Raw genomic sequence first — 72,089 nt, 5'->3', positions numbered from 1 at the left:
TATTATCCATTATCCTAAATTAAAATTTAGTATATTTACAGACGCTCAGAAACACTAGGAAGTTAAAATTACATATTATTTCTTTGCTCTTGAAATTACATTTGATAAGCTTTTGTATTTTCTTAAGGAACAATCTGTGTCTTCAGCACTTTTTGATGTAGCATTACATGAAGAACATTTTCCATGTTATTAAATATTTTTTGAAAGCATGTTAATACCTACAAAACATTCCATCTTATGCAAGTACCACATAATTTATCTGTGCCTTTATTACTTGATATTAAATGTGTTTCTATCCCCAAACATTCTAGAAAAGCTTTCTTGCACATTAATCCTTGTTAATTGCTTTATTTCTCTAAAATAATTCTTATAATGCTATATAAGTAAAGTATGCTGTGGGCACTCAAAACCATAGAGAAAACAGTACATCTAAATGTATTAGTGTTTAAGAATCATAACACATCGAGGGGGATTTTAAGTGAATGAACCTAGTGATTAATTTTAAGAACATAAAACTTGAGACAACCAGCTATTATGTGCTCCCTAATGTGAAGAAATAAGAAGTGTAGCACATCAACTATGAAGAACTCTTACCAATCAAATCTGAATCAAAACTGTAGTTCCCAATCACTAATTTGTTAAAAAAGAAAAACATGAAAATCGGAGAAATATGTTAAAAATAAAACAGGAATACACACAGAAAAATGCAAAATTTTGTTAACTCTACAAGGCAAATGACCACCCACAAGGAAGAATAAACGTCATGGAAAAAAGAGAGAGGGACAACCTATAGATTTAAAGACGAGAATAATCAACCAAGCTATCAATACCCTGAGCCCTGTTGGGATTCTGATTTCAATAAAACAACTTTGGAAATAAATTATGATACATCATGCAGATATATACACTGACTAGATTTTTTAATATTAAGGGTTTATTGTTAAATTTGTGGGTGGATAGCTGGAAAAGCTTTTGTCTTATTTTGTATTTTTTTAGTCCTTATGCTATTTTTTCCCCGATGAAATGTTATGCTTAGGATTTTCATCTATACTATTCAGGGGTTAAAGTAACTCTGAAGTAATCCTAAAGTAACCTTAAAGTAATCGTGTTTTGGGCAGAGCCAAAACACGATTGGACATATGTTGATAATTATTGATCTTCTCTATATTTACATATTTTTTGAGAATTTAAAATGCCACAAAAGGGAGCAACGGGAAATGAGTTTACTATTTTGGTGGGGAATAGATAATACAGTCTTGTTATATATATATATGGTTTATCCTGAAGAGATTTGGGAAAGGAAGTGATATGATGGGATTCACAAGTGAGAGTGCACTCTTATGAACATGGACATGAATTCATCCAGGAGCAAGGAGACCATTAGACCATTAATACCTTCCTCAATTTCTATAATTCCAGTCCCCTCTCTGTCACACTCTTATGGGCTATAATTTCTCTACAGAATGATAATAGAATGATAAAGAAAATAAGAGTGAATTAAAAATGAGATGTGAAAGCCAAAGGGACTCCTTGGTAGAGGCAAAGAAGCCCTCGTTTTGCAGCAGGAGTGCAGAGAAAGCCAAACATGAGGCCTGAGATTTATTAGTCTGTGCGACTAACTTCAAAGGAGGTTAAACTTGGCAGATTTGTTATACCAAGGGCATTGCCCCCATTGGGAAAATCTGAAGCTTTAACACACAGAATCTAGACATGCGGATGATTGCTCCTGAAGATTTTGATTCCTCTGACTCTTCTGAACCTTCTAAGCCTGCAGAAGTGTTCCATTCCTTTTTGCTAAGAGCAGTCATCTCAATCATCCTGAAAGGCAGCAGATATACCACTCAAGATCTGCCCTCACTTTCCCTCCTGGCCACTTGGCTTATACCTAGGTTTTAAGTCACAATATCAAGCAACTGAGGATGCACTTGGCTTCATAAACAAAGTACTGTAATTTAAAGATGCTGCAAATCTATCTGACATGTATCAGTAGCCATCTGGGATGTATGAGTGGCACTGTGTTAGAAGATTCTTTATCAAAGGGACTGGAACATAGAATTGGAAAGGGAAGAATTTATTTACCTGAGAATATTCTTTGGAGATAAAGGATTTAGTGTCCTGGAAAGAACCTCAGGAGATTGTACAAACTAATAAGGTGGCTCCCAGTACATGGCATGGTACACACAGTGGCCAAGCTGAGCAAAACTGAAATGCATGAACTGCAATGTCAGATGATGGATAAAGAAATTAAAAAGTTCAGAGAAGTAGACATGCTAGAATGGATGTAATATGTACAGTCAGAAGGTAAGCATGATGGTTATGTTCCTTGGGAAGGCCCAAGGACACAAAATTTATCAAGGCCATATGAATGGCCTGGTGAGACAGGAAGCAGCATCATTAAAAAGTTCAGGGGCTTCCCTGGTGGCACAGTGGTTGAGAGTCCGCCTGCCGATGCACGGGACGTGGGTTCGTGCCCCGGTCCGGGAGGATCCCACATGCCGCGGAGCAGCTGGGCCCGTGAGCCATGGCCACTGGGCCTGTGCGTCCAGAGCCTGTGCTCCACAACGGAAGAGGCCACAACAGTGAGAGGCCCGTGTACAGGAAAAAAATAAATAAATAAATTCAGTAGTGTCTCTACTTTTCATTTTAGGGCTGGAGATAGAAAATACTGTTACAGAATTTATCTAGCTGAAAACAATGTCCATGAATGGACTTTAAAATAGTAGAGTCTAGGTGGCAGCAGTTAACTGTCAGTAACCAGGTGGCACTTAACCACATATGTTGTGATCACTAGCAAAGTTGGAGTAATAGCCCTGGGAACCAGATACACAGGGACTTACAAGGATGGTTAATAGAATATGACCTCCCTAGGGGCAAAATAGTTTGGTGTCTGACGAAGTCACTACTCAGCTTGAACCAGCAGAAGAAATCAAGGTTTGGTGATTGGGCGTCTGAGGATAGCCACCCTAATAAATATGTCATGATTCCTTGCATAGGTTTCAGACTGGGGACGATTGTTCAGAATCAGAGCCCACTAAACAGTGGTTCCAAGTGGAACAATTGCAATACCATAGCATGTATACAAAGCAATGATTTGCTGCATTTTTCCTCAAGAAAATTATGGCCATTTACTCACTTGACTATAAATTGGGAGATGGGGATTACTCATATTTTTAGCACTGTTGGTATAGGTTATAGGGTTTCTGTGATATTGAACTACGAATACTTTGAAACATTATTGTGGCCTTCCTATATGTATGGGGGCATATGGGAGACAGGTAATAAATCACTTACATAGACCACCTGATGGTCATTTCCCTGGACCCTGAATGTTTAATTGGTATTAACATACTTGGAAGTTAGTACAACTTCCAGATTGGGTCCTTGGTTGTAGATAACTACCAAAATAGGGAAAGCCACATGGAAGCCTCTGAAACTGTTCCTGTCATGAGAAAGTAAGTAAAAATATATAAATAAAAATTGTATTATATAGAGTTTAGGAGATTTATATCAGCTATGAGTTTCTAACAGAAGCAAGGATGGTGGTCCTTATCACATCCCCAGTTAAGTTACCTAGCAATGATCTTGCAAAAACCAGATGGATCCTGGAAGGTGACTGTAGACCACTGCAAGCTCAACCCAGTAGTTGCCCTGATTGAAGTTGCCATGATGGATGTGGTAACTTTGTTAGAACAGATAGAGCCTCAGGTTCTGGTATATGGACATTGTTTTGGCATGTGCATTCTTTTCTATTTCAGTAAGAAAAGAGGATCAGGGAGAGTTTTTGCTCACTTCAAATGTGTAATAAACACTTGCAAATTTTGCTGTTGAGCTGTAATTCCTTTTCCTCTGCTATAATGTAGTCCAAAGGGATCTCGGACTATCTAAACATTGCAGAGCGCAGCACATGAATCCATTGCTTTCAGGATAGCATGTTAATCTCTTCAAATAGTTAGTACTATGAAGGCCTTCATGAGACACTGTTTAGAGGATGGAGTGGTCATGATGGCAGAGAGAGAGGCCAACAGCATGGATTCTCACTAACTAAGGCTAATCTAGCTACTGCTACTGCCAAATGTCCAACCTGTAAGAAAAAGAGACCAAAACCAAGCTCCAAAATTACATAATTTCTTGAGATTTACTATCTACCTGGTAACAAGTTAACTATTTTGAATAGCTTCCATCCTGAGAATATCACTGGTCTTGTCACTAGAATAAATTATTATTATATATTTCTGCCAGTGTATATGGGTTTCAAAAACATTCCTGTTCTGCTAATTGTTTTTCAAAGAAATGAGTTTTATGGAAGGTGTGATGGTTTATTTTATGCCTCAACTTGACTGGGCCACAGGGTGGCCAGGTATTTGGTCAAACATTACTCTGGGTGTATCTGTGAGGATGTTTCTTTTGTTTGTTTGTTTGTTTTTTTCTTTTTAACATCTTTATTGGAGTATAACTGCTTACAAAGGTGTGTTAGTTTCTCCTTTATAACAAAGTGAATCAGCTGTACATATACATTTATCCCCATATCTCCTCCTCCTTGAGTCTCCTTCCCACCCTCCCTATCCCAGCCCTCTAGGTGGACACAAAGCACCGAGCTGATGTCCCTGTGCTATGCAGCTGCTTTCCCCACTAGCTATCTATTTTATATTTGGTGGTGTATATATGTCCATGCCGCTCTCACTTCATCCCAGCTTACCCTTTCCCCCTCCCCATGTTCTCAAGTCCATTATCTACATTTGCGTCTTTATTCCTGTCCTGCCCCTAAGTTCTTCAGAACCATATTTTTTTTTAGATTCCATATAAATGTGTTAGCATATGGTATTTGTTTTTCTCTTTCTGACTTACTTCACTCTGTATGACAGTCTCTAGGTCCATCCACCTCACTACAAATAACTCAATTTTGTTTCTTTTTATGGCTGAGTAATATTCCATTGTATATATGTGCCACATCTTCTTTATCCATTCATCTGTCGATGGACACTTAGGTTGCTTCCGTGTCCTGGCTATTGTAAATAGAGATGCAGTGAACATTGTGGTACATGACTCTTTCTGAATTATGGTTTTCTCAGGGTATATGCCCAGTAGTGGGATTGCTGGGTCGTATGGTAGTTCCATTTTTGCTTTTTTAAGGAAGCTCCGTATTGTTCCCCATAGTGGCTGTATCAATTTACATTCCCACCAACAGTGCAAGAGGGTTGCCTTTTCTCCACACCCTCTCCAGCATTTATTGTTTGTAGATTTTTTGATGATGGCCATTCTGACCAGTGTGAAGTGATACCTCATTGTAGTTTTGATTTGCATTTCTCTAATGATTAGTGATGTTGAGCATCCTTTCATATGTTTATTGGAAATCTGTATATTTTCTTTGGAGAAATGTCTCTTTAGGTCTTCTGCCCATTTTGGGGTTGGGTTGTTTGTTTAATTGGTATTGAGCTGCATGAGCTGCTTGTAAATTTTGGAGATTACTCCTTTGTCAGTTGCTTCAATTGCACATATTTTCTCCCATTCTCAGGGTTGTCTTTTCATCTTCTTTATGGTTTCTTTTGCTGTGCAAAATATTTTAAGTTTCATTAGGTCCCATTTGTTTATTTTTCTTTTTATTTCCATTACTCTAGGAGGTGGGTCTAAAAGGATCTTGCCGTGATTTATGTCATAGACTGTTCTCCCTATGTTTACCTCTAAGGGTTTTATAGTGTCTGGCCTTACATTTAGGTCTTTAATCCATTTTGAGTTTATTTTTGTGTATGGTTTAAGGTAGTTTTCTAATTTCATTCTTTTACATGTAGCTGTCCAGTTTTCCCAGCACTACTTATTGAAGAGGCTGTCTTTTCTCCATTGTATATCCTTGCCTCCTTTATCAGAAATAAGGTGACCATATGTGCGTGGGTCACCTCTGGGCTTTCTATCCTGTTCCATTGATCTTGATTTCTGTTTTTGTGCCAGTACCATACTGTCTTGACTACTGTAACTTTGAATGTAGTCTGAAGAAGGGAGCCTGATTCCTCCAGCTCCATTTTTCTTTCTCAAGGTTGCTTTGGCTATTTGGGGTCTTTTGTGTTTCCATATAAATTGTGAAATTTTTTGTTCTAGTTCTGTGAAAAATACCATTGGTAGTTTGATAGGGATTGCATTGAATCTGTAGATTGCTTTGGGTAGTAGAGTCATTTTCGCAATGTTGATTCTTCCAATCTAAGAACATGGTTTATCTCTCCAACAGTTTGTATCATCTTTAATTTCTTGCATCAGTGTCTTATAGTTTTCTGCATACAACTCTTTTGTTTCCTTAGGTAGGTTTTTTCCTAGGTATTTTATTCTTTTTGTTGCAATGGTAAATGGGAGTGTTTCCTTCATTTCACTTTCAGATTTTATATCATTAGTGTATAGGAATGCAAGAGATTTCTGAGCATTAATTTTGTATCCTGCTACTTTACCAAATTCATTGATTAGCTCTAGTAGTTTTCTGGTAGCATCTTTAGGATTCTCTGTGTATAGTATCATGTCATCTGCAAACAGTGACAGTTTTACTGCTTCTTTTCCAATTTGGATTCCTTTTAGTTCTTTTTCTTCTTAGATTGCTCTGGTTAAAACTTCCAAAACTATGTTGAATAATAGTGGTGAGAGTGGGCAACCTTGTCTTTTTCCTGATCTTAGTGAAATGATTTCAGTTTTTCACCATTGAGAATGATGTTGGCTGTGGGTTTTTCATATATGGCCTTTATTATGTTGAGGTAAGTTCCCTCTATGCCTACTTTCTGCAGGGTTTTTTTCATAAATGGGTGTTGAATTTTGTCAAAGGCTTTTCTGCATCTATTGAGATGATCCTACGGTTTTTCTCCTTCATTTTGTTAATATGATTTATCACATTGATTGATTTGCGTATATTGAAGAATCCTTGCACCCCACTCGATCATGCTTTATGATCCTTAATATGCTGTTGGATTCTGATTGCTAGTATTTTGTTGAGGATTTTTGCATCTAAATTTCTTAGTGGTATTGGCCTGTAGTTTTCTTTTTTTGTGAAATCTTTGTCTGGTTTTGGTATCAGGGTGATGGTGGCCTCATAGAATGAGTTTAGGAGTGTTCCTCCTTCTGCTATATTTTGGAAGAGTTTGAGAAAGACAGGTGTTAATTCTTCTCTAAATGTTTGATAGAATTCGCCTCTGAAGCCATCTGGTCTTGGGCTTTTGTTTGTTGGAAGATTTTTAATCACAGTTTCAATTTCAGTATTTGTGATTGGTCTGTTTATATTTTCTATTTCTTCCTGGTTCAGTCTTGGAAGGTTGTGCTTTTCTAAGAATTTGTCCATTTCTTCCAGGTTGTCCATTTTATTGGCATAGAGTAGCTTCTAGTAATCTCTCGTGATCCTTTATATTTCTGCAGTGTCAGTTGTTACTTCTCCTTTTTCATTTCTAATTCTATATTTTGAATCTTTTCCCTTTTTTTCTTCATGAGTCTGGCTATTGTTTATCAATTTTGTTTATCTTCACAAAGAACAAGGTTTTCGTTTTATTGATCTTTGCTATTGTTTCCTTCATTTTTTTTTCATTTATTTCTGATTTGATCTTTATGATTTCTTTCCTTCTGCTAACTTTGGGGTTTTTTTGGTTCTTTCTCTAATTTCTTTAGGTGTAAGGTTAGGTTTCTTATTTGAGATGTTTCTTCTTTCTTGTGGTAGGATTGTATCGCTATATACTTCCCTCTTAGAGCTGCTTTTGCTACATCCCATAGGTTTTGGGTCATCGTGTTTTCATTGTCATCTGTTTCTAGGTATTTTTTGATTTCCTCTTTGATTTCTTCAGTGATCTATTGGTTATTTAGTAGTGTATTGTTTAGCCTCCATGTGTTTGTATTTTTTATAGATTTTTTTCCTGTAATTGATATCTAGTCTCATAGCATTGTGGTTAGAAAAGATACTTGATATGATTTCAATTTTCTTAAATTTACAAATGCTTGATTTGTGACCCAAGATATAATCTATCCTGGAGAATGTTCCATGAGCATTTGAGAAGAAAGTGTATTCTGTGGTTTCTGGATGGAATGTCCTATAAATATCAATTAAGTCCATCTTGTTTAATGTATCACTTAAGGCTTGTGTTTCCTTCATTATTTATTTTCATTTTGGATCATCTGTCCATTTGTAAAAGTGGGGTGTTAAAGTGCCCTACTATTATTGTGTTACTGTCGATTTTCCCTTTTATGGCTGTTTGCATTTGCCTTATGTATTGAGGTGCTCCTATGTTGGGTGCATAAATATTTACAATTTTTATATCTTCCTGTTAGATTCATCCCTTGCTCATTTGTAGTGTCCTTCTTTCTCTCTTGTAATAGTCTTTATTTTAAAGTCTATTTTGTCTGATATGAGAATTGCTACTCCAGCTTTCTTTTGATTTCCATTTGCATGGAATATCTTTTTCCATCCCCTCACTTTCAGTCTGTATGTGTCCCTCAGTCTGAAGTGGGTCTCTTGTAGGCAGCATATATATGGGTCCTGTTTTTGTATACATTCAGCCAGTCTAAGTCTTTTGGTTGGAGCATCTAAACCATTTACATTTAAGGTAGTTATCGATATGTATGTTCCTATTACCAGTTTCTTAATTGTTTGGGGTTTGTTATTGTAGGTATTTTCCTTCTCTTGTGTTTCTTGCCTAGAGAAGTTTCTTTCGCATTTTTTGTAAAGCTGGTTTGTTGTTGCTGAATTCTCTTAGCTTTTGGTTGTCTGTAAAGGTTTTAATTTCTCTATCAAATCTGAATGAGATCCTTGCTGGGTAGAGTAATCTTCGTTGTATGTTTTTCCCTTTCATCACTTTAAATGTCATACCACTCCCATCTGGCTTGCAGAGTTTCTACTGAAAGATCAGCTGTTAACCTTTTGGGGATTCCCTTGTATTTATTTGTTGCTTTTCCCTTCCTGCTTTTAATATATTTTCTTTGTATTTAATTTTTGATAGTTTGATTAATATGTGTCTTGGTGTGTTTCTCTGATAGTATCCTAATGGACTCTCTGTGCTTCCTGGACTTGATTGACTCTCTGTGGAATCAGGAGGTGTTGCTTTCCTGGTATCCTTGTGCGACAGTACCCTAAGATTTCAGCACTATGAACCAGGGAAGCTCACCCCAGTATTCAGCTTCAGTATTCAGTCACTACTGGGGTTCCACTTGTCCCCTGGTTGATCTCAGTCTCCATTTCAAGTGATATTGTATGACCCAAAGCCCTACTCTGTATCACATTGTTGGTCTTTCTATCCTGGTCAACCCCTACCTTAATCTGGTGTGGTCAGACCCCTATACAAAGATGCTCCTGTCAGGCATGACCTTCCAAAGGATATATCTCCCTGAGAGCAAAGGCAAAGGCCAAGGCCAGACCTCTTTAGGGTAAAGTTAAATTCCCTACAAGTACATTTATCAAAGTCACATTTATGCTATCATTTTAAGGATTTGCAATAGTGATTCCAAAGTTCAGACAACATTGTAAAGTTTCTTGTCCTTTTATTCTGTTGAAATAATGACACCTGCTTACTAGGAATATGAAAAAGCTCCAACCAAGGTGACACTTGGACACAATTTCACTTATATGCCAGCTCTAAGATGTCACTTGCCTGTTCACTATCCTTAATTTATCACAGAGTTAATTAAATTTTATGCTCTTCTTGTATAATCATTTGTACACCTTCTATGATTAACCTTACACAGTCATTTTTCCACAATAATTTAAACAAAATTTTAGTGTATTTAGCTCATTTTTATTGTATGTGTTCTGTGATATTAGGAAAATGTCACTTAATTTACGAAATTAAATCTAAATATTTTTATTATCCATAAATCTTATATTTATTTAGTATAGGTCTTGCCATCATGGAATGTTTTTCTATTAGAAACTTTGATAAATGTGTTGTAACCATAGGAATGATTTGCAAGACAGCACGAGTAGTCAAAATAGACTAAATTAATGTGTTAGGTTTAGTGTTCACACGGCATGCTTTACTTTAATTGATTACTCTATAGCCAAACTTAAATTACTAGTATCAGTGCTGATAGAAGAAAATGAATATTTAATAAAACACCCTTTGTATCATAGTAGCAGATTAATCTAAGTAAAAAAGCTATCATTTGTAATAAGTTTTTAAGGCTACTTTGATATCTTGAATACATGCAATATTAAAGAGCTTATAAATACAAAGAGCAAGATAAGTTGGGATAATTTAACAAAAAGTCTCTGCAATTAACTTTGAATTATGATGCATTTGGATTTAAAAATTAAGTAATACACTTACATTGAGAAGAAGTGGCAATACATTTTTTCTAGCTTTGAAATTGCAACAGATTCATTTATCAATAGAATTATATCAACAAAAATAACATAATGAGTAAATGGTAAATGATTAATTTATGAACTTCATAACTAACTCTTAGAGTCATTGATGTTTACATATAGATAATCTTAAGACAAATAATTCATGGATAAAGTACATTTTATTCCCCCATCATCAATCACCATCATTGTCATCGATACAACAGAGTTTTTGGAATAAAACTCAAATGAATAACAATAAGGAATATCACATTACTAAAATGTAAAAAATTATATAACTAAGAAAAAACCTTGTAAGTTAATATTGAGAGTAAAAATAGAATAAAATTACAGATAAGGATAAAAGGCAAATTTTATGCATTCTTAAATATATTCTTTAAATCCCAAACATAATTTTGACTATTAAATTATTTAAATTCCTTAATCTGGAGATGCATTACAAAAAATAATCCTGTATACACTATAAAATCAGAAGTATATAATACCTTAGTGGTTTATTATGACTGTTGAACTTCAACTGTGTCTTTAGCTCCATGGATTTTGTTCCATTCTATGTTAAAATTGAAAATCAGTGATTGCAAGAAAAAAATTAATTCCCGTTTTTTCCCCCATGTTTCTCCCAAAGTGGCTGAAGTAGGAGATGGAAACATTACCATTGAAAAAGAAGGTACAAGAAGAGCCAGATTTATGGGCATGCACCTAGTGCATCCACTCAGACCCAGACAGAAGGACTACACACTTGGTTTAATGCTCTATTGTTGCCATCTTGAAATTCTGAAGAATTTTTGAATAAGCAGCACTGCATTTTCATTTTTCACTGAGTATGCATAGCCATAAATAAAGTCAAACCTGTTGGTGATGTCAATCTGGAAAACTCCTATCTGGGTCAAGGAGAGACAGACTGGGCATGGCTGCCAGGCATGTGCTTAAATGAATACTTGGAGAGACCATATATAAAATAGATAAACAACAAGGATTTACTGTCTAGCATAGGGAAATATATTCAGTATCATATAATAACCTATAATGGAAAAGAACTGAGAAAAAAGAATATATATTAATTTATTCATACAAATGTATAACCGAATCACTTTGCTGTACACCTGAAACTAACACAATATTGTAAATCAAATATACTTCAATTAAAGAAAAGAATACTTGGAGAGAACATGACTATTCTCTGAAACTTGGAATAAGCCTATGACCCTGGGTTTTATTCCTTTCCAGTACAGCTTGTCTGTTCTGAAGAGATTTTGACTGGCAAATAGTGAAGAGACCCTTCTTTACTTGATAAAAGCAAACAAATAAATACGAACAATAACCAAAAAAAAGGAGGATGGGCAATATCAATATTAAAATGGACAAATTCATGATCCACAAAGAATATATAATATGAATAGCAAACACTTTTAGAATAATGAGAAGATGATTAATATTGGTCTTATAATGTAAGTGGAAATCTTTGACTCCTCTCTCAAAATGATTTTAAGCAAGTCCATAGAAAACTTTAAAAATGATATCGATTTTGAAGAGTATAAGTACAAGTCTGAATTAATAGGTTTATACTGAAATTTAAAATTAGACTAAATAGACATGCAAAGAGCTCCCAAATATCTGAAAAACGTTCAAAATTTATGTTCTCAAAGCAATAAACTTTAATCAGTTATTAAAAATAGAAAAAAACCACAGTTTCTGGCCTCAGTGCAATAACTTGAGAAATTAATAAGCTTAATAACACAATAACAAGTAGGAAATTATAATATAGAACTCATTTAAATAGCTCTAATTACTCTGAAAGCAAAATTACAATGCCTATTTAGAAATTAAGTACTTACAGAACCAAACATAACAAAGTATATAAAATATACTAAACCTTTACTCAAAGAGAACATGAAAAGCTATAAATCCTTTCATTAAGAAGAGAGAGTATATATATATATATATATATATATAACAATTATTAAATTTCAGTGGATTTATTGGGAAAATGGACATGAAATTAGATGAAGCTAGAAACAGATAACACTCCATGAGAGCTTAATATATGACAAGACTTTCCTATAAATATTGCTGGGATTATCAATCTCAGTCTTGAATGATACTATTATGAGCCTTATTTCACCTATGAAGAAACTCAGGCACAGAGATTTTAAGTAACCTTTCCAAGTAACTTGCCCAAGGTCACACAGATGTGTAAATGGAAGAGCTAGTTTATGAATAAAGTCAGTGTAGAACCATAACCTGGACTCTTAACCTCTATGCTCCACCCCTTTGTATAATAAAATAGCTCATACTGACATATGATTACTACTCACCAAGCCCTACTCTGAGTGTTTTACGTGTTTTAATGAAAGACAAAATAGGTCAAAAAAAATATGAAATCAAAGTGCATTTGACTGTTATGCTGTACCCACATGGACAGAAATTCTGTTCTTTTTATCTTAATTTCACTCTTTGGGGACATAAACTATTGTTCAATAAGTTTTATTTTAAGCTGTGAAGGACATTTGAGCTGTTCTTTGTGACCCTAGCTGTGTGTGTTTGTGTTTTGGCAGGTGGGAGAGGGAGATACATTAGGAGTAGATATAAATTAAAGCCTCATAGAATCAATGAGAGACAGCAATACTGAAATTATAACAAGGCACATGTCCATGGATGCTGGAAAGCAGAAATTAAGGGTAAGGACATGCAACAGCTTTATACTATTTAAGATGTCACCAGCAGTCCCTGTGCCAAGATCACAGGTGCCATGCTAGAGCTACCAGGGCAATTACTGCTGTCATGATAGTAATGACACAACAAAACTCTCCCAATTCTTGAGCCAAATGTCCCACTTTGAAAAGCCACATAGAAAGGGTGAATGTGCATTTGGTTAAGCTTGAGTCACATGTCTGACCATAGCCCGCAAAGAAGGATCTGTCCTCTCTACTTCATATGAGGCACTAAGGTGAGAAATATATAATGGACATGGGAATCCTCCTCTGTCAGCACCACAAACAGGGTAATAGAGGAGTGTCTGGCAAGCAGGCCATCCTGACTGCACACATACAAAAAAAAACTCACATTCACATGATTGCTTGTTTGCTTCTCTTGCTTTTCCATGAGTTTCACAAAAGTAGGAACTATTCCACAGTTTTCATCATCTGTTACCTAAATCATTTCTTTCTTGAATTTATTAGGCATTTAATATAAGCACTTTGACAGAATTGATGAGTATTTAAAAGAATGAATGAATGAATAAATGAATAATCAAAAGTATGTTTCTTTCTAGAAGTTTAGAATCTACCTCTACCAAACAAACAAGGCACAGCAATTAGAGATACCAAAGCATAACAACATATACAATTTAATACATATCTTCTTCTTTACAACCCATAGTTGACCAGAACAATGTATAGTTTGCCTTGACTGTCATCAAAATTAAGAGAAAAATCTATTCATGCTGAAAGACAGCAAAACATGTTAATATATTGCTCATGTGTTGTTTACATCATGAACCATTTCCTGCAAAATGAAGAATGACAAATTACAAATTACATGACCTTTGAAATACACTATCATTTATGGCAAGCCTTCCTTCAAGGATTTTAAATAGTAGGATAAATAGGTTGTCAAAAAAAAAAAAGAAGCGACTTATAAAACTGTCATCTAGTTGAGTGGCAGGTTTTTTTATGAACACTTTTTTGAATAAGAATGCTGAGTTTCATATATATATATATATACACACATACAAATATATATATACAAATATATATTTTTTTGTATATATATACAAAATTTGTATATATATATATACACATATATATATATATTTTTTTTAATGATCATGGGTACTAACTCTAAATCCTTACAGAGAAAAAAACCATGCAGAAAAGATTATCTGTTTTGAAAATGTGAAGTTAGTTCATATCTTGCTTCATGTTGTAAATATATTGAGCTTGAATTTGCACAAGGACTGGATTTGAAAGGAAAAGTTTAAGATTATCATTCCATTTCTTAGAATCAAATCAAGAGAAAAAAATCTTTTCTTTGTACAGTTGGGAGTGGGAGGTGCATGAATGAATTCTTTCTAAATTCCTTTTAAAATAATTTTTCAATAAAATTTATGTAAAATTCACACTCAGGAAAAAAACAAACAGACTGTGTGGAAAAATTAAATAAAATGGGAAATATGGAAACCACGATTTCAAAGTTCTTTAGTGACACTGTATAGAAAGTGTATATAAACAAATAATGTGTAATGCTTTGTACTAGTATATAGCTCTAGGAGTATTTTGATCCAAAAAAAGTCCTTGTTTTATAGAAATCCATGAAATTTGAGTTCTGCTTTAAGGAATTTACAGTGAAAACCTTGAAATTGCCTTGAGGATGAATTAAATTAATTCATTATGTCAAAATTTGAGGAAGAGATTTCATAAATGGAACAGGAGAATTCATTTTACTTATTTTACTGGCTCAGAAGAACACACACATGAATTTTGAAAATTTGAATGACAAGAAAAATTGTTTCTTTGAGAACTCACTTGACATCCTCTTTCTTTTTGATTACTTTGGAGACCTAATATAAATTCACAGACATATTTTCACACACCCACCCACACACCCTCACTCAGGGGCCTACCTCCAAACTCCAGAAGCCCACAGTCCAGAGGCCCTCCTTTCCACGTGCTGCCTCTCCCCTTCTGCTCAGGTCCTAAGCAGAGGCCCCACTCCGCACTTGAAAGTCACCCCCCACCCACGCACCTAGGCCCCGTCCCACACTTGGACATCGCCCCATGTAGGTCCTGCCCCACACTCAAAAGTCACCCCCCCACCCTAAACACCACCCCAGCCTAAGTTCCCCCCCCAAACTCCACCCACATAGCCAAGGCTGTTTTTCTTTTATTTTCTTCTATTCCTTTTTGCTCTGTCAGATTGGGGTTATGTTTTACCTTGTTGATTCATTGTTGATTCTTTTATATTTTTATTTTTCATAATAAATCTTTTATTTTTCTAACTTTATTTTATTCTTTATATTTTGTTAGTGATTTTTCCTTTTGGCTTGTTCCCCCCCCCCAATTTTTTTTTCTTTTTTCTGTTGTGTATTTATTTTACCTTGTTGCAGTTGTTTCAATTATAGTTTTATTTATCCTAATAGATTTTTTATCTTTCTAATTTTATTTTGTTTTTTATTCTTTGATATTGTACTGCTCCTTATTTTCTTTCTTCCTTTTTTTTTTTTTTTTTTTTTTTTTACTGTGCCATGAAGCTTGCAGAGAACCCCAGGGAATATCAATCGGAGTGAGGCCTCCCGGAAGTCCTCATCTCAGCACCAAGACCCAGCTCTATCCAAGTGCCTACAAACTCCAGTGCTGGATGACTCATGACAAACAACCTGTAAGACAGGAATACAAAAGCACCCCCCCAAAAAAAAAGAAACAACAAAAAGTATGTTGTTGAAGGAGCAAGGTAAAAACCTACAAGACCAAATAAATGAAGATGAAATAGGCAACCTACCTGAAAAGAATTCAGAGTAATGATAGTAAAGGTGATCCAAAATCCAGGAAACAGAAGGGAGAAAATACAAGAAACATATAATGAGGACCTAGAGGAACTAAAGAGCAAACAAACACTGATGATCAACACAGTTACTGAAATTACAAATACTCTAGAAGGAATCAATAACAGAATAACCGAGGCAGAAGATGGAAAAGTGAGCTGGAAGATAAAATGGTGGAAATAACTGCCACAGAGCAGGATAAAGAAAAAAGAATGAAAAGAATTGAGGACAGTCTCAGAGACCTCTGGGACAACATTAAACAGACCGAATTATATGGGTCCCAGAAGAAGAAGAGAGAAAAGGAAAGGGTCTGAGAAAAACTTTGAAGAAATTATAGTTGAAACTTCCCTAACATGGGAAAGGAAATAGTCAATTAAATCGAGGAAGCAGAGAGTACCATACAGGATAAACCCAAAGAGAAACACACCAAGACATATATTAATCAAACTATCAAAACTTAAATACAAAGAAAAAATATTAAAAGCAGCAAGGGAAAAGCAACAAATTTTCAGCAGAAACAAAGAAATTTTTCAACAGAAATAACAAATTTTTCAGCAGAAACTCTGCAAACCAGAAGGAAGTGGCAGGACATATTTAAAGTGATGAAAGGGAAAAACCTACAACCAAGATTACTCTATGCAGCAAGAATCTCATTCAGATTCTATGGAGAAATAAAAATCTTTACAGATAAGCAAAAGTTAATAGAATTCAGCAACACCAAACCAGCTTTACAACAAATGCTAAAGGAACTTCTCTAGCCAGGAAACACTAGAAAAAGTAAAGACCCACAAAAACAAAAACAAAACGATTAAGAAAAGGGTAATAGGAACATACATATTGACAATAACAAATAAATGGGTTACATGCTCCAACCTAAAGACCTATACTGGCTGAAGGGTTACAAAAACAAGGCCTGTACATATGCTATCTACAAGAGACCCACCTCAGACCTAGGGAAACATACAGACTGAAAGTGAGGGGATGGAAAAAGATATTCCATGCAAATGGAATTCAAAAGAAAGCTGGAGTAGCAATTCTCATATCACACAAAATAGACTTTAAAATAAAGACTATTACAAGAGACAAGGACACTACATAATGATCAAGGGATCAATCCAATACATAAGGCACATGCTAACAGCCATAAAACAGGAAATTGACAGTAACACAAAAATAGTTGGGGACTTTAACACCCCACTTTCGCCAATGAACAGGTCATCCAAAATGAAAATAAATAAGGAAACACAAGCTTTAAAGGACACATTAGACAAGATAGACTTAGTTGATATTTATTGGACATTCCATCCCAAAACAACAGAACACACTTTCTTCTCAAGTGTTCATGGAACATTCTCCAGGATAGATCATATCATGAGTGACAACTCAAATGTTGCTAAATTTAAGAGAATTGAAATCATATCAAGTATTTTTTCCTACCACAACCCTATAAGACAATATATCAATTACAGTAGAAAAACTGTAAAAAATACAAGCACATGGAGGCTAAACAATGCGCTACTAAATAACCAAGGGATCACTGAAGATATCAAAGAGGAAATCAAAAACTACCTAAAAACAAATGACAATGAAAACACAATGACCCAAAACCTATGGGATGCAGCAAAAGCAGTTCTAAGAGGAAAGTTTATAGCAATAGAGTCCTACCTCAGGAAACAAGAAAAATCTCAAGTAAACAACCTAACCTTACACGTAAAGCAATTAGAGAAAGAAGAACACACACACACAAAAAGTCCCAAAGTTAGCAGAAAGAAAGAAATCATACAGATCAGATCAGAAATAAATGAAAAAGAAATGAAGGAAACAATAGCAAAGATCAATAAAACTAAAAGCTTTTTGTTTGAGAAGATAAACAAATTGATAAACCATTAGCCAGACTCATCAAGGAAAAAGGAAGAGGACCCAAATCAATAGAATTAGAAATGAAAAAGAAGTAACAAATGACACTGCAGAAATACAAAGGATCATGAGAGATTACTACAAGCAACGATATACCAATAAAATGGACAACCTGGAAGAAGTGGACAAATTCTTAAAAAAAGCACAACATTCTGAGACTGAACCAGGAAGAAATAGAAAATATAAACAGACAAATCACAAGCACTGAAATTGAAACTGTGATTTAAAATCTTCCAACAAACAAAATCTCAGTACCAGATGGCTGCAGAGATGAATTCTACCAAACAATTAGAGAAGAGTTAACACCTATCCTTCTCAAACTCTTCCAAAATACAGCAGAGGGAATAACACTCCCAAACTGATTCTATGAGGCCACCATCACCCTGATACCAAAACCAGACAAAGATGTTACAAAAAAAGAAAACTACAGGCCAATATCACTGATGAACATAGATGCAAAAATCTTCAACAAAATACTAGCAAACAGAATCCAACGGCACATTAAAAGTATCATACACCATGATCCCGTGGGATTTATCCCAGGAATTCAAGGATTCTTCAATATACGCAAATCAATCAATGTGATAAACCATGTTACTAAATTGAGTAATAAAAACCATATGATCATCTCAGTAGATGCAAAGGTTTTGACAAAATCCAAAACCTATTTATGATAAAAAAATCTCCATAAAGTGGGCAGAGAGGGAACCTACCTCAAAATAATAAAGGCCAAATATGAAAAACCCACAGCCAACATCATTCTCAATGGTGAAAAACTGAAACCATTTCCACTAAGATCAGGAACAAGACAAGGTTGCCCACTCTCACCACTATTATTCAACATAGTTTTAGAAGTTTTAGCCACAGCAATCAGAGAAAAAAAAAGAAATAAAAGGAATCCAAATTGGAAAAGAAGAAGTAAAGCTGTCACTATTTGCAGATGACATGATACTATGCATAGAGAATCCTAAAGATGCTACCAGAAAACTACTAGAGCCAATCAATGAATTTGGTAGAGTAGTAGGATACAAAATAAATGAACAGAAATCTCTTGCATTCCTATACACTAATGATGAAAAATGGAGAGATAAATTAAGGAAACACTCCCATTTACCACTGCAACAAAAAGAATAAAATACCTAGGAATAAAGCTACCTAAGGAGACAAAGGACCTGTATGCAGAAAACTATAAGACACTGATGAAAGAAAGATGATACAAACAGATGGAGAGATATACCATGTTCTTGGATTGGAAGAATCAACATTGTGAAAATGACTATACTATCCAAAGCAATCTACAGATTCAATGCAATCCCTATGAAACTACCAATGGCATTCTTCACAGAACTAGAACAAAAAATTCACAATTTGTATGGAAACACAAAAGACCCCGAATAGCAAAAGCAATCTTGAGAAAGATAAATGGAGCTGGAGGAATCAGGCTTCCTGACTTCAGACTATACTACAAAGCTGCAGTAATCAAGACAGTATGGTACTGGCACAAAACCAGAAATATAGATCAGTGGAACAAGATAGAAAGCCCTGAGACAAACCCACGCACCTATGATCACCTTACCTTTGATAAAGGAGGCAAGAATATGCAATGGAGAAAAGAGAGCCTCTTCAATAAGTGGTGCTGGGAAAACTGGACAGCTACATGTAAAAGAATGAAATTAGAACACTCCCAAACACCATACACAAAAATAAACTCTAAATGGATTAAAGACATAAATGTAAGGCCAGGCACTATAAAACTCTTAAAGGAAAACATAGGAAGAACACTCTGACATAAATCACAGCAAGATCCTTTTTGACCTACCTCCTAGAGAAATGGAAATAAAAACAAAACTAAACAAACGGGACCTAATGAAACTTCAAAGCTTTTGAACAGCAAAGGAAACCATAAACAAGATGAAAAGACAACCCTCAGAATGGGAGAAAATATATGCCAATGAAGCAACTGACAAAGGATTAATCTCCAAAATATACAAGCAACTCATGTAGCTGAATATCACAAAAACAAACAACTGAATCCAAAAATGGGCAGAAGACCTAAACAAACATTTCTCCAAAGAAGTTATACAGATTGCCAACAAACACATGAAAGGATGCTCAACATCACTAATCATCAGAGAAATGCAAGTCAAAACTACAGTGAGGTATCACCCCACACCTCACCCCAGTGAGGTATCAGAATGGCCATTGTCAAAATATCTACAAACAAATAAATGCTGGAGAGGGTGTGGAGAAAAGGGAACCCTCTTGCACTGTTGGTGGGAATGTGAATTGATACAGCCACTATGGAGAACACTGTGGAGGTTCCTTAAAAAGCTAAAAATAGAACTATCATATGACCCAGCAATCCCACTACTGGGCATATACCCTGAGAAAACCATAATTCAAAAAGAGTCATGTACCACAATGTTCATTGCAGCACTATTTACAATAGCCAGGACGTGGAAGCAACCTAAGTGTCCATAGACAGATGAATGGATAAAAAAGATGTGGCACATATTTACAATGGAATATTACTCAGCCATAAAAAGAAACAAAATTGAGTTATTTGTAGTGAGGTGGATGGACCTAGAGTCTGTCATACAGAGCGAAGTAAGTCAGAAAGAGAAAAACAAGGACCATATGCTAACACATATATATGGAATCTAAAAAAAAAAAAAGGTTCTGATGAACCTAGGGGCAGACCAGGAATCAAGACACAGACGTAGAGTATGGTCTTGAGGACATGGTGTGGGGGAAGGGTAAACTGGGACGAAGTGAGAGAGTAGCACTGACATATATACACTACCAAATGTAAAATAGATAGCTAGTGTGAAGCAGCTGCATGGCACAGGCAGATCAGCTTGGTGCTTTGCGACCACCTAGAGAAGTGGAATAAGGAGGTTGGGAGGGAGACGCAAGAGGGGATATATGTATGTATATAGCTGATTCACTTTGTTATACAGCAGAAACTAACACAACACTGTAAACAATTATACTCTAGTAAAGATGTTAAAAAAGACAAACATTAAAAAAAAGTAGATTCAAAAACTGCCTTTAAGGTAGGGATTAACATATACACACCACTATATATAAAATGGATAATCAACAAGGACCTACTGTATTGCACAGGGAATTCTACTCAATATTCTCTAATAAGCTATATGGGAAAAGAATATGAAAAATAGTAGATATGTGTATCTGTATAACTGAATCACTTTGCTGTATACCTGAAACTAAACTGACACAATATTGTAAATCAACTATACTCCAAAAAAAAAAAGAGAAAACTACCTTTATGCCTAACTGTTGCAATGATTTGTATAATTAGTTCAGTAAGATAATTTTTTTTCTTCCTCTTTAGAAGCTTAGTCATTAGATCCAAAGTCACATTTTTTTCACTCTCTTCTCAAATGAGGAAGGTTTCATTTACAGTTTTTTCATGTTACCCTGTGTCTCACATTTGACCTAAATATTACCCTTACATTTTACCAGTTGGATTCTTTCAATCTGTCTTCTTCTGTAAATAATGCTGATTTTTCAGTCATGGTTCAGTCAGGAGATAAACCATGTGGTACGTGGAATGGGTGCAGTTTATCAAAAGAATTCATACCTAGTAACAGGTGAATGGAGTAAAGAATGCAGTAATACCTAATAGAGAAAGCAGCCACTACTCTTAGGGGTGATATCAGTGCAAAAGTTCCTCCCTCACTCCCACCCCCAAAACACCACTCCCCACCCCAAACTGAGGCTCAGAACCCCCTGGTGGCGCATGGCTGTAGCCCAGCAGATAGTGGAGAAGTTCACTGAAGTTCCACAGGAGGATGCCAGCAAGCAGAGAACTGCCTCCTATATGTAGAGGAAACTCATGGGGAGCTACATTTGGGGTAGGTGGAGTGGGTCCTGAACTCGCAGGGAAGTGGCTAGAACACCCATTGGGATGTTGCTTAACTGAGGTCCACAGTACTTGCTGGGAAACTGCCTGCAGGATGCACTAAGGCTCACTCCAACTTTATTATTTAAAAATTTATTCCTGATTACAAATGCAATATGAGGTCAATATTGGAAAAATGTGGAATCAGAATAGGATAAAATAGGGAAAACCACAGCTCTCAAAAGTATTTAAAAGCAACTTTTACAGAGTATATATATCCTACATGTACATTGTATAGATTGTACAAAAATTGTATTTTAGAGGATGGTAACACGATATGTGTTTATATCCAATAATGTAAGTCTTTCCATTTTTTTCTATTTAATAAGGTAGTCTTGGCTATGTTCACCTACTTGATTTTTAATATAAATATTATATTCTACTTGTCAGTTTTCATACATACCAACACGCAAACACAACTGGATTTTGAAATGTCTGGCACTTTTTGGTCATTTAACATTAAAGGAAATACTTTTGATGGACTTTGTTTTTTTACACACTCCTTATATATTACTTTAATAGCATTAGAATAATATACTTTGCGAAATAAAAAATTACTAATTCCTAGTTTTGAAATTCTGTTTCCATGTTTTCATTTTGTAGAACTATGATGAACAGTTCTATGCACAAAGGTGATCTGAACTGTTTTTAAGATTCTTCAATATAGTGTCTATAAAGTTGAACTGAGAGGCAAAAGTCATGCATTATCAAAGCTCATAGAAAATTGCTGTCTTGTGTATCATTTAAAAATATTTTCCATTTTAACCATCAGTATGTGTGAGTATACCACAGACTATCTCTGAGAGTATGCCTTAGCATTAAGTTTTCTTTTTTGTTGTTTCAAAACATCATGTAAGTATAATTTTTCAGACTTTGAGTAGAAAAGATATTGCAGTTGTGTGTGTGTGTGTGTGTGTGTGTGTGTCTGTTTGTGTGTTTTCTGTACTTGTGAGAGCAAGAGAGACAGAGACAAAGACAGAGAGATACTAAAGATTGTAAAGGTGGCACAACTCTATGTCATTTTCAGTTTTTAGCTATATAAAGAATCAAAGTACTAATTATATTCTGAAAAATCAAAATTATGCCCTAAATGATACAAATTATAATTCATAAACTTAATATAATTTATTATTTTTATTCTCAATTCACTCAGATAATGCACATATAATTATAGGGCTACTATGCAAGGTTCTTTTCAGAACAGCAAGGACTAGATGATTTCATAGCAACTAATTGTAATGCAATAATTCGGGAAGTTTTCTGAAAGCACAAATTTGAGTATGTTAAAATAGTTTCAAATTTTATTTTCCTTGGACGAAAGCTTCTTTTACAGTGCAAATGTATTTTAATTATAAATCTACACTTAAAAATCATATTAAAGGGAAACTATTTTTACTGATACATGCCAGGGGGTAAATAATATTAATGCTAAATGCATACCCTTTTAAGAAAAGAATAAAATGGACTATGATATGTCTTTGTTTAAGCACAAAGTTCCAAAGCTCTCCAATTGTCCTTTGGATGAAAGTTGAATCACATTTTCTTTACTATAGAATCAAATCTGAGCATTTCAAGAGGTAAACAGTGATTCTTTGATGCCTTACTTCAAAGGATTCAGAGGAAATTAATCAAATTAATCCATCCTTCTTTCCACTGGTAACAAAAATTATTCACTGCTTTGAACTCAGGGCATTTCACAAGACCCTAATGACTATTGGGAAGGAAAAAAAAAGTATTAAATGGTGGCATTAAGGAGGAGACTGTAAAGCACTGAATATTCTTTTTTTTAATGCCAGATTGGAAATGTAATTGAGTGAAGCAGGCCCCGGGTGGTTGGAAGCATTGCAAAGTGCATGGCCCGCCTAAAGGTGGCAGCTGCTACCCAGCAACCATGGATCATTGCCACATTGGAATTCAGAACCAGGGTTGGCAGATATTCCAGTGTTTGTGGAAAAGAAAGAAATTCATACTTTAATGTGAGCTCTCTAAATTTTTGAGTGTTGATGTTAACCAAAAAAAGTCCTTGTGAGATGAATCAAATAAGTCAGGAAGTTCCTCCTTGTTAAATGAAAAAGCATTATGTACTTGACCTTGGTCTTGCCCCTCCCCAATTTTAATCAAAGTCCTTAAAAGCATTTAGAAAATATTTAAGTGACAATTATTTCTTATGTCAATTTTTCCTTGAGGAGCATCAAGAGAAAAATGTATTTCCTTCCAAAAGCCATTGGTTGAAGACCAAGCAACTCTAATCATTTGGCTAATATGATTGTTTATATATTTCCCAATAATCAAATAATTGTTTTCAGTTGATAAAGGGGAAGAGTATTTAAAAGATTATTTTTAAATTACAGCAATACAGGTATTTTTTGAAACAAAGAGATATTGCTTTCAATACATTTTTTGCCTAAAATAGATGGTCTCTTTCCATATCTCTTCCAGATCTCTGAACGAATTCTCACGTTTTTTCAAAATTGTTGCTGTAAGCATGGTTAAATTATATCACCTCTATAGCCAGACTCTCATATTCTGAATCCAGTTCTGATGTTGCTCGCTACTTCACCTTGTGTGTCTTACCCAAATTTCTTGAGTCCCGGTTCCTCATCTAGAAAATAATGGTCATTTTGGGATCAACTTCAGAGGCTTACTATGAGGATTTTGTAAGGAAATCTTTAAAGCTATCAGTGATAGAAAGTGTTCCATACATCTTAGTTATCATTATGTCCTTTGAAGTCATTCTTTTTTCCTGGTTTACATGGAAATACTGCTGCAGATGTCAGAAGACACATTTTTCTCCCACCTGAAACATTGCACATTTGTAGCAACCATCTTCATAGAGGAAAACAGAATTCTTATTCACTGCTGCACATATTTAATGTATTTTTGAGATCACTCTACCCCGTTTCTGGTCTTTATAAAGTTATCATAAAATTATAAGTGTCTTTGACAATTATCTAGTTACTAGACACAAAAGTATCAATACATGGGAACTCAGAGAGACTGAGTGATTTGCCTGGGATAAATAAATAAGAAAGTGGCAGAACTGGGACTAAAATTGTGTGTCTTTGTTTTGCTTTCATTATATATTTCTATCTAAATGTATTTAAGTTGAAATTATAAATATTAAAAAAATTTGAATGCCTTAATTCATAGACTTTCTCCATTAAATTGGAAAGAAAAGGCTACATTAACAAGAGAAAAGCATTATTTTTATAGGGAAATTTTGTCAATTAAGCTGCAGTATGCCAAATATCTGTGTACCTGTCAACCAATTCTACATGATTGACATAGTTTGCATTCATATACAGATATTCCTGCATTTTGAGATCTAGTTTTACACATTGACATTTTAATATAAATGATCAATAGAAAATCATATTCCATGGACATGATGAATGAGTCAACAAATTTATTTGGCTTACTCTAAATAAATATTTCTTAAATGTAACATTTGCACAGCATTAAAAGTTTTAAGCAAATACTCGTGAAGCATGCCCCGTGACACTGATGATTGAATATATTATCTTGTCTCTTTCTAATGAAGAAAACAGTGTAGTTGCCAACTTTATATGAACTAAGGGAAGTTCTCTGACCACATGAGATGTCATTTCAAAATAGATTTCCTTTGGAAGGATGATATTATGCTAAAATAATATGAGATTTATTTTTATTGCCCACTAAAGAACTAAGGAAAATACAATGCCATGGAAATTGTTATTTTAATGCTGTATTCAAAAGAATAAAAGTTAAGTATAGAACTTTGAATTGCTTTTCTTCTCTCCTCACTGGTAGTATATGTTCGTATTCTGGAGATTGGGAAATTCAGCTTCACACAACACATCCAGCTAATGAGATTGCAGAAACATTGTGCTCTCCATCATTTCCTTATCAGTGACAATCCATTAAAAGCTCTAACCCCATGAAGTGAATTTCAGTTTTAAACTTTTGCATTCTGAAAACGGTCTTCCCAAGACCATTAATAGATAAGATGGATGCCACATTTGTTGACAGTTCAAGATACTTTTACCCTACTAGAACTGTTTTGAAACCAACAACAGACCTATTATCTTCTTTTACAAAGAAACTTTATAGTGCTATTTTAGTGAATTGCAAAACTCTGAAGGAAATTTTACTTTTATTTACCTGTGTTTTTGTTTCCTTACACAATGCAGTAAAATATGTACAATGTGTGTTTGTAGTCTACATTTGAATTGCATCCTTTCAGAAAAATTGAATAGGTCTACTAAAAACAATTTTCCTTTCAAGTGTGGCATGCTTTGTCCTTCTGAGAACAGAAAGATGATGATTTATTCCTGGATTCTTAATAGTTTTGGTTGCAATAAGTTAGTCATGATCACAGTTGAATGTCAGGATTGTAAAATAATCAAAACAGCCTTTCCAAACTTAGTGTGGAGAAACTGAACAAATGCAAGCACAAAGATATGACTTCACCTCCTGACAAAGAAGGAGGAGGAGATTCCTGCCCAGACTGATGTCCCAAAGAAACAACCATGATTGTGAGGCATGGCATCCAGGGGGAGTTAAAGTCTTACTATTTTAGGTAATTTTAAAAATTGAAAATGTGTACAAGTTTCCTTCCATGAATGTAGTTAGAACATGTCAAAAAAGAACGGAATTCAACTCTCTGAATTCAGTCTCAGAGGTTTCAGAAAATAGTAGGGATAGTCACCTGAAACAATTAGGCTTTTGAGAAGAATGGCATATGGGCCACTGCTCTAGCTGTCCCTGAATGGGGACTGGAGACAAGGGCACAAATCTAGGTTTCTGGAGCTGTCCAATCAATAACTAGTGCCTTTGAAATATAAAATTCAGGAAACAATCAATGCATACTTAGGATTATTTGGTGATACAAAAAGTGCAGAAATAAATATGCCTGGAGATGGAGATACAGCTACTGATCTACAGTGCACAGAAAACTGGATACACTGAGTAGAGTGACAAATACATGGTGTGCTGAAGAGAAGAGCTGTGTTGTCCTGTCAGGTACTGAGATTAAAATCTGTTTACAAAAAATAAATAAATAAATAAGAAAAAAAATCTGTTTACAACATTCAGCAAAAGAGGGTTGGCTCCCTTTGGAAATTTATTTGTACTTCAAAGGATGCTAAATAGAAACAGGATCGAAGATATGTTTGAAAGAAATATGCTGTATTTGAAGTGGAATCGTCTCCTATCTTTAGTGAAAATAGCTCCATAATATCCCAGAAGCCAGGAGCACTATAGAGAGATTGTTTGGGTGGAATTACCAAATACACTTACTTACATTAAATTAATATCAATAATAGTCAATACACTTTGATCATTTTCTATGTATAGTAGTATACTTTATGTGGCTTATGTTATTTAATCTCTTCAATTAATCTATGAGGAGTCACTCAATGTTTGTCAACGTCACAGATTAATAAATTGAGTTTAATACAGATTAGGTATCTTTTCTCAAGATTATGAAACTAGAAAGCATTAGAATAAGAGTTTTCAAACCCTTATTTAGCAAGGCAGTATATACTTCCTAATGCATATGATTAAGAAACAAGTTATCTCATACTTTATGTATATGTTATTTGATACTAAGAGACTCAGTCAATCCTTCTGTGGGTACAGGTAACGGTAAACGCTTTTTCTTTCCACCCAAAAGCTTCAGATAAAATGTTTTTAAGTGAATTGACTGTAAATAAAATTTTAATTTTATCTTAACAATATGCTAGATAGTTTTAAAAGTTTTTCATAATTCAAGATGATTTATATAATGTTCACATTAATTAAAACATGGTAACTGGGGTATACGTATGGATAATTAGAGTAAGTTGGTAAGCTAAATATTCTGTCTAACATAGATTATAAATTTGAGTAGACAAGAAAAATATGTTGCAATATCCATTTGAGCAACCGCAGCTTCTTATTACAAACACCATGCTTAATATAACTATCCCTCGATATAAGTGAAAAATATCGATTATCACAGTTTTGCTTTTTGCTTTTTTTAGTATACAAAAGAGATATTAAGTTTCAAAATGATGAGCTCAACTTTCTTATTCCATGTGTCATTAGGATGTGGTATATAAATATTCTCCAACTTTGCTCTATATCTTCACAACAAAGTGCAATGATAAACTAATGCTTTGCAATCTGAAAATTACATTTGTCGCTTTTTTCCTCTAAGGGTGTCAGATTGAAAAACCTTTCTCATTTATGATCTGTGCTTCAATTACAGTTGAATTCAAGACTACATGAAAGAACTTGGTGCTGACAGTATTCAGTTTTCACATGGATATGGTTTTCCAAGACACCATAGTTTTCTGCTCCTTGTCCTTACTCATCTGTCTACTTGCCTCTTAGATTAAATATTTTCAACAAATATGCCTATTTGAAAGGGTCTTGTTTGAATTTTAATGTTATTATTTTGCTGCCCCATTTATACCTTATACTTAAATAAATTGCTTCTCCCCACTGCTGTAGCTTGTTACAAAGTCTCCATTGTGGATGACAAAAATGTTTCATAATATCTGACCCTGAGGTGGCTAACATGATTCCAACACAGTATCTACAGGATAAATCCAAGCACCTCAAGGATAGATAGGTGTAGAAAGATCAAGTTAACAAAAACTAACACTTATAATATGAAAAAAAAAAAAACTAGAACAACATGCAGTGCTTAACAAAATAATATACTGAGAAGAATATGAATATTACAATGTCTATATTTGTTGTCACTCACATAGAAGTATGGTGTTATCATTAGTCATTGAATTAGCCTAACTAGATTTTGATGGCTAAGAACACTCTCCAAATAGGCATCTTGATTTTTTCCACTGAGATGGGATTGGAATTTCAGTTCTCCCACTAAGAGATGTTTTATATCAACCCAACTTGACATAATTAGCCAATTCTCAATTTAATGTGTCATCCAATCTCTCCCCACTGATGTTCATAAATTTTGTATACACTCTGATTTCATTGGATTATTCATTATTTTTGACTTGACTCTCTATTCCAAGGGAAAAATAAAAGGTTTTATAGTACATTATAGTAGTTGCTAGATCATATACCTAAATTTTAGCTTCTTTTCACATTTATAATCATAAATCTATTAAATGAATTTCCAGAACATTTTGAAATATAGGTGGATTGAGATACACATTCCTGTCATGTTTAGATACGTCTGTTGGTACTTGAGCTTTCTTTGAATTTTATTAAACATTGAATTGATTTTATCAAGTATAAAAATATATTCTCTCTTAAGATTTAATTGCTATTTACTAGTGATATTTGAGATTTGCTTTTTTTAAAATAATGCGAGTCAGTCTGTGGTTTGACACAGCAAAGTCCATTTCAACTTATAGCCCAGAACTATTTAAATAATATGAGAATTAGTTGATTTTAGGTATATGAAAATTTCCTTTCTAAAGACCTGTGATTTTTGTACCTTTCAACATGGTAGTTCTTGTAGATCTTTTTAAAAATTTCTTCATTATTATGGTACTATTCAGTATTCTTCTCATACATTAATCAATGATGCTAATGTATCTTAATATAAATAATGAATTTTATTTAGTAGTTAAATAAATTACCATAGAATTATTTTAAAAATACCTTATGATTTTACAACATTTATATTAGGAGTCATCAAGCTCTAAAATAATTTTCCTGAAGAGATCTGGCAAGATTTTATATAAATTTTGAGTAAATGCTAATTTTTGCCTTTTTTCTACTTTATTTCATATTCACACCACAATAATGACTCTTCTAATTTAAAATATAAACCATAGAGATTTCCTTAAAGGTGGCAGGGGAGGACTGGAACTGTCAAAGACAGAGTGACAGGTGGGGTTGGGAATAAGTGAACGGTCTTGACAGACTCAAAGTTGCTGGCAGCTTGGAACTGCACCTGGTAGGACAGTGGATGGATCTTGCAACTGTACACTTTGGACATAAACTGGTTAGTGGGCTGCTTGGGCCGGCATTCAGCATGCACCATGAAGAGCAATGTGAGGGAAACTGGTACCCAAGTAGGGGCCTTCTGTGTGGTGCTGCCTCGATGGTGTCTTAGGTGTGGAATTGTCCATGCACTTGGGGCAGTAGAGCTTCACCAGGGCCTCACCTGGGTGTCAGAAAGGCTATTGGAAAGCATTGGCTTGTTCTCACAGTGCACGTGGGGCAGTAGCCGAACTCTCCCTGCTGGTACTTTTCCAACATCTGGGTGGTGCCATGGTTTGTGAGGATATAGGTGGTCTGGGTGAACCCATACAGCATCTTGGCTGACTGCTTAATCAGGGTTCTCTGGTTGGGGTTGTCTTCTAGCTCTTCATCAGGCTCCAGGTCCAAGATCATGTCTAGAGCTTGTCTACAGTGAGGCACCTGCTCATTGAGTTGACTGAGATTAAATTTGCCCTGGATGGAGTCTTCATCCACTTCACAGAAGAATTCATAGTCATGGAGCCCACAGAACCAGTATAAATAACACTTCCTGATGTTTAAATCATTTTTTTAAATTTGTCATTTATTTTTCCTTACTGATTTCCTGATGCTTCTTTGTCTCTGTAATTTTGCTTTCTTGAGTGATCATAAAAGTCTTTGAAAGTTAGGGGTCTTTTTTTTCTTTTGTTTTGCAAAGCATGTCATGATTAAAATGTGTTTCTACTTATTTTAATGAATTAATAAATAAAAATATAATGGGAATGATATTTTTAATTTCTATGTACTTTTAAGTGTTTATTGAACATAGTATCGGTAAAGACTAGTAACCACATCAAAAGAGTTCAGCTCAGTGGATTGATTTCACATGTCAGAAGATACCTGCTTAGTCAGACTCAGATCAAAAACAGAATACCAATAACCTAGCACATTCTCATCTCAGTAAAAATTGTTCCACTTAACTGCTCTCATGACTTCTAAAACCAGAGATTCGTCCTGTCTTTTTTTGTACTTAGTATTGATAAATTATGCATTATGCACATTATAGACGATCAATTCCCATTGTGTGAGTATTCCACAATTTTTACGGCTTCTCCTATGAGTGGATATTTATGTGGGTAGCACCCAGTTTGGGCTTACAAATAATGCTATAATGAATATTCTAGTGCATGCTTTTCAGTGAACTTATGAATGCACTCCTGTTGGGTTTAGGTATATATATAGGAGTGGAGCTGATTATCTTTGGAACTGTGTATCTTCAGCTTTTGTAAATACTGCAGTTTTTCAAACTGTCCTTATGCTTGAGGTTTTTTTTTTTCTATTGATACCATTTTTTTTTAGTACATCTTTATTGGAGTATAATTGCTTCACAATACCATGTTAGTTTCTGTTGCACAACAAAGCAAATCAGCCGTATGCATACACATGTCCCCATATCCCCTCCCTCTTAAGCCTCCCTCCCATCCTCCCTATCCCACCCTTCTAGGTCACCTCAAAGCACTGAGCTGATCTCCCTGTGCTATGCTGCTTCTTCCCACCAGCCAACTATTTTACATTCGGGAGTGTATATACATCAATGCTACTCTCACTTTGCCCCAGCTTCCCCCTCCCACCCCATGTCATCAAGTCCATTTTCTATGTCTACCTCTTTATTCCTGCCCTGCAACTAGGTTCATCAGTACCATTTTTTTTTTAGATTCCGTATATATGCATTAACATATGGTGACATACTTCACTCGGTATGACAGACTCTAGGTCCACCCACCTCACTACAAATAACTCAATTTAGTTCCTTTTTATGGCTGAGTAATATTCCATTGTATATATGTGCCACATCTTCTTTATCCATTCCTCTGTCGATGGACACTTAGGTTGGTTCCATGTCCTGGTTATTGTAAATAGTGCTGCAATGAACATTGGGGTGCATGTCTCTTTTTGAATTATGGTTCTCTCAGAGTATATGCCCAGTAGTGGGATTGCTAGGTCATATGGTAGTTCTTTTTTTAGTTCTTTAAGGACCCTCCATACTGTTTTCCATAGTGGTTGGATCAATTTACGTTCCCACCAACAGTGCAGGAGGGCTCCCTTTTCACCACACCCTTTCCAGCATTTATTGTTTCTAGATTTTTTGATAATGGCCATTCTGACTGGTGTGAGGTGATACCTCATTGTAGTTTTGATTTGCATTTCTCTAATAATTAGTGATGTTGAGCATCTTTTCATGTGCCTTTTGGCCAACTGTATGTCTTCCTTGGTGAAATGTCTATTTAGGTCTTCTGCCCACTTTTTAACTGAATTGTTTGTTTGTTTGATATTGAGCTGCATGAGCTATTTGTATATTTTGGAGATTAATCCTTTGTCTGTTGTTTTATTTGCAAATATTTTCTCCCATTCGGAGGGTTGTCTTTTTGTCTTGTTTATGGTTTCCTTTGTTGTGCAAAAGCTTTTAAGTTTAATTAAGTCCCATTTGTTTATTTTTGTTTTCATTTCTGTTACTCTAGGAGGTGGGTCAAAAAAGTTCTTCCTGTGGTTTATGTCAGAGTGTTTTTCCTATGTTTTCCTCCAAACGTTTTATAGTGTCTGGTCTTACATTTAAGTCATTAATCCATTTGGAGTTTATTTTTGTGTATGGTGTTAGGTAGTGTTCTAATTTCATTCTTTTACATGTAGTTCTCCAGTTTTCCCAGCACCACTTATTGAAGAGGCTGTCTTTTCTCCATTGTATGTTCTTGCCTCCTTTGTCATAAAATAGGTGTCCATATGTGCATGGATTTATCTCTGGTCATTCTGTCCTGTACCATTGATCTATATTTGTTTTTGTTCCAGTACCTTGCTGTCTTGATTACTGTAGCTTTGTGGTATAGTTTGAAGTTGGGGAGGCTAATTCCTCCAACTCCATTTTTTTTCCTCAAGATTGCTTTGGCTATTCAGGGTCTTTTGTGTTTCCATATGAATTGTAAGATTTTTTGTTCCAATTCTGTGAAGAATGCCATTGGTAGTTTGATAGGGATTACACTGAATCTGTAGATTGCTTTAGGCTATATAGTCATTTTCACAATATTGATTCTTCCAATCCAAGAACATGGTATATTTCTCCATCTGTTTTTTGTCATCTTTGGTTTCTTTCATCAGTGTTTTATAGTTTTCTGAGTACAAGTCTTTTGCCTCCTTAGGCAGGTTTATTCCTAGGTATTTTATTCTTTTTGCTGCAATGGTAAATGGGAGTGTTTCCTTAATTTCTCTTTCTGATTTTTTGTTGGTGGTGTGTAGGAATGCCAGAGATTTCTGTGCATTAATTTTGTATCCTGCAACTTTATCAAACTCATTGATTAGTTCTAGTAGTTTCCTGGTGGTATCTTTAGGATTTTCTATGTATAGCATCATGTCATCAGCAAATAGTGACGGTTTTAATCCTTATTTTTCCAATTTGTATTCCTTTTATTTCTTTTTTTTCTCTGATTGCCATGGCTAGGACTTCCAAAACTATGTTGAATAAGAGTGGCGAGAGTGGACATCCTTCTCTTGTTCTTGATCCTAGTGGAAATGCTTTCAGTTTTTCACCATTGAGTATGATGCTTGCTGTGGGTTTGTCATATATGGACTTTATTATGTTGAGGTAGGTTCCCTCTATACCCACTTTCTGGAGGGTTTTTATAATAAATTGGTGTTGAATTTTGTCCGAAGTTTTTTCTGCATCTACTGAGATGATCATATTGTTTTTATTCCTTAAATTGTTAATGTGGTGTATCACATTGATTGATTTGCATGTATTGAAGAATCCCTGCATCCCTGGGATAAATTCCACTTGATCATGGTGTGTGATCCTTTTAATGTGCTGTTGGATTCTGTTTGCTAGTGTTTTGTTCAGGATTTTTACATCTCTGTTCATCAGTGATATTGGCCTGTAGTTTTCATTTTTTGTGATACCTTTTTCTGGTTTTGGTATCAGGGTGCTGGTGGCTTTGTATAATGAATTTGGGAGTGTTTCTTCCTCGGCAATTTTTTAGAAGAGTTTGAGAAGGATTGGTGTTTGCTCTTCTCTAAATGTGCTCTTCTCTAAATGTTTGATAGAATTCGCCTGAGAAACCATCTTGTCCTGGACATTTTTTTTTGGAAGATTTTAAATTATGGTTTCAATTTCATTACTTGTGATAGGTCTGTTCATATTTTCTAATTCTTCTTGGTTCAGTCTTGGAAAATTGTACCTTTCAAAGAATTTGTCCATTTCTTCATGGTTGTCCATTTTATTGGCATATGGTTGTTTGTAGTAGTCTCTTATAATCCTTCGTATTTCTGCAGTGTCTGTTGTGATTTCTCCTTTTTCATTTCTAATTTTATTGATTTGTGTCCTCTCCCTCTTTTTCTTGATGATTCTGTCTAAGGGTTTATCAATTTTGTTTATCTTCTCAAAGAACCAGCTTTTAGTTTTATTGATCTTTGCTATTGTTTTCTTCATTTCTATTTCATTTATTTCTGCTCTGATCTTTATGATTTCTTTCCTTCCTCTGACTTTGGGTTTTCTTTGCTCTTCTTTCTTTAGTTGTCTTAAAAGTAACATTACATTGTTTATGTGAGATTTTTCTTGTTTCTTGAGGTGAGATTGAATTGCTGTAAACTTCCCTCTTAGAACTGCTTTTGCTGTGATGCATAGGTTTTGGGTCATTGTGTTTTCATTGTTTCTATGTATTTTTTATTTCTTCTTTGATTTCTTCAGTGATCTCTTGGTTATTTAGGAGCGCACTGTTTAACTTCCATGTTTTTTTGTGTTTTTTACAGGTTTTTTCCTGTAATTGATTTCCAATCTCATAGTGTTGTGGTCAGAAAAAATGCTTAATAGGTTTCAATTTTCTTAAATTTACCGAGGCTTGATTTGTGACCCAAGATGTGATCTATCCTGGAGAATGTTCCATGAGTACTTGAGAATAAAGTGTATTCCATCACTCTTGGGTGGAATGTTCTATAAATATCAATTAGATCTATGTGGTCTATTATGTCATTTAAAGTTTGTGTTTCCTTATTAATTTTCTGTCTGGATAATCTGTCCATTGGTGTAAGTGAGGTGTTAAAGTCCCCTACTATTCTTTTGTTACTGTCAATTTTTCCTTTCATGGTTGTTAGCATTTGCCTTATGTATTGAAGTGCTCCTATATTGGGTGCATAAACATTTATAATTGTTATATCTTCTTTTTGGACTGATCCTTTGATTATTATGTAATGTCCCTCCTTATCTCTTGGAACAGTCTTTATTTTAAAGTCTATTTTATCTGATACAAGTATCGCTACTCCAGCTTTCTTTTGATTTCCATTTGCATGGAATATCTATTTCCATCCCTTAACTTTCAGTCTGTATGTGTCCCTAGGACTGAATCAGGTCTCTTGTAGACAGCAGATATATGGGTCTTTTTTTGTATCCATTCAGCCAGTCTGTGTCCTTTGGTTGCGGCATTTAGTTTATTTACTTTCAAGGTTATTATCGATATGTATGTTCCTATTACCATTTTCTTAATTGTTTTCGGTTTGTTTTTGTGGGTCTTTTTCTTCTCTTTGTGTTTCCTGCTTAGGGAAGTTTCTTTAGCATTTGTTGTAAACTGTTTTCATGGTGCTGAATTCTCTTAGCTTTGGTTTGTCTGAAAAGTTTTTGACTTCTCCATCAAACCTGAATTAAATCCTTGCTGGGTACAGTAATCTTGGTTGTAGGTTTTTTTCTTTCATCACTTTAAATATATCCTGCCACTCCCTTCTAGCTTGCAGGGTTTCCACTGAAAAATCAGCTGATAACCTTACGGGAATTTCTTTGTATATTAATTTTTTGTTTTTCTCTTGCTGTTTTTAATATTTTTCTTTGCATTTAATTTTTGTTAATTTGATGAATATGTGTACCGGTGTATTTTTCCTAGATTTTATCCTGTATTGGGACTCTCTGTGCTTCCCGGATTTGGGTGACTCTTTCCCATGTTAAGGAAGTTTTCCACTATAATCTCTTCAAATATTTTCTCAGACCACTTGTTTTTCTCTTCTTGTTCTGGGACGCCTATAATTTGAATGTTGGTGCATTTAGTATTGTCCCAGTGGCCTCTGAGATTGTCTTCAATTCTTTTCATTCTTTTTTTCTTTATTTTTCTCCTCAGCAGTTATTTCCACCATTTTGCCTTCCAGCTCACTTATTCGTTCTTCTGCTTCCGCTATTCTTTTACTGATTCCTTCTAGTGTATTTTTCATTTCAGTTATTGTGTTGTTCATCTCTGTTTGTTCTTTAGTTCTTCTAGGTCTTTGTTAAACACTTCTTGTATTTTCTCAATCCGTGCTTCCATTCTATTTCTGAGATTCTGAATCATCTTTGCTATCATTACTCTGAATTCTTTTTCAGGTAGATTGCCTATTTCCTTTTCATTTACTTGGTCTTGTAGGTTTTTACCTTACTCCTTCAACTGTGACATATTTTTTTGCCATCTCATTTTTTTTTTTTAATAAGTAGGTTGTGTTCCTGTTTTACTGGTTGTTTGGCCCAAGGCTTCCAACACTAGAGTTTGTAGGCTATTGAGTAGAGATGGTCTTTGTGCTGAGATGAGGACCTCTGGGAGACCTCACTCTGAAGAATATTCCCTGGAGTCTGAGGTTCTCTGTTAGTCCAGTGGTTCAGACTCGGAGCTCCCATTGCAAGAGCTTCCGCCCGACCCCGAGGTCATGAATCAAGATCCCACAAGCCAGGTGGGGCAGCAAAAAAAATAAGAGTAACAAAGTAAAAATAAAATTAGACTAGGAAACTAACAGATTTATTAGAAAGAATGTAAAAATAAAAATATATATGAATCACAACTGGAGTGTACATCAGTACCCTATAGTAAAAAAGAGGAGGAGGGAAAAGGAAAAAAAAAAGGTGAGGGAGGGAAGGACTTGGCTGTGGAGAGCGAGGCCTAAGCAAGGGTGAAGTTTGGCTGGTGTATGGGGCCAATGCTCAGGACCCACAAGGCTGGAAAATGTCCTGAGGGCTGTGGGGGATGGGGCTTATACTCAAGGAACAGTAGGAACCCAGGCGTGCCACCCACCCCTGGTCTCAGAGGGTAGGGGACCTCACCTGGGAGCCCAGCAGGGGCAGAGCAAATGCCCTCCTCTCCTCTCCTGCTCCTCTGGTCTGGGGTCTGGGAGGGTCCCTCCTGCCTGCCTCTCTGATCTCCCAGGCCTCTCTCCTATGTCCCCAGGACCAATATGGTAGGGGGAAAAGGGGGCCTTGGAGGGCAGGGGACCAGCCTGGGAGCTCAGCAGGCTCCCTGTGCCCAAGTGAGTAGGGTAATCACCCTCTGCTCCTCTCCTGATCCTCCTGGATGGCCCCTCCTATCTGCCACTCCTGATCTCCCCAGCCTCCCTCCTATGTCCCCAGGACCCATGCGGCCTGGATGGGGCTTTGAGGGGAGGGGGAATTGGCTTGGGAACTCAGCAAGCTCCCCAGCCCAAGGGGCGCCAATGCTGTCTGGGCTCCACTTCTCCCCCATCGATCTGCCTACATCCTACTCATTCACTCTGAGGTTCCTCCTGTCTCCTTGGGGGTCAGAGTCCCCTACCAGTGGCTGACAGGCACCCTAGTTGTGGGGAGAAGCTAACTCTGTGTGTTCCCACACTGCCATCTTGACTCCTCCCCTGTGCTTGAGTTTTGAGGTACATAATTTACTTTGATATTTATAAGAAATCTAAAAACTCAGCTTTTATTTTCATATTTACACAAACTTTCAGAAATGTGTGTTTTAACTTCAAAATATTTTATCACATTTTGTTATAATTACTAGTTTTATAACATTGTGGTAAGAAAATGTGATGTAAACCCTTATAATTTATCTGTTTTCAAGTGTGTTGCAATTTATTTTAAAATGTCCAAAGTATGTTGGAAAAATAGGAGACAGAAAGTGGATAGAGTGAGAACATAGTTACATAGAAAGAACAGTCTACAGTTTAGTAGTTAAATGACCTCAATTTCCTTTTTCTATTATCTTCTTGTTATGTTGAAATTTTTTCCTTTTTCATACTATCATTGATTTCTTATTAACTTCTTTTTTACCTTCTTATCATTTTTTTCTAACACTCAATGGTTTCAGACTAATCATATCCCTAATTTAGACTGGTATATTTGTAAATATCAATTGACATTTCTTTCATTCTTCATCACTTTTTAAATAGTTTTTGTATATAATTATTTTTTTTAACATTTTTATCAAACATGTGGATAATTTGTTTCTCTCTGTGTACATGTAGTTATTGCATCTTTAAAACTCAGACTTTATACTTTTGCTTTTGATTCAGGAATTTAACCAAAAAAAAGATTATTGCTGTGACATTTATAATCATATTAATGTTTCTTGTTGTCTTAGGGCCTCTAGTGTGGCTGTAATTTTTAGACTTTGTTTTTTACTTTCTTAGCAGTATTTTTTAATCTCACCTAAACCCATTTTTGCCTCATTATTCCTTTCTCATTCCAGCCTGTTCTTCCCATCTAATTAGTTATTGCTGTTTTATAGACATTATGTATTTTTATGTGATTATGACAACAAAAGTTTTCCTGAAATCCCTCCTAGGTCATTGAGTGTTTTTTTGACACATATGTACTGGGCTCCTATTTTCCAAAAATGATTCTAGGTCTTGGGGACTGATCAACTAGCAAGAAAAACTTGAGTTCTTACACTTGAGGAACTTGAATTCTGACAGGGGCAAGGGGGGCAATCAATAAAATATTTGGAAAATAAAAGAACAAACATAGTAGATAAAAATTCGTGTTATGAAAAAAATCTAACAGACCAAGAGTTTTCATAGTACATTGGGGCAGTTGATGTGGAGTGGTCAGGTGCGGCCTCTGTGAGGAATGAAATTGAAGGAGTAAGCCAGGCGATTATGGGGGAAAGCCATTTCCAGACAAAGAAATATCCTGTGCAAAAGACTTAAGTCAGGTCTAGTATAAAATACATCTTCTCACCGTTGGAAAAATATTACTTTCATGTACATTTGCATCTTTACACTGTCAAAGTATCATTATTAATTTAATACAGTCTTTGCTCCAATTATCACAAACAAATGTAGAAATGCATTATCTCTTCTTTGGATGAACTTAATCTGGATACTTTATCACAATATTTTAAGGTATATCATGAACTACAATTTGTTAATATAAAACTTAAAGAGCCAGTTAAAAAATATGAAGTTGAATTTTTATCATTAGTTTAGAACAATTTTACATGCTTCCAATTAATTTAGAGATTACCAAAAAAGGGGCATTTAAAAAGCATTTGATATTCAGAAAACCTTTACTAAGTAATTATAAGCTCTTAAGATCACTTTCCTTTAGGGCTTCCCTGGTGGCACAGTGGTTGAGAGTCTGCCTGCCGATGCAGGGAACATGGGTTCGTGCCATGGTCCGGGAAGATCCCACATGCCGTGGAGTGGCTAGGCCCGTGAGCCATGGCCGCTGAGCCTGCGTGTCCAGAGCCTGTGCTCCACAATGGGAGAAGCTGCAACAGTGAGAGGCCTGCGTACCGCCAAAAAAAAAAAAAAAAAAAAAAAAAAATCACTCTCCTTTGAAAAGGAAAGCATGTGTTCTTTTGTGTAATCCATCTTAAACTTTAAAGTTTTTCATTCTGGGCAAAAGAAGTTTGCTCAATATTTTCCAAAATAAATATTTCTAGATGCACAGTAAGTAGGCAAAAGATGAGAATTTGAGCTATGTAAATTTTGAAAATTTTAGTGGATTATGTTTGTCACTAATTTCTAGTACTGAATCCTCTCACTAGATCTTTTTAGAACTGTATTTAGTTTTTTGCTGTTGTAGTTTCTTTTTTTTTTTTTTTTTGCATATTGCCTTTATTTTGCAGAAAATGTTTTGCTCATTGTCTTTGGCTATTTTTTTCAGAAGAAAAATATTGCCCTTGTATGTTTAACAATACAAGAGGCAATTACATATGCTCAAAATAAACACATTCTATTGGGCAGAACAGTGAAATTTCCATTGCAGTTAAAGTCTGTTGTCCTCAACTATGAATTTATTATTTTGTCCCTAACATCTTAACTATAAGTATGATAGCTGTCACAAAAGGGACCTGAAAACTACTCTGAAGAAACAAGGAAGGCAATTGAAAGTATGCTTTTTATTTCACTAAATAAGACGAGTTGAGTTTATTAATTCTAGTGTGTCAAATCTTCTATATTCTGTAAGAGACACAAAAAAATAAGTTTCTGGATCTTAGCAAACAAAATTTTATTATGATCAAGTAATGGTGATTTAACAGTCCAACTGAGTTTTGTTTCCATACTTAAATTCATCTGTAGCATATAAACACAACATAGGACTACACTTGTGTTGCAGATGATGGGTGGGGTTATTTTTTTGATGAACAACAGGACATATATTCCTTTTCATATTTTAAAGTGAAGTTAATAAGATTTTTTTTTCTTTCTTGACCTATGAGACTGTCATTTTGTACCTAGATCAAATCCTGAGTAAAATTGGTAGACATAAAAAAAATAGTGTATATTTTAAGAAAAGGCTTTGGTTTACATGGAAGGTGGTGACAGGGATATCCATGAGGTTATGAGGCCAAGGTGTGATATTGGCTGTCAGGAATATCTGTGGCCACGATATGGTTCTTATAGAGTGAGAATCCTGAGGAGAAGGGACCTGAGATTATTTGGGTAAGATAGTGTTCACTGGGAAGGTCTGGACTCCCAGCCCATTAGGTAGCTATGCTGTCTGAGACCCTGGTGTGAAGGTGCTCTGCTAGCTGACCACAGGTTGGGGTACTGATGCAGTCCTGTTGTGCTCAGGAGTAACATGATAGTATGTACACACATGCTGAGGCTGGGTTAAGTTCATGGGATCAGATCATGGACAACTTGCAAATGAATTGTCAGAATAGGTTGGAGAATTTTTCCAATGAGTGTATGGGCTAAGTATGAGCTTGTCCAAGTGGGGAGGAGTCCTAGGCACAGCTTTGAGGACAGGGACAGGGATGTGTGAACTGTGGTTCCTCAGCATAGAGCATTTTTCACAGCCATGGGTGGAGAAAAGTGAGACAGGACCTCCAAACTGAGGATGGGGGTTGACGGCAGGTAGAAGGAACTGAGTCCAGGGATAAGCTACTTCCATTAGTAATACCCAGGTTGCTGTTTGTCTCTGGGTTCTTCCATCTTATCTTTGTGATCCCTGCTTCTTTTTGCATCACAGCAAGCCCTTGCAAATCAGTTTTATTTGGTTTTAAGAGCTGTAATCTCTTTCTGGTAAGCCTTGACAGATATGCATCGAGTCTTGAGAATGCCGTGGCTGGTAGTCATCCCCTGTAGACCCTCAACTCATACTATATGAATTTAGAGTTTTTATTTATGTAAGGAGTTCAATATGCACATATGAATTGGACTGACCCCCCAGGCACCCACTCTCTGTTCACACACTTCCAGAAGTGGTTGCTCTCCATCACAAAATCCAAGATAAAACAACACATGGTGTTCGGGTCCAGGCCAGACATACTCAGTTTCAGCACTGGGAACATCCTCCTGCTGTTATTGGTGACCATCACCTGGTTGGTGAGCTCTCTGAAGTGCAGCCATATCTAACTTTTCTTGGTTGACACTGGGGTCACCCTTCTCCCTGCCAGCCTGTAGCTCTCACTTCAAGGAGCTCAGCTGGTGGTCCACTCTATTGCAGGCTATTCTACAAGTTCCGGACGCCAAGGGAGATTGTCCTCTTGCTGACCCTTCTTCATGGCCCTCCAACCCAGACTTACTTACTACCCAAGAGCCATATTTAACTCCTTTCAACAGCCACTCTTCCAAGAAAAGGAGCAGCAAAGGTCCACAGTTCCCAGGCAGAGACCTGTGAGGAGAAGACTTGAAGGTAGGGGAGGGGCAGAGGGGTGAAGATAGAGGGTATTCCCCTTGAACTCCTGCAAGGCATGACTAAAGTAGCTCTTTGTGGCATTGGATTTGCTTTAAACAATTAAAAATCAGACTATTGACTAGCACCCAAATATTTATAAAATATACAAATAAAACTATTGATATCTTTGAAGCCCATTTTTAAACAAAAGGAACATTTTTAAATGTGCCAGGATATAAATTATGGGTACCTCAGGATTATTATAACTTTTCTATAACATTTTATTAGATCTTTATGGTGTTTTTAAAAATGTTGGCCACTGATATTTGAAATTTGATAGGTATTTATAAAGTTTCCTCAAAGGATTCTTATGACAGCTAAAATTTTTGCCTATTTAGACAGACACTTTTGGCTGGCTACTCGGTAAAGTACCACATGCTGTGATTATTACTTTTTGTGTTTTCCAAGTCAACACCCAGATGCCTGTGAACCTGACCTGCACAGAGTAGTTATTTTGGCTCTTTAAACTGTCTGCCAAACTGTTGCAGTAGCTTTTTCATATGGGCAGATGGCCACTTCAGAACAAATCAAAATATAATATTTGGTCTCTGAACTTACTTTTGAATTCAAATCTTTGAATATGAATGCTAACTCAGATTGAATTTTGGGTTTGACTAATTGTTTTGATGTTCTTAGGCAGTTTTCATGAAACATATTTGATCAAATAACTTAACATGGACTTCACTTCTTATTAGTTGTATAATGTCCCTTCTGGTGTGTTAAATGCAATAAAAATTTGAGCATATATACTAATATGTAGCTCCTACCCAGCATATGATGAACAAAATATGTATTAACAAGAGACATCAATCCATTTCTGAGGTTATGCACGTAGTTTACTGCTGAAATGCGGTAAAACTTTAAAATTTGTAATTTCTGGTCAGAGTTTATGAGAAACATGAATATGAGCAAACTAGGTAAATTTAGTGTTTTTTTAACAAGGTAGGTATGGCACAGACTTCAAACTATAACACAGATTTCAAGCAAACAAGGGTAATTACATTGATTTAAACAGTTCTTTCTCATTAATTCATATTTTTTTGGTCTTAATTCAGACCTAGCTTAATTCACCCCTCCCTACCTACCTCCCTCCCTCCTTTCCTCCCTCTCTCCCTTCCTTCCTTCCTTCCTTCCTTCCTTCCTTCCTTCCTTCCATCTTTCCTTCCCTTTCTTCTGTTCTGCCTTTCTTTCTCCTGTCTCTTTAAACTGCAGTCCTGAGTAAAATGGATGGTTTCAGATTAACCTAATTAATTACAACTAAATAGCCACTTATGTCATTAACCCAGGATACGTCCCTGGGCTACTCAGATCCAAATGTAGATTTCATATTTTCAATGGAACAATGTTTGTTAGAAAATATATTTCATATTATAATCTTTATAATGAGAAAAATGCTAATTAAAACCAAAACCATTAGTCACCTGTAAGATTTGAAATATATGAAAAGTTTGATAACACTCTGTTGGTGAGGCTAAGGAGGAAAAAGCAGTCTAATATTTTGTTTTTCAAAATGTAAAATGAGACAACATCCATGGAGAAGATTTTATCAATATCTAACAAAATCATAGCTGTATTTGGCCTTTGATCTATCAATCCCTCTTCCAGGAATCTGTTCCAAAGAGCCAAAAGTACACTGACATTAGTTTGAAATCACATGTATCAAATGTTCTTCAATGTAACATTATTGGTACTAGTAACAAAATTGAAATCACCCCCAAAATCCAAAATTCTAACACCAAAATCCAACAGTTATATAAACTGCAATATATCTACACAGTGTATTACTATGTGCTTGTGCAAAGCAGTTGGGAAGATCTCTACAAAATGGATTAAATGGATTATATATTGTATATTTTGGAGTATAAATTGTTAAGTGATAAAAGGAAGTTGCAGAAAACTGTGTATAGTATGTCACCTTTTGTGTAAGAAACTCTCCTTTCCTTCCTTCCTTCTTTCCATCCTTCCTTCCACCCCTTTCTCTCTCTTTCATCTCTGTTTCTTTTCTTTTCACATTTGTGCTTTTTTTTTTTAATATTTGCAAAAATAAATAAGGGAAGGAGAGAAGAAAAACTCATAAAAATTGTTCCCTATAAGGTAACTGTCTCTCCATTCTGAAAAGTGAGACGTTGAAATCATCTACTATTATTGCACTTCTCTCTATTTTTCTAGTCAATTCTGTCAGTGTTTGTTTTATATATTTAGGTGTTCTGATGTTGCATGAATATATATTTGTAATTGTTATATCTTCCTAGTGATTTGACCTTTTATCATTATATAATGTCCTACTTTGTTTTTGTGATAGTTTTTTGTTCAAATTGACAATAAATTTTAAGCATAATTAACTGTCATTAGCACAAACTCATGAACTGTATCTTTGTTTTTCTCATTTTTTGAAACCTTATATTTATAATCATAGTTATTTATATTTGATAAATAAAATTATTTATAAAGAATTCAAGTTATAAGTAAATGGAAATGTATCATTCAATTTTTATTTTCTTGCTAGTGGAGGACATTAAGCAAAACTAAGATTTTTAATTCATAAATATGGTAATAAAATTGAACATGTATTTAAAGTATTGAAATAGTATAACTGAAGAATAAAAGAAACATTATAATAAATGCTTTATTATCATTAATGTTAAATTCTTTTGATTACTGAGTTTAATTGAAGATTTTAAAAATACACTATAAAAAATAAAAATACATTATAAATATATTTGCATTATAAATCTATATTTAAAACTTGTAAATGTTGATAGAACTAATTGTCCTGTTGAATAATGGAACAGAGTTCCTCATCTAATTATTTAATTTTTATGATCCTTGTGAAATAACAGTTAACTATTTGAAATGTGCTATTCATGTTTGTATGTGTTTTACAGAAAGAAATTGTATTCTGTCATAGCTTACATTTCTAAATTCAAAAAGGCAAATATTTCAAGACCTTTATTATCTTGATCATTTTGACACATTTAAAAATCATCCAATTTTAACAAAGATGTCCTTACCAGGAAATGGTAAGTTCTACTGACAAGTTAAAACAAATGATCAATTATTATTTTTAATTATATTTGTTGCTGGGAAAAAGAAATTGTAGAAAAGTAGTCAGAGAAGAAGGATTATATCCTTTAATTTGTAATAAATTTATTTGTAAAGATGGGTGATGTGATGCCTAGCTGTGAAAATAAGTAACATGACAAGTAAATATTAAAGCCATGGAAGTGATCTAAAAGTACCTGGATAATTATTGCAGATTATATAAATGTGGGTTTCTGGGGTAGGATTGGAGGTACCAGCCACTTTCCACTGGAAACAAAGCTTCAGTGACTTATATTCTATTGCCAGAAGAACTGGGGAATTTAAACATAGAAATAGAGTAATTGGATGATTTATTTCATAAGCATACATTTTTAAATGTTGCTGATGACTTTTCTTGAAAGTAAAGCCAGAAGGATTTCAAGATTCTTAACTGTAAATATTAGAAATGATTATTATAATACTTTCCATGATAAAATTATTTGAAACTTACTCTTGTATATTCCCAATGAAAGGTGATTCTTATTTTTTATTGTGGCTAATTTAATGAAATAATATTTTATACAAAACACAATTTTCCTAACTTGGAAATTATAATTAATTAAATTAAGAACACATTTGAGTTTTGAGTGTTGTCATTTAGACTGTGGGCATTATCAGGGCACAATAATCCACTTGGTGAAAATTTAGTCTAGTTGAAGGCCAATTATTTTACTTCCTTGTAATTCACATGATATGTCCTTGCAAATAGAAGCAGCCGCTAGCCAAGTAACTAGGGAGAAACAAAGAGCCTTGGGTGGGTGATATTTCAAATTCAACAGTATAAAGCAAAGAAAAATAACACATTTTAACACATAAAAAATGCTAGAAAAAATGTTTACATGCATGATTCTAGTTTGGTAATTGCTTCTATTCTAAATTTTTCATATCAATTCAACAATAAGCACCTTCCTATCATATAAATCACTATCACCTATAAGTAAGTAGGGTTGTAGTTTTAAAGTATTTGGTTTTATCAAGTAATATATGCTCATTAAAAAAAATCACATGTTAAAGAATGTTTTATGTTAAATATCAACAGAGTCAGATCACTTCTTCACTTCTAAGTCTACTCTTCAGACAAGTTCTTCACAATTGCTTATATTTTGGTTATTTCCCTTCTCAAACAATATATATTTTCTGAATTTATTAATATCAGATAACATTTATTATTCCCCCAATATCAAATATAAATATTTAACTCACTCAGGTCCTCTTCTCCAACTGTTTTAGTCAATTATGTTATTGTTTTGGTTTTTCTGTCAATTATCTTTAGTATAAACAATGTAATTAAACTCAATCATTTTTCTATAGTCCTTTAATTCAGTTTTCATACTTTATATGACAATTTTAATACCCTTGTTTCTCTACCCAATTTTCTTCACAATCTGCTTTGTGTAAGTTACATTTTTATCATAGCTCTTGGATTTTCATTCCATCCTTAAACATAGCATCTTCTTTCCGTGGCCTGAAGATCGACTCAAAATTGAAAGTAAATAAACAATATTTTCATCATTATGGTTGCAAACATATTGAGCAATAAAATACCAATTATCTTCCCATCTTTAGGAGTTCAAATCCAAATGCCCCTTGAGGGAGAATGTTAGGCTGAAAGAATTTCCTCAGTTGGTAAAAAATCATTTAAAATTATATTTGGAAAATAATTTCCATCCTCAGTTTCTGTCATTTTTGGAGGTTATATTGGCCATTTAAAAATTGCATGTACTGCTTTTATTCTCAACATTTTTCAGTTCTAAATCATGCTTATCATTATGTTCTACTACCTTTATTTCTTAAAAGTACCTGTAATGATCTCCACTGGAATTTTATTACCTTCTCTGTTGGGTTTTCTCTTTGTTTTTCTTTTATTATAACTTTCTTTTGCTTAATTTACATATTAGTTTCTTTTCTTCCCTTAAGCTCATAATGAAAGATCTTCATAAACTATGAAGTTAGCAGATAACATTTCTGAGTCCTAAGCACTATAGTGTTGATTTTAAGCTTAGGAATTTCTTTAATCTCCTAAAAATGAAATATATACATATATATAGACAGTATGTGTTCCCCCAGCTGATTGGTAAATAGGACTGTCTTCTATTTAGGTCTGTACTCAAGTGGGGTATTATAGGATGAGAGGCTACACACAGTAATCTCTTTTTTTCACCTGATCATAGCAGTCTGCCTTGCTGTTGATAGCACAAGCACCAAACTGACAAAGGCTTTACTATGAATCAACATTCAGACTATTGATATTATTTAGGATTTAAATGTTTTATTTAAATGTTTTAAAAAGTTTCATTTTGAAGTAATTGTAGGTTCATTAGCAGTAATAAGAAATAATGCAGAGGGGTCTCATGTACTCATTTCCCAGTTTCTCTCAATGGTGACATCTTAGATTATAGTACAATATCACAACCACAATATTAATTTTTATGTAAGATGTGTGACAAGTCAAGGCCCAGTTTTTTTTAACCTATCACATTGCTCTAGTACCATTGGTTTAAAAGGCTATCTTTTCTCCATTGAATTGTTCCTTTCACTTTTGTCAAAAATCATTTGGGCATATTTGTGAGTTTATTTCTGAATTTTCTGTTCTCTTCTATTGCCCTATGTGTCTATTCCTCCACTCACACCACACAGTCTTGATTACTAAAGATAGTATAAGGATGAATTGGGAGATTGGAATTGACATATATACACTATTGATACTATGTATAAAATGGATAACTAATGAGAACCTACTGTATAGCACAGGGAACTCTACTCAGTGCTCTGTGGTGACCTAAATGGGAAGGAAATCCAAAAAAGAGAGGATATATGTATACGTATAGCTGATTCACTTTGCTGTACAGTAGAAACTAACAAAATATTGTAAAGTGACTATACTCCAAAATAAATAAATAAATAAATAAATAAAGCAGTAATAAAAAAAGATAAAGAAAAAAAATAAGGCTTAAAATCGGGTAGACTGGCTTCTTCTACTATATTCTTCATTTTCCAAATTCTTTTTGTTCTTCTAGTTCCTTTGTTCTTTTCCATATATATTTTTAAATAATCTGGTCTATACAAAAATTCTTGCTGATGTCTTGATGAGAATAGTTTTAAAATTATATATCAATTTTGGCATAATTGAAATCCTTACTGTTATGAGCTAAATTGACTCTCCCCAAAATTTATGTGTAGAAGTCTTAACACCCCAGACTTAACAATATGATAATGTGACTATATTTGGGATATGGTCTTTAAAGAGGTATTTAAATTAAAATGAGGTAATTAAGATGGGCTCTAATCTAACCTGATTTGCAATTAGGACAGACACACATAGAGGAAGACTCTGAAGGTACAGAGAAGAGATGGCCAATTAGGAGCAAAGAAGAGAAGCCTTAGACAAAATAAAACCCTGCTGACATCTTGATCATTGACTTTAATAAGCCTCCAGGATTGTGAGAAAATATATTTATTTCATTTATGCTACCCAGCCTTTGATATTTTGTTATGATGGCCCTTGCAAAACTAACGGTTACCAAGCTGAAGCTTCCAATCTATAAACACTGAATGTCTTCCATTTATTTAGAACCTCTTTGATGTTTTTCATGAGCATTTTATAGTCTTTTGATGACAAGTCTTGTAAATATTTGATTATTTGGATATATTTCTATATTTCATTTTTGAGTGATTATAAAAATCTCACTGCCCATAGTTAATTCCTAGCAAATAGGTTTACAATTAATATTTTATGTTTGTTTTATATCCTGTATCCTTGCTTAACTTATTAATTCTAAAAGGGTATTTTTTTGAGTATATGTGTATTCCTAGACTTCAGTTTGTATACAATCATATCATCTGTGAATAGAGACAAGTTTATTTCTTTCTTACCTACATATCTGTCTTTTAATTATTTTTCTTGCCTTACTGAACTTGCTAGAACACCTCATACTATGTTAAATGAGTGCGGTGAGAGTGAATATCCTTGCCTTGTTCCTGATCTTGAGGAGGGAAATAATTCAGTCTTTCATCATTAAGTATAATGTTAACTTTGGGATTTTGGGTTTTGGTTTTCTTTTTGTTTTTGATTTCCATAGATGCTGTTTATCAGGTGGAAGAAGTTATTCTCTATTCCTATTTTTCTGAGAGCTTTTTGTTCGTTTGTTGTTTTTACAACATGAATGGTTGTGAAATTTGTCAAACCCTTTTTCTGCATTGAATTATATGACCATGCAATTTTTTTTTCTTTAGGATTGGGTCAATTGCATTGATAATTCTTGAATATTGAACTGGCTTTACATGCTGAGAATGAATATCAATTGGTAATGGTGTATAATTATTTTTATATATTGCTAATTCTATTTATTAATATTTTGCTAAGGATTTCTACATTTATTTTATGATGGAAATTGGTGTGTAGTTTTCTTTTTGTGTATTGTCTTTTTCTTGTTTTGGTATTACTATAATAATACTGTCATAGCAATAGAAATAAAAATCCAGTATTTTACTTCAAAAACTGTGATCCTCATGAACAAGATCTGTGATTTCTGTCATTAAAGATGTGGGGATAGGGAACTAACAAGCCATTATTTTTAAGTTTAACACTTGTAATTTATTCTCTGGAATCATATGATCATTTATTATATGTGATTGCCAATAGGTGAATTTTACAACTACAGTAAGGGGTGGTGGGGAAGTACAAAGAGATTCTTCTAATACCAGACACAAAACTGAATTTCTGTGTAATTTAGAACAAATTGATTTAACCTAATGGAATTGAAATTTCTATGCTGTAAAATGGGAATTATGATGCCAACTATTAACAGTATTGGGGAAATCAAATGAAATAATATAAGTAACAGCTTGTAAGAACATAGATTTTTTAATAAGCTCGGTGAGGAATTAACTGTATCTCTATTCTCTATCTATCATCTATAGAAATAGAAAAAAATAGAAAGATAGATGTGGGCTGGGGATAAACAGGATTTCCACTTCCAACATCCATCATGTCCTTAAAAGAGAATGTAGACTAGGCTTTGGTGGGTTTGACAGGAAAGTCAGAATCCAAGTTGCTCATAAATATTTCACAGGAAGGACATAGATGCTGCTTAAAGTTCTTTCCGAATGGTGTTAGGTGACTTGATTCCGAAAAAGCTTTGAGCTTAGAAAAAATGAGCTTTGCGTATTGACAAGAGTCCTCACATGGGAACAGAATCAAAATTAACAGACTCTGCAACCCAAAGGAGGCTGGCTGAATATTCCCGCTACCTTTGCTCTGATCATGTGACCATCTCACGCTTCTGTCACTTTCATTAAATAAAAATTAATCTTAACATATTTGGGCAGGAGTGGGGGTGGGTTGGCATGGGTGTCTACTCTGTCAAGGATAAAAAATATTCTTTAAAAAAAAAAAATATCCTTTAGTCCTCATCACCTAATCAGTTCATTTCAGCTCCATTTTCTCCCTTTTCTTTCTTTATCACTGCCTAAACTTGTCCCCTAGGAGTTTCAGACCTTGTTATTCATAAATGGCATAACTTCGTGCACCCTTTTCCTTTTTACTCAAAAGTTTTCTCTAAAATCAAAGGATTACTTGGCTGATTATAAAATTCTTGCATCACATATTCTTCCTCTCAGTTTATTTTAGATACTGATCAAACTGTCTCCTTGCATGAATATTACTGTGAAGATGTCGAATCCATCTTGATATTTCACACTAGTAGGGGGCATGATTTTTTCCCCTCCTACTCCTAGGATTCTTTCTTTGTACCTGAATTTTAACATCCTTACCAGAATATGCTTTGATTTGGAATGGTAGGTATGAATGTTAGGTTTCATTATTTCTTGGAAATCTATGAGCCCCTTCAGTCTACACATTCAACTTGTTTTTATTTCAGAAAAAATGTTGAAAAAATTATACTTTAGACTCTTTCTATATTTTCATTTGCTTAGTTCTTCTTAAAAATATCAATAATGCATGTTAGATATACCTTTTTAATGTCTAGCGTTCCTTCTGTGATCATGTTTACATTCCCCTTTCTCTCTCCCTGCTCCGCCTCCCTCCCTCCCTCTCTTTCTTTCTCTCTGAGTCACCCTCATAACTACTTATAAACATCTAACTTTTTCTACCTATAATGAGCATTATTCTCTACACTGGCTTTTCATTTTTTGTCATATTGTGACATTTTGCAACTCAATTCTATATTCTTTGGACATCCTATAAAGTCTCTTTGGAATACTTTTTTCTCATTGTTCAAATTTCACTTATTACTTATAAAGATGATATTATCTATAAATTCTGTGAGAATAATGAGAAGCATTTCTTTCATTCCTTTGTTTTACTGTAACCATCTTTTTATCAGAAATGACCGTTTACTGATTTAAAGAAAAATGTTTTGCGCATAGAGCACATATCATTTCCTTTCTAAGTATGATCCATCTTTGAATTATTTTTGCTGCTTGCCAGAGATGTTGACAACTATGGTAACTGGGACTATCTGGGGCGTGGATTCAGAGGTGTTGACTCCAAACTCTTCCTCAACAAATTGCTTGGGTGACAGAAAAATCTTCTTTGGTATTCAGTGTACATTTGGCAGATGTGAAAAACATTCAGTATTTAAGGATGGGGAAATTTATAGCTGATCACGGTGACTGGAGTGATGGAATGGCTAAAGGCGTTAAGGGAAGAGGAGGGTTCTTCATAGATCAAGAAACTGTCACTGCCTTAGACTACAGCTCATGTGACCATTTTCGCCCCAGAGCTGCTGATAGTATGAGGGGTAAGCTCTCTGTCTGTGTCTGCTACTGTTAGAAATGTATTTTGCTATTAAGCAAAAACCAGGAGCCCACTCTACCATTGCTGCTAAATTACTCTCAAAGTTGCTGACATTCACTGCTGCCTAAAATCACCTTTAAAAAAATGGCTTTATAAAATGTAGGTTAAATATTATAAAATTCTCCCATTTCGCGAGCATTTAATTCAATAAATTTTTGTATATTGTAGAGCTGGTCTGTCTTTCTTTGCCTCCACCCTTGCATGCTCTTCTCCTAGAATGGAGGTTCCATGCCAAGAAGACCATGAGCAAGATGCCTTCTTTTGTCATTATGGTCCTACTACTGTCACAGCCCCTAGGTGCTGAAAGAAACTGAAATAGCAAAGTAATATTCTGTTTCTTCTTTCTTCCTTCTAAATTCCATCTAGTGCCTCCAATTGGCAGAAACCAAGAGAAATTCAGAAAGCTAGGTTGTCTGAAATATGTGGCTTGCATGTTTATCCCTCAAAAGTACAGAAGAAAGTGCAGAAAGGAAAGTGTAATATTGAGAGCCCATCATATTGAAAGCTAGAGTATCCAGAGCACCCCTCAACTTATAAAATCATGGATTGCCTCCTCTATTCCTGTCTTAGCCCATTCAGGCAGCTATAACAAATTACCGTAGACTGGGTGACTTATAAACAACAGAAACTTATTTCTCACCCTTCTGGAGGCTGGGAAATTCAAGATCAGGTGCCAGCAGGTTTGGTGTCATTCATTCATGAGGGATCTGCCCTTATGACCTGATCACCAACCAAAGGCCCCACCTCCAAATGACATCCCACTGTAAATTAAGTTTTAACATATGAATGGGGGCACTAACATTTAGTCTATGGCAATGCTTTTCCTTCTCTCCTCTATTCAGCTCTCAGTGAAGTAACTTTCAGGCTAGGAAAGAAAGTGTACAGATGGTTTTATTTATTTTTATTATTTATTTGTTTGTTATTTGCCAGGTATCTGCTTTTCTGTCGCAAATATCTGGGTCCCAACAGGATATATTCCACAGTACCCAGAGCCTTCCTATAACTCTTGATGTCTTAATTGTCATTTTGTAGAGGTTGTGCAGAATAAGATACTTAATATTTTTTGGAAATGTACAAATATCTTGGAGACTGAGGAAGTTTGTGAAAATAAATATCACGCACTCTTGTTTAGGTTAATATTTCACATTTTTTGGCTAGTATAATTCTATTTGTATATTGAAGTTTTTTTTTTCTATTATATTAAATCTTGAATTTTCTCCTATTCTTTTTTTTTTTTTTAATGAAGTCCAAGGTCATTGTTGGTACAGCAATTCATCAGTGAGGACAAACAACCAATTTATTGTTGCTAAACAGATTAACATGCCAATCCTTTAAAAAAAAAAAAAAGCCTTGTACAATAATAGTAGCCATGCGTTAGCCACTTTAATATAAAATGTGATCAAAAGTCAAAATACAAGAGTTCAAAAGGCATAGAAAAACCAAAAAGTTTCAATTTTATTACAAGTTTTAGATTCTGGAAATAGTTTAAAAAAAAAACTTATATGCTAATTTCAGCCCAGGGCTAATTTTTTTACAACCAAACTAAGAATTACTACAAGGGAACATCAATGCAACAAACAAGTAAAATTTGCAAACCCAAGTCACAAACTTGCTAACAAAGTTAATAATCATGGTAATGGACAGCACCAAAGAGCAACTGATGCCTCAGTTAAATTGGAAAGAAACAATGCCTTCTCTAGGGCAGAGAAACATGCAAACAATTCTGCTTCAAGAAATTTGCATAGAAATAGAAAATGCTAGAGCCTTTACCACAAATGAAATTACAAAGCCTCAATATGTTAAATTCAACCCAAGGAGCACCAAATGTTAAATTGGAGCCAAGGTATGACTCAAAACATTTAATTTCCAGCTATGCAACTAGCAAGATCACAAGAATTTCAGGTGTGGAAAGGCACCCTAGGCAAGCTCTTGAAAGACATGAATTTGATACAACGTAACCTTAAATCAATGCAGACATTCCTGTAAAATTTAAATTTTAGAGGACACCATAAGGCATCAGGATCTCTTCTCAAAGTCACTCGATATTGTCAGCAACAATCACATCTTTATGATCTCATTAATGACCTTTCACAGATCTCTAGCCTGTACACGTACAGCAGAACCCCCAATATCGTGGGAAGCCCTTTCAGTTTGGCCCTGCTTAACGTGTTTGTAGAATGACTTTTAAGCTCAGCCGTGGCCTAAATGGTGTGAAAGGGACTACTCCCTGGGCATCTCAAGACTTCTCTTCAGCCTGAGCTGTCTTCCAGGCCCCTCTCTTCCACACCTGCCCCCGGTGTAAGACTCCAGAACTCTGGGATTCTGAGCCTGACCCCAGGCAACCTCACCGACACCCACCTTTGGAAGCTCCACTATTCCTCATCTCCAGCTCCCCCTGGTGGGGTTCAAAGTGACAGTTTGGTGCAAGGACTTGTAGAAACAATGCTTATTTACAAATTCGTATTTTGTAGACCTTTCCTTAATTGAACACCTGTGACTTTTACAGTCGCTCTCCAGACCCTTTCCAGAGGTGTAGTAGAATATGCGAAGCAAAAGGACATTTTATTTCTACAGGAAGAAAAAGGATTAACATACATAGTAATAACTGTGTCCATCAAGAGTAATTTGTAATCATTTTCTGTTCAATCCACACTGCAGAGATACAAGGAAACCCACCATTTTGTTTCCTAAATTTTATTTAAGAATTCATACAAAATACTCCAGATAACTGAGTTTCAATCCTCATCTTCCTCCTCTTCTTCATCTTGATTAATCTGGAAGTAACGTAATTCGTAACTTTCTTTGCTGTTAGCAACTACGCGTAACCAATCACGGAGATTATTCTTCTTCAAATATTTTTTGGTGAGATATTTCAAATACCTTTTGGAAAAAGGCACCTCGGAAGTTACAGTGATCTTGCTTTTGCTTCTTTCGATTGTTACAACACCTCCTCCGAGATTCCCAGCTTTTCCATTCACTTTGATTCTTTCCTGAAGAAACTGCTCAAAATTGGCCGCATCCATGATTCCATCTTCTACAGGATGGGTACAGTCAAGAGTAAACTTCAGGACCTGCTTCTTTTTTTTGCCCCCCTTCACCACAAGCTTTTTCACTGGCGCCATCGCCGCAGCGGAGGCAGAAAAGCTCTACTATTCTTTTGTTCTTTTAGGCATTTGCCAGGGGTCGAAAAGATGAGATTGAAATAAAATGCTTTTATTCCACTGATTTTTAACAGAAAATTTGCATTCTCTACTTCCAGCCTGTCTGAAACCAGTTTCTAATTGTCTCTCAGGAGAAACAATACTGTTCTTTCACCCAGTACTTTTTGTTTGTTGTTGTTGTTCCAAAGTTCATATCATGGGTCTGTCACAGAAGCAAAATTATAAATTGCAAGTCATTAAGGTATGGTGAATGCCCATCTGTGTAAGAACATGTCAAAGAAATGTTTACCCAGTTGGAATATCACTGGCCAATCTACTATCTACTACTGTATATAGTATGTATATTAATATCCTAGTGCTGCTATAGCAAAATACTACAAGTATATGACTTAAAGCAACAGAAATTTATTTTCTCACAGTTCTGGTGGCTAGAAGTCTGGAATTGATGTGTCAGCAGTGCCAGGCTCCCTCTGGAGACTCTTGGGAAGAATCCTTCATTGGCTCTCCCTAACTTCTGATGATCATTGGCAAATACTTGGCGTGCCTTGACTCGAAGTTTCATCCCTCCAACCTCTGTCTCCACCATCATATGGCCCTTTACCCTGCGTGTCTACCTCTCTGTGTCTCTTTCTCCTTATAAGGACACTAGTCATTGGACTTAGGGCCCACCTCAATCCAATATGACTTTACCTTAAGTTGGTTAAATCACAGAGACCCCATTTCCAAATAAGGTCACATTCACAGGTGCCTGGGTTCAGGACTTCAATATATCTTTTGGGGGGACACAATTCAGCTCACAACAGTAGTAGATATTATTAGTAGCATGGAGCTGGAAGATCTGGTAGATTTTTAGACCAATGGCAGCCAACATATAGTATATTGATATTTATATAAAACTGACTAAAATTACCTAAAAATTTCCAAAAATGAATAAATCTTCAACTTTGAAACTACTCACCTGCTTATTCCATTTTTTATTCAAAATAGATATACAAAGTATGATGTGTGTGTGTGTGTGCACGTGCTATATGTATCTACATGGATTTATGTGTAGGACTTTTCAAAATCCTCATTTCTAATTTACAACTGTAAAACTGAATTCTGAAGCTTAGACTAGACAGAAATCAGGGCGTCACGTTGAGGTGGTAAAGTTACACATACATCAATTCTGATAACTAAATTATTCAACCAATTACTTTTTTTTCTTTTTTAAATTGAGATACTATTGACATATAACACTGTGTAATTTTAAGGTGTACAATGTGTTGATTTGATGCATTTATATATTGCAATATGATTACCACCATAGTGTTACCTAATACCTTTAATGTGTCATATAATTATCACTTCTTTCTTTGTGAGGAGAACAATGAAGATCTAGTCTCTTGGTAAATTTGAAGTTCATAATACAGTATTGGTGACTATAATTACTATATGCTATACATTAGAACTTCAGGATTTATTTATCTCTAGTTTTAAGTTTGTATCCTTAAATAACATCTCCCCAATCCCCCAACCTTCAGCCCCTGGTAATCACTATTCTACTCTCTGTTTTTACAAGTTTATCTTTGTTAGAATCCACAAATAAGTAATATCATACAGCATTTAATCTTCCTCTGTCTGACTTAGCTCATTTAGCATAATAAATCCATGTTGTTGTAAATGGCAGAATTTCATTTTTTTTCATGGCTGAATTTTATATATATATATATATTAATTATAATATAAATATATATATATACATACATATATATTTTACATCTTATTTATTCATCCATTGATGGACACTTCAGTTTTTTCATATCTTGGTTATTCTGAGTAAAGTTGCAATAATGACAGAAGTGCTGATACCTCTTTGATACCTTATTTTGCTGGGAAAAGAATACTCTCTTCAACAAATGGTGTCTGGAAAACTGGATAACCACATGGAGAAAAATGAAATTGTACCTCTATCTTATACTCCTCATAAAAATTAACTCAAAATGGATTAAACACTTCAACATATGACCTGATACTATAAAACGTCTGGAAGAAAACATGTAGGGAAAGCTCCTTAACATTGATCCTGGCAATGATTTTTTGGATTTGACACCAAAAACACAAACAACAAAAGCAGAAATCAACAAGTGGGACTATATCAAACTAAAAAACTTGTTCACAGCTAAAGAAACAATCAACAAAATGAAAAGGCTACCTACAGAATGGGAGAAAATTTTTGCAACCCATATACAGAGTAAAGGGTTAATGTCCAAAATATATAAGGAACTCATACAACTCAATACAAAATAATCCATCTAAAAAATGGGTAGAAGAACTAAGTAGACATTTCCCTAAGAAGACACTCAAGTGGCCAACAGGTACATGAAAAGATGCTCAACATTCAATCTGGAACAATTCTTGAGTGTACAAATCCTTCACCTCCTTGGTCAAACTTATTACCAAGTATTTTATTCTTTTTAATGCAATTGTAAATGAGATCATTTTCTTAATTTCTCTTTCTGATAGGTATTATTAGTGTATAGAAACACAACTGACCTTTGTATATTGATTTTGTATCTTGCAACTTTACTGAAACTGTTTATTAGTTATAACAGTCTTTTGGTGAAGTCTATTATAAATATTATATCATATCATCTGCAAGCAGAGACAATTTAAATTATTATTTTCTGATTTGAATGCTTTTTATTTCTTTTTCTTGACTAATTGCTCTGACTAGGACTGCCAGTACTGTGTTAAATAATAGTGAGAACAGGCATTCTTGTCATGTTCCTGATCTTAGAGCAATAGCTTTCAGCTTTTCATCACTGATTATGATGTTAGCTGTGGGCTTGTTATATAGGGCCTTTATTATGTTGAGATAAATTTCTTCTATATCCACTTTGTTAAGAGTTTTTTATTAGGAAAAGATGTTGAATTTGTCAAATGCTTTTTCTGCATCTATTAAGATAATCACAGGATTTTATCCTTTATTTTGTAATGTGGTGAATCACATTGATTAATTTGCAAGTGTTGACCCATCCTTGCATCCCAGAAGCAAAGCCCACTTGATCATGGTGTATGATCCTTTTAATGTACTGTTGAATTTGATTTACTAATATTTTATTGGGTAATTTTGCATTTATGTTCATCACATATATTGACCTGTAATTTAATTTTTTTGTATATCCTTGTCTGGCTTTTGTATCAGGTAATGATGGCCTTGTAAGATGAATTTCAAAGTGTTCTTTCCTCATCTATGTTTTGGAGAAGTTTGAGAGGGAATGGTATGACTTCTTATAATATTTGGTAGAATTCACCAGTGAAACCATCTGGTCCTATAACCAAAGATAGGAAATCTGAGAGGAATGAAATATTATGATAAAACATCATAGCCTAATTGAAGTTGAGGGACAAAGTCTTGGTTGCTGTGACAGTAAATTACTCTTAGTTTGAGTAAGAGCTTCTCACATACCACTATGTTCTATTTAAACATGACTAGGATTTCGGGCGATCCTATGACCAGAGCTACTCATCATCAACTGGGCATAATCATATCATTAAGCCATAAAGTCAAGTGGGCACAGCAGAAGTTGACTATATAATGAAAATGATACATTCAGGATTAGGCCAAACAGTTTGAATTTGACTTCCTATCTTCTAACTGTATTTTTTTTTCTTTTCTGTCATTATCCAAGATAATTTTCTTTCTCATGAGTAGTCCTAAATGGTTTCTTTACAAATCTATCATGGTAGTTTTGATATTAATTTGGGGGATGGAAATAGCAATAATAATAAATGTATGTAGGGCATTCCAGTGACTTCTGGAGAGACATGTTCTCCTGATTTGAAAGGCAACAGGAAAAGGAGAGAGGGCACAGCCTCTGAATGTTTTTATGTTTTTGCAGAAATGCTGTTACCATAGAAATTCAATGCAGTCATGTTAAGGGGTTAAAATATACAAGCAACCCATCTTAAACATACTACATAAGGAAAAATCTGAATTTTGTTATATCTAGTGTAACACATTTAAATTAACATTACTATCAAACACTCAGTAATTTGGCATTGTAAATCTCTTAAACACAAAATTATCATAAACTTCAAACAAATAAGTCTCTCACAGCTTAAAAACAAACAAACAAAAAATGGGGCCTCAGGTTAGGATTCAATGTGACTTTTTTCAATTTTGAAAAACTTATGAGTTTAAGAGGAGTTAAGAAGAGGAAGGACAGGGGAGAGATTGCTAAAGGATTTCTTCCTGGGGTGATGCAAATATTCCAAAATGAGATAGTGGTGATGCTTGCAGAACTCTGTGAATACACCAAACAATGAACACTTAACCACTAATGCTAAACATTGCACACTTCAAAGTGGTAAAATGTATGGTAAGTAAACTATATTTCCATAAAGCTGTTATTTTGAGAAAAAACAGCTTATGATAGTCAGTCTCTTCCTGGGTGCTGGCATTGTATATAAAGATCATATATTACCTAGTTCCTGAAATGTGACCACTTTTCTCTCTAATCAAACTCAGGAGTATATTTTTTCTCTTTGAGTAAAATTAAAACAAAATTTTTAAAAGTAAATGATTCAAAACACAATTTAATTTATACCAGAACATGAATTTTATTAATTTGTAATTAATTTTAAAAACTGATTAAGACTGTAACTCTTAAATTTTTACCTATATTTACTTATTCTGTTTCCTTATCCATAAAATGGGGGCATTTATCATAGAATAAAAAAAATGTAAAGCAATTAGAACTTTTCCTAGTGCCTAGAAGGTGCTTTGTAAATATTTATTATTATTAATAAGCAATGCACAGGCCATATTCACTTCTCCAATAGAATATTTTTATACTTTACCAAATAAATTTCTTATTTTCCAGTAAGTATTATTTTTTCCTCAATTTTTTTCACAAGCTGTCCACTCGAGAACACAAGAATTTTAAACACCAATCTTCAGCTCAATTAGTTTATAAAGTAGGTGTGAAGTCACAAAACTTCAAGATATTGTTTATTTTTTCAGAAGTCACAGGTCTTTTCGGGAATTAGGAGGTTCCCATCACATATGAAAATAAAGTAACATTGTTAAAAGAATACCATTCAACTGGCATAAACATTGAAACATTCTTCAGTTTTATAATTTAGTGAATTCTAAGCTCCTATTTACCATTTCCACACCTAAAATCATGATATTAATCCAATTCCTCATGCTCAGTTCAGTAATGATTATGCATTCTCATTATGAAATTTGGAACTTACCCAGTTGTACCTGTGAGTGGATGGATGCAGCAACCCCAGCCAGACAGAGGGGTGATTACCACGGTCTCAGTCCCTTTAGAAATTTAAGTTTGGGCCACAACAGGGCCAGATTCATGGGCATTTGACCTGGGCAGTCCCACAGGTCAAATGAAGAGCCCCATACTTAAAAGAACCTCATGCTTGGTCTATTGCTCTGCTGTCACTGTTTTGAAATTCTTAGTAATATTTGAACAAGGAATCCTACATTTCATTTTGCACTGAACACAGAAAATTATATAGCTAATCCTGGGTCATAAAGCCAGGTAAGCTACCAAATCCTGTGGTAATAATTAAGGGTAGGAGGAAATTAGTATAGGTGTTTGAGGAGGGAGAGGATGAGTATTAATGGTACCCTGAACCTACCTGCAGCAATGGTGTCTGTACCTCTTCCCACTAACCTCTCATAAGTTTCTCCTCAGAAACACGGACAAGAACTACGGAGGAGGGACTTCCCTGGTGGCACAGTGGTTAAGAATCCGCCAGCCAATGCAGGGTACACGGGTTTGAGCCCTGGTCCGGAAAGATCCCACATGCCGCGGAGCAACTAAGCCCGTGTGCCACAACTACTGAGCCTGCACTCTAGAGCCCGTGAGTGACAGCTACTGAGCCCTCATGCCTCAACTACTGAAGCCCGCGTGCCTAGAATCTGTGCTCCACAACAAGAGAAGCCACTGCAATGAGAAGCCCGCTCATCACAATGAAGAGCAGCCCCCACTCGCCGCATCTAGAGAAAGCCTGCACACAGCAACAAAGACTGGACACGGCCAAACATTTTTTTAAAAATTAAATAAAAAAATGATTCTGGTTCAAAAGAAAAATGCATATACAAAGTTTAAAAATAAAAATGATGAAGGAGCTGTTTTCCAAACCTCATGCACAGAGAAGAGAATCTGTATGAAGCAAGGGATGGATGGGAGGTGTCTTGCTTACATCTCTATTCAAGGAAGACTTCTGCAGGAAGGATAGCTGGTTGACAGCCTCCAGCTGCCCCAAGATTGGCCAATGTGTTCTTGCCAGACTGCTTCCCCAGCGACTAAGCACTATGACGTACTAGAATCACTATATTCCTGCCCACCCCTAGATTCCTAGAATCCCTGTAATGGTAGACTTTGCTTAGGGAGTCTGATTACCTAGTCAGTTAACTAGCATCCTCTCTCTCTCTCTTTCAAATATATATATAATCGCTATTGGGATCATGGGTAAATATTTGTTTCTTTCACCCTGCTTTGCTTATGTGTATATTTTTTTTTCTGCAAATACATGTGCTACTTCAAGGACTTATAATATTGTTGGAAATCATCAAGAATAACACATTTTGTGATCTGTTTGAAAGGAATAAATGATTTCACCCACCTACATTTACTGACTACTCATGAAATGCAAAGCTTCACCTTACTTTACCCTATCATCAGAAAAATGATTCCAGTTTTGGTACAAAAGGATACTTCCAAGTATCCTTTCTGCAAGATTGTAGAAAAGCAATCTCATGTATATTACATGATAGCTTTTACATGAATTACTGCTGCTGCAAATCAGTGGGCAATGTATGTGGACAAATACTCAATGTTTTAATGTTTTTTTTAAGTATAGGTTGCACTTTTGCATTTCATGGTGCCTTTTAGAATTAACTATATCTTTTTTATTTTTTCTTTAATGTCACGAACTATGTTTTGAAATATTCAAACACATGAGAAAAAGGCTTATTGAAGTAAATATTCTGCAATTAGTATTTCTCATGCCACTTATACCATGATTACATGAAATGTAAAATCACTGCTTTTGAGTATTAGGAAAAAAATAGAAGGAATCATAATTATAGGCAAGTTTTATTAGGAAATGTTTAGGTTAACTCTGAAATTCAAGTATAAATAAGATTTTTTTAAATCTCAGTTTATAGTTATCACAAGTATGTGTGATAGGTTAAGTTTTGCTAACCAGTAAATTGGGGTGGTCCTTGAATCTTCCTTTGGCAGTTCCTCCCCTTCATTTCAAATCAATCAGAAAGTCTTACAGACTCTACGTCCTAAACCTTTCTTGAAGCCCTCTCCTCCACCCTATTTCTGCTGGCATTGGGCTCATGCTCATTTTTTCTTCATTTGAGTGCTCACATTCTGGCCTCCCTTCTGACTCTCCACATTGTTGCCAGTGTGATTGTTCTGAAATGGAAATATGGTCATTCCTCTGCAATTCACATCTGTCATTGAGTTCCCAGAGCCTAGCTTGAAGTCAAATACTTGTTGGCAATATATTTGAGAACTTTTTTGATCTTACTCCTGCTTGCTTCTCAGACTCATCCCTGTCTGCCTACAAAACCTCTCTGCTCTGGCTCTGAACTCCCTGTCATCATTCAAAAGTTCCATGAGTTTTCACAGCCCTGCAAGTTGCATCTTCCGTTGCCACTGCCTGGAGTATATTCCCCTCAGCCCAATCCTGAAAAATATAACTCATTTCTCTTTTTTCACCTATATTTTTTCTTAAGTTCATGATTAACATTGCCATTTTAAAAAACCTCAATGCAAAAAATTTAATTTGCACACCATAAAATAATTTAATATTTCTGTATAAAATATTCTTTTATTTCCCATTTCAGAATAACTAAACCATAATATCACATGACAGTTTTTCTCAGCTGATTTCACTGATTTTCCCCCAGCAGATAAACAACTTACCTTGAGTTAAACACTTCCTCCTCTGCCCTTTGCTGCATGCCGAATAAAGCTCTAATAAACATCTTCAGGTATTGCATGTGGCAAACATTCGAACATGTCCAGGAAATTCTTAAAGCCAGAGACTCTCTTTGTTCGTTTCCATTCCCTAAATGTCTTGGATACTTGCTACATGGCAAGTACTCATGTAATATTTGTTTAGAGAATGAAAGATAGCAAATAATTGAGAACAAAACTTGACTTTTCACTGTTATTTTGAAATTTTTTATCAAAATGACAGAACATAACTATTCAGTTATACATTTATCCTTGGTCATGTTCTTGCTTAAATCGTGTAACTATTAACATACAGTTCACTCCAACAGCATTTTTATGTTCCTACGTATTAGGTATTTTGTTGTTTGCTTGGGAAACTCAGATAAATACAACACTGACTCTTTATTCAATGTTTTCTTATTATAAGTGAGCGATGAAATAATAGTTGGTACTATTCACTGTACTCTGTGCCACCTACTATTTAATCACCTAATAAGATACTTCGAGGTGAAATTTAATCATCAGCAGTCTTATTTTGTATATGTGTGTAAAATAATTTAAATGCATTCAAAATATGCATTGTGTTGTGGCAATATAGGTAAATTTATGTATAAAAATCATTGGATATAATGGTTATTCAATTAATATTTTGGATTGATTGAATATATCACTAATATGAATGAGTAATTCATACTACTATAATCCTTTCATTTCAGTTGAGCTCTCTATATTTTCTTCTCTTTTGAAGAGAATGGCACTTCAGTATAATCACAAAGAGTGAATAGATGGGATTGCATAGTCTCAATCAACCTACTTTTTACATGCAAACAATTTAAAAACACATAATTATAAATTTCCTGTATTTCACAGTAAACATTATTGTTCAAACCTTAGAGTTACAACAATATAAAATGTTAGTAAAATCAATGTTTTTTTGAAATTATAGTAATTCATGTAAGATTTTTTAGAAACTGACACTAGTGAAAACTCTGAAGTAGTGTAGTTTTTTGGCATTTATTTTTCAAACTTCCAATTGGAAACTCAATCACAAAGGCCCATCCACAGAGCCACACACTATCTACCCTGATTGCATCTCATGATCCTTACTTCCCTGCCTCCACTCAAACACTGAGTTCTTAGTAGTAATTTTTCAGGGTTTTGATCTCTGATCTGTGCCTTATAATTTGATGAAAGTAATTTTTGAAAGGTTAATATGTCAGGACATTTTTTGCAAATGTCCTAAACAGGTTCTCTTGTATTACTATGATTATTAGTTTCATAATGTTGCCATAACAAATTGCCACAAATTCAGAGACTTAACACAGGCATTATCTCACAGTGCCTTCACAGTCTGAAGTCTAGCTTCCTTGGGTCTCAGAAGGCTAAAATCAACGTGTCTACATGGCTGTGTTCCTTCCTTGATGCTTTAAGGCAGAATCCACATCCTGGCTTGTGTGAGTGATTGGTAGGATTCACTTCCTTGTGGTTGTAGGGCTAAGGTCCCTGTTTTCTTGCTGGTATTACCAGTTGGCTAGACATCAGGGATCTTTCTCAGCTTCTAGAGGCTGCTAGCCTTCCTTGGCTCCTGGCCCCATTCCTCCATCTTCAAACCAACAAGAGTGGGTCAAGTCCCTTAAGCTTCATCTCTTGGACTGATGATTCTGTCTTCCTCTTTAGCTTTTAAGGGCTCATGTGATTACATTAGATCCACTCAGGTAATCCAGGATAACCTTCCTAATATAAAGCAATTGATTAGTAACCTTAATTCCATGTGAAAGACTCTTCTCAGCAGTACCCGTATCAGTGCTTTACTGAACAGCTAGGAAACAAAAAATCTTGGGGAGATATTTTTACAATTCTGTCAACCACTTCATGTAATGATTTTTTTTTCTTCTGGAAAGCATATTGAATAAGTTAACTAAGTAAATATTGAGCATTTTTTTAGCACTTTATCCTATGATGGTTTTCTTTTTCAAAGAAAGAGTACAAACAAGGGAGAAAAACATAAAAGAACATTCTTCATTCTAAGTCTCTCTCTCTCTCTCTCTCATTCTCTCTCAACCTCCTCTTCTCTCTTAGTTGTTTTGTTGCTGTTATAAGTTTTTCTTAAACATGCAGCTTCTGACCAATGCCATTGAAGGCCCAGGTACATTCTATCTTCCTGCTTCGCCATTTTTAGCATGTGGATTCCATTCTCCCATTCATAGTATGGTTGATAATCTTCTAACAACCTGCCATTATTCCAAGCATAAATAAGAAGAAAGGGTGGAAAAAACATAAAGTGCCTAAGGGCAAAAGCATAACTGCCTGCCTATGGAGCCTCACCATTCTTCAAAACATTCCCAAAAGCTCAACTCAGTGACTTGTTTCCATCTAATTGTTGGAACCATGCTACATTGCTTTCCTTAGATGAAAGAAGACTAGGAAAACAGTGGGGCTGAATAGATTGGGTTGATGAACACCATTGTATCTGACACACTATCATCAGACAGAAGATAGCATGGTTTATATTTGAATATTTCTTGTCTAACATTGAACAGAGAAAATAAGGAAATTTGTGCTCATCTGACTGAACTGTGCCTTGGTGTCCTGAAATTAATTTTATGTGGATTGAAGAAATCAATAATCACTAAATTTCAGAATGGAATTTCAATTTTCATTTAGTAAATCCTAAACCATATGTAATATTTGTTTAAATTGTTAATCTTTCTCAAAGAATATTGAAGTTTTTAATGTTAACTTTATGGGATTAAGCCAAAGATATCAAGAGTGTTAGAAATTCCATGCCCTATATATTGTGAAGTGTGGAATGGTATGAATATATGATCTTTTGTCTTATCACAAATTATAATAAATAAGCTTTTAACTTGACTATCTGTTAAGTTCTGTAGCTTTTCTAAAATTAGGATTAAGTTAAATTTGAGCTAATATATTCTAATCCATGTAAAATTTACATATCTGGTTTTGTGACTTTTTGTGACTATCCTTCAAATCAGTATTTCTATAGCAGAGCCTATCTACCAGAAACAACAAAAGTTAAGGCATGTTACTTTGTACGTTCAGTGATCTTAGTCCTTGCACTTAAAAAAACTCCATATCAATATACGTTAATGGGAAGACTTTGTAATGTAACAAAAAAATCAACAATGTTTTTTTACTTCACTGTTCTCTTGTCTGGGTGGCATAGTGTAGATGATGGGTAATAAAAAAAAAATGAGATTCAAAGCAATTATTTTCCAAACTGCTGGCATTGAAAAAATTGTAGTCATTTGGAAACATTTAGGGCTCTGAACCAAATGAACTTAGTATTATATAAAATGCAAGAATCAAAATACATAACAGTAATCCCTGAATTTCAAGGGCAAATCACTTAGCTATAATAATTTTAAGTCCTTGAGCATTTATTATAAAGCATACTGACAATGTGAATATACACCTGGCTATATATCTCCCAATAACACATTGATTTTCAGCTATTTCAATAATGGTATAGATCTCAGCATAGGACTGTTCTATGATAGAAGCAATCATTCTAAGTAAGGTATGTATTTAAGGTTATGTCAAGTTGTGAGAAACTTACTAAGTACTTCTGTTTAAAAAGTTCCCTGTTTAATATGTTAAAACTTTGTTTACAATATTCCAAGGGTATTTTATTCCAAAGGTCTTTCATCATAAAATATTTTCAGTGTAACATTTACTATTATATGACAATTCAAGCAGGTAATACATACTTAAGAATTTACAGTTTGTCAGAGTCAGATGTGAAGTTGTCTTTCTTAGAAAGTGACATCTAAGAGAAGACTAATGTTCCAAATAATACAATAGTACTGCTATATACAGAAAAAAACACGTTCTTAAAACAACACACAACAAAACAAAATTGGTAGGATGCTAGAAGAGCAGATACTTGAAGAAGGATGATTGCAGGCTGGCAATGCCATGTGAAACAACACTGCACTGAAGAAACTGGAGGAGTCTGCATGCCCTGAAGGACTCTTTCTTCATGAACCCCATTGGCCTCTCACAGCAAAGCGTCTGAAAAATCAACTAAGAAGTGCCTATGGTGATACAGACTGGAGAGGGGAACACAGTCATGTGGGTGGGACAAGTATATGCATCCTGATGCTTCCTCTTTATTTCCACCACAAGACAAAAGCTTTAATCAGAAAGAACAGTGACACTACTGGCCTTAGGGTATATTAAGGCCAATTTTAACGAGCTTATATGATAGGTGAAACAATCATTTGAGGGTAGAACCTGATTAATTAAAGGTATATTCATTAAAAATATAACAATGTATATTTTAAATTAGCAGAAAATTACTACAAACTTTATAAGAGATGTATAAGTAATAAGTCAATAGTGGAGGTAAAATGATATACTATATAATGTTTATTTAATGCAAAAGAAGGCAGAGCAAGAGTATATAATAAATTAAATAAATACAAAACAGCTAGCAATTTAGTAAAGTTTTTATCCAACGACATCCATAATCACGTTACTTATGAATGGCTTAAATATAACTTTCTTAAGAATGCAATTGTCAGATTGGATCAGACAGCAAGATCCAATTCTACTGTGTCTATTAGAAATGCAGTTAATATATACTGATAAAGATAAGTTAAAAGTAAAAAGATGGAGAAAGATATGCCATGAAAATATCCCCCAAAACCTTGAATAGCTATGTTAATATCAGAAAAAGCCAGCTTCGGAACAAGGAATACTATCCAGAATAAAATGGGACAGTATATCATCATTAAGGGTCAATTCTCCAATAAGACATAATGACCATAAATACAAATATATAAATATGTTACTGATAACAGAGCATCAAAGTAAATGAGACAAAAATGGAAGTTAGTAAAACAAGTTGGCAGTTCTAAAATTATAATTGAGACATCAAAAATCCTTTCCCAGTAATTGATAGAACAAATAGGCAGAAAGACAGTAAGAGTATAGAAGATTTGAACACTATCAACCAAATAGTCCTAATTGATATTTATAGAACAATTCACCCAACAGTAGAATACACATTATTTTCAAAGACATATGAATATTCAACAAGATAGACCATATAATAAGCCAATAAAAATATCTCAAACAATTTAAAAGAGTAGAAATCATAACTACATTTTAATAGCATAATAGAATTTAGCTATAAGTCAAACAGGAATAAATCTAAAAAATTCTCAAATCTTTAGATATTAAACATCCCCTTTCTAAATAACCCAGGGTTAAAGGGGAAGTCTAAAACCAATGAAAAAATAGTCTGTATGAAATACAGATAAAAATACAACACATCAAAATATGAGGGATACAGTTATAGCAGTGCTTTCAGGGTCATTTATAGTATTGAATACTTATATTAGGAAAGAAGAAATGACTCAGATCAATAATTTAATTTTTCATCTTAAGAAATTTTTTTTTTTTTTGTGGTACGCGGCCCTCTCACTGTTGTGGCCTCTCCCGTTGCGGAGCACAGGCTCTGGACGCGCAGGCTCAGTGGCCATGGGTCACGGGACCAGCCGCTCCGCAGCATGTGGGATCTTCCCGGACCAGGGCACGAACCCGTGTCCCCTGCATCGGCAGGCAGACTCTCAACCACTGCGCCACCAGGGAAGCCCCATCTTAAGAAATTTTTAAAGAAAAATAGAGCAAACTAAACCCAAAGCAAGTAGAAAGAAGTAATAAAGAATGGAGAAGAAATTAATGAAATTGAAAATAGAAAAATTAAAAAAATCAATGCAAATAAAAGCATATTCTTTGAAAAGTTCAATAAAATTGACAAACTTCTAGTTACAGTGACCAAGAAAAAAGGGAGAAGAGCTTCCTATAAGAATGAAAAATTTCAATATCAAGAATGGAAAATAAAGGGACATTGTTACTGGCAACATCGGCTCTAAGAGGAGTCCCGTAGATAGCCTGTGACCTCAGTGTTATCACAGAGTTGGATTTCAGAGTGGTGGATTTGGAGCCCTTAGTCAAGTTCATTCCTGGTATTTGGAAGTAAGTGAAGAAAATTCTCAGTCACAACTGTGAAAACGTCGTTATAAAAATAAAAGGAATATGGGTTGTTCTAGATGACCAGAAAATTCAATATGTGATCTTTTATTAGATCTTGGATCAGAACTAAGAAATAAAAACAACTAGAAAAATATTCAGTGGCATATTTGGGGAAAACTGTTATATTGAACACATGACATAAATAGTAAAGAACATTTTGTGTATCAGGCTTAAATTTTCTGGATGTGATAATTACAATTAGATAAAATATCTTTTAAAAAAAATGAAATACAAGCTAAAATATTTGTGTGAAGTATCAGAAACTTAGTTTTAAATAGTTGATAAATATGTAATCAAAATGTGTATTGTTGTGAGTGTATGTTTAGGTAGACCGAGGGTGAGAGATAAAAGATATATAGCAAATAATGAAACCTGGAAACTCTAGGTAAGGGATATAGGAATGCAAACTTCTAATTTTTGAAGGTCACATATTTTTATACTAAAATTTGGGTTAAAAATAACAACGGTTTACAGTACATTCTTATGGTTAGCAGTTTATAAAAAGCCAACCCACTTCACAGTTCTTATAATTATTTTTTGCTGTCATACTGCTCAAGTGCCTTAGCCATTATAAATCTGAACTCTTCACCTTCCACCTATACCTCAACCAAATGACACATAAAATCTTTAGTGATTGTGCTGTTACATGGTGTTCTTATTGCTTTCAGTTGAGGGTAAAATTCAGTTCCGAAATTCCACCCTGAAGATTAGCATTCTAAGTACAAACTGGTAGCTTAGTCTTTCCAGAAAGCTGAGCCTGAGGCAGAGGAGTTATGTTCATTTCTAGGGAGAAGTGAAAGACAAAGTGGCAAGGAGGAAGGGAGAGATGACACAAGTATAGATTATTGAACTGCCTACCACTAAGACAAATTACAGAATACCATGATCACTCTCAAAAATCCATACTAGCTTCATTTGGGGTCCTTCTATTGCAAGGGATAAATAGGACTGAATTTACCAACAAATTACTGAATCCTACTGTTCAAAGTTTATCCCTTGGGAGATTAACTCCCACATACTTTCAGGTTGTGCAAAGGAACGTGCCAAAAGAGGTCCTGTAATGGCTCAAACAAAGAAGTCGTCAGACAGGGAGTAAGAGGGGCACAGTATGGGCGTTTTGCAAAGCACTGTCAGCTTGTGCGTACGTGAAGATTTTTATGGTTCAGCCACAGCTTATGGTCACCCTGGGAACAGAAACAATAGACAGTGAGATGGAGAAGATTGGAAGGATGGAGTGTGCATGTGTGTGTGTGGTGGTGTGGGTCGCGGAAGGAGGGGCTGTGGGTGGTGGAGGCTGGACTTATGGAGCCCTTTGTAACATAGAATAGCAGAAGGGGTGACTTGTCATTTCCAAGATTAGGCTGTAAAAAGACTGGCTTCCATCTTGGCTGCTTTCTCTCATGCTTTCTTGGATTTGATCACCATGTTAGGCCACCTTGTCGAGCAGCCCTGTAGGAGGCTCATGTGTCGAGGGACAGAGACTTGCCAACAACCACATGAATGGACTTGTAACTGGATTTATCCCTCCTCACTTTGAGTCTATAGGTGTGACCAGAGCCCCAGGTGGCCTACAGACTATAATTTCAGTATTGATGTTAGAAAAAGGCACTTAACTAAGTCACACTCTGATCCCTGACTCCCCAAAACTGTTAGAAAATACATTTTTATTGTTAGAAACCATTAAAATTAGGTAATTTCTTACACAGCAGTAGATAATACACTCTCCTATCTCATTCCCCTTTGTGGTCTCTGCCTCAGTCACCAGGCCCTAGGCTCTCCATTGTGCCCTGTTTTCCCTCATGCCTGGAGCTTTCAAATAGTGCCACCCATGTAAAATAATATTCCGTAACACTTCTAGTTAACTGCAGCATTTCTCTAAAATCTGAACTGCTAATCACATGCCCCGTGGCATACATTAAAAGCTTTCTGTATTTTCTTGGGCTTCCCTGGTGGCGCAGTGGTTAAGAGTCTGCCTGCCAATACAGGGGACACGGGTTTGAGCCCTGGTTCGGGAAGATCCCACATGCGGAGCAAATAAACCTGTGGACCACAACTACTGAGCCTGCGTTCTAGAGCCCGCAAGCCACAACTACTGAAGCCCGCCTTCCTAGAGCCAGTGCTCCACAACAAGAGAAGCCGCTGCAATGAGAAGCCCTCGCACCGCAACAAAGAGTAGTCCCCACTCGCCACAACTACAGAAAGCCTGCATGCAACTAGCGAAAGCCTGTGTGTAGCAACGAATACCCAATGCAGCCAAAACTAAATAAATAAAATAATAAATTTATTGAAAAAAAAACTTTCTGTATTTTCTTAATGGAACCTATCTAATTTGGAATTATATTTCTGTATGATTATTTGGCAAATGCCTGAGATTACCAGTAAATTGTAAGTTTAATGAGGCAAGGTTTTGCTTTTTGTTTTTTTCACTCCAACACTCAATGCAGTGCTTGACACAGTTCTTGATTAATATGCATTTTTTCAATTATCATATGATTATATGAGAGGCATAAGTGTTATAAAATTTTAACAATTTACAGATACATTACCTAGAAAATTTTAGTAATGTAACAAAAAATTAAAATAAGCAATGTGTTAAATTGGTGATCTAATCATATACCAAAATTACTTCTCCTAATAAAAATTGATAAGAAACATCATAGAAAGAAAAAAAAACTCTGTTGCAATAGAACAAAAATTTACATATTTAGAAATAACTCATTCAATACATTTTAGAAATTCAATAGATAAAATAGTGAAGCATTATGGAGAGTCTTCAAAAAAGATATGACTAATGGAAGTAAATACCTTGCTCTTGTATGGGAAGAATCAACATCAGAAAGGTGTCTTTCTATTAGTCATGTGATACATTAACATGGTACATAGTAATTATATAAATATATGTTGTTTTCAACTTGCACTATTAAAATTATGATTTTAAATAGAAGTGCCTAGCAGGGAGGATTATAGGAGAAGTCTCTGCTGTGAGAGAGTGCTGATGCTTGCTACTTACAGGACATAGACAAATAGCTTCTCTTTTCTTAGACTAAATTCTTTACCAGAAGTATAAACTTAATTTGTAGGAACTCAGATTTTTATAAGGATTGGTAGAAACCATTAAAAGAAAGTTCATAGCAGACTGACAACTATAAAGCTATTAATTTGTTTGCTCTTGTAATTGTAATTATTACTATTACTCTCATAGTTAGCATTGCTGCAGCATTATCAAATCTGATTAACTATCTCTGTTGAGCTCTTTTATTGAGTGGTAAAATGAGTACATACTCTCTTGGAACAGTGTCTCTCATTAGGATTACCTGGGGATTCTTGTTAGGAATTTAGTTTCTTGTGAATCTTTTTAGGATATTTGGAAATGAGGACCAGGAATGCACACTTTAAAAAGAAACCGAGGGCTTCCCTGGTGGCGCAGTGGTTGAGAGTCCGCCTGCCGATGC

The 72,089-nt window shown here is 34.9% G+C and overlaps 1 protein-coding gene and 2 pseudogenes across 1 annotated transcript; all 3 read right to left on the bottom strand.

Annotated features, from left to right (window-relative positions):
- Positions 1 to 29,485: 29,485 nt before the first annotated feature.
- Positions 29,486 to 40,431, bottom strand: LOC137202884 (casein kinase II subunit beta pseudogene; annotated as a pseudogene).
- Positions 40,432 to 40,480: 49 nt separating this feature from the next.
- LOC137202883 (T-box transcription factor T pseudogene) lies at positions 40,481 to 50,616 on the bottom strand (annotated as a pseudogene).
- A 3,490-nt stretch (positions 50,617 to 54,106) lies between these two features.
- LOC137201782 (large ribosomal subunit protein eL22) lies at positions 54,107 to 54,587 on the bottom strand. The gene has a single exon (XM_067696133.1). The coding sequence runs from the start codon at positions 54,548 to 54,550 to the stop codon at positions 54,164 to 54,166; it is 387 nt and encodes a 128-aa protein (XP_067552234.1). The 5' UTR covers positions 54,551 to 54,587; the 3' UTR covers positions 54,107 to 54,163.
- Between the last annotated feature and the right edge of the window lie 17,502 nt (positions 54,588 to 72,089).

The sequence above is a fragment of the Pseudorca crassidens genome, chromosome 11, assembly GCF_039906515.1.
Source record: "Pseudorca crassidens isolate mPseCra1 chromosome 11, mPseCra1.hap1, whole genome shotgun sequence".
NCBI lineage: Eukaryota > Metazoa > Chordata > Mammalia > Artiodactyla > Delphinidae > Pseudorca > Pseudorca crassidens.
This window is presented reverse-complemented; position numbering and strand designations above follow the sequence as displayed.

Excerpts from the sequence above, each read along its gene's own strand:
- LOC137201782 (XM_067696133.1), bottom strand. The coding sequence starts at position 54,550 with ATGGCGCCAGTGAAAAAGCTTGTGGTGAAGGGGGGCAAAAAAAAGAAG.